Genomic DNA, 72,089 nt, shown 5'->3' on the forward strand with positions numbered 1-72,089 from the left:
CAGCATTGTTCATATGAAAAAAAATTGTTTTACTTCCATTGTTGGTAATAAAATTGACGCCGTCTGTTCTCTAAAATTGACATGTAAATCACAGAGCGATTAGGCAGAAACATTTCCTTCTCTTCTTTTTATCTCTCAATAAATTATGAAAGATTAACCACCTAAATTTATTGAAGTGGAATGGAGAGTATCTGTAGACATTTTGGAAAAGGGCGATCATTTTTTGTTGGAACAATTGTTGAACTACGCCTGCACAACAAATAAAATCAAACACGAAACAAATAACGTTGTGGCTGAGTCGCGAACTAGGTCGCTTTCTTTAAGACGTTTCGCGGCTCTGCCAAGATTGTGCAAGCAGTTCTTCAATATTCTGTCGTCCCCAGGATAAAACAGCCGAGTTAAATCTCTTATACAATCACTCTTACATGATGAGAGGATGTAAAACTCCTACACTTCATTCTTGCTCAGAATCACTTTTAGAAAAATCAAGGATGATCACACACTATTTTTTCTTTCTCACACAAATTCATTTTTTTTAAAACTCAAAAACATATAAGAAACTCTCTATAATAAAAAGGCTTCTAAAACTTTTCTTATGTTGTAGGGCTTGTAGCCCATGGATGTGCGGCCCAATATAGTATCTAGGGTTTACTTCCTACATGTATATATAGGATACTGTTCCATGTAACCTGCTGATCAATGGAAACATTTCTTTGCCTCTTTACTTTTTATATGTTTTCCACTACAAAACGTTATCATGCACGAAGCTGCCGTAGAGTTAGATTGAATTGGTCGATTTTTTTTTTTTACATATGATTTACATCAACACAGACTAGAATCAAATCAGCTAAGTTCGATCTAAACTTTTTTTTTTCTTCCTGTTTTTGATTTTGGCATATTAATATGTACTACCTATTAAATATGCGGTGAAAATTGATTTGACCCCATTGTGTATATACTAATTTTGATTTGTGCATATACTGATTTTTTTTTATTTATCTCATATCAGATCACATTGTATACTGAATTTTTGATTTGTCTCGTATGAAAACTCATAATCATTATATTTGTCTTATATAAGCCTCTTATATGTATACAAATCCCATAATCATTACATTTAAGAATAGATTTGTAATTTTTTATTGTGATTTGGGCAGTTGTTCGTCTTCTGAAGAGATGATGTAAACCTGTTCGTCCCTCTCTAGAAAAGAGGCTGTCTGTTCGTCTTCTGGAAAAGAGAGGAACGAAATCCCTTGTTCCGATTCGGGAAAAGCTTGTCCCATACCGCCCATCTCGTTCCAGCTCGGTCATGTTCCAGCTCGGTCCCGTTCCATCTCGGTCCCTGTCCTGTTCTGTCCCCAAACTCTGTCCTGTTTCGTTCCATCTTGATTCTTGGTGGTCCCGTCCTGTTCCATTCCATCTTGGTTCTGGTTGTCACATCCTGCTCCGTTGCAGCTTGGTTCTGGGCTGTGACTAAATGTGTTCTGGCTATACACATACAATGGGAACCAGAGCTTACTTAAGGTATGTAACCAACTTAGGGCTTTAAATCGAATACATGCTGGCGTATTATTATTTTTTTATATAGAACATGTTAGTTCTGTTATTTCTTTTTTTTTCTTAAGATAAGTCCACAACATGTAAATGGTCAATTTAAATTATGATTGTTGATGTCGATCATTAAGAATTTTGATCTTAATGCCATTTTGTTCTCTTGAATATGGTATTAGTTATAGTTGTGAATGATGTCTTTTGTTCAATTTGTTGTACCAACTCGATTCAATTGGTTGAATGCTATTTTTTTCTCCCAAAAATTTGAAATGTTCCGTGGGATGTAATCCACTAGCTCGACTATTAAAGAGTCGATAGTTTCAAAACATACATTCAAATAAAATCACATGCATTCCAATTTCTGTGGAGAAACTCACAAAAGATGATATAAGTAAGAAATTTTCCATTTCTCTACTTCATCCATGATACTAACGAACCGGTATATGTTGAAGTATGACAACAAGAGAATTGTGTTGAGTAATCTATTCAACCTAAAGTAATTGGTTGACATGTGTAGTGAGATTCTCATGGCCTGTTGAGATAAAGAAATTTCTCAAATTAAGATAAATGTAACAAAATTAAAGATGGAAAAGAACCCCAAAGTAATGAGGGTTAGACGTACCGACACATATAAAGCATGTGAAAAGGGACATTATCATGAGACAAAGATGTACTTTTGTCTTCGGTAGTAATAACACCAACACACAAGTATCAACTGAACATGGTAATAGATAAAATGTAATTCTAGCTCCCATCATAACATAAATTAAAGAGTTGGAAATGCACATGGTCATAGGTGTTGGTATATACAATATAATGTGTGTACCATAGTAGCAACCAATTTTCACATCAACTTTTTAATGGCAACAAGAACTTTACCGGGTCAATTGACTATCTTATTGAGTTGAGTTAGATCCAATGTCTGCACTTATGGAATGAAAACACGGGACATAAATTCTCTAAAGAAATTGAGATACGTTGGGTGACACGTAATATATATATTCACTCTAAAGTACTTGAGTTGAATCTCAGTTTTATTACGTAATAAGGCCACACCACTTATTAAAACTCTCAAGACCCAAGTGTCTAACTCATAATTGTTTTTCTTCCACTATCTTAAGGAATTTAAACTAGTTGTTGAACTATTTTACTAATAAAAGTTATACCAATACAAAAGTCAGGCCTTTGTGAATAGTTCTACCAAGAAAACAACAAGTTGTGAGCGGTTCTACTTTATCACACATATTGGTTGTTCATAAGATATGCAATGAATAACAAAACGAATAACACCTGGCAATTTCCTTTTCGGTTCATAAAACAAGTTTATGAACTTACTTCCTTAGAACACATGTAAACATTGTTCCCTAGGATGAAATCCTCACCTTATACCCATACACAATCACAATAGCATTCAAATGATTATGGCAGTGTCTTATCTACAAAGTTTAATGGTTAAGCAATAAACCTCGTATTGTATTCCTTAATACTATGTCTATCTAGAGTTTAAATATGCTTCGCAGTTATGTTTTCAATATGCACGACTTGAAAGATACGTTAGGGAATGAAACAGTTCAAATCAAATATCACTAACCTCAAGTGGAAGGATGATTGTTGTCGTTGTAGATCCTTGCTTCTTCACATCTTCAAGACTTCGCAATACTTGTAATGTCTCATATCCTAATTCTTTCAAGCTAACCTATGCGAAGTTTAAATCTAGTACATAATCAAGCGACTCTTAACATGAGTTTTGATTCACTAAAACATGACAACCAAACTTTACATACCAATGCTTGGTGGGTTCAACCGAGCAATGCTCTAACAAAGTTTATCTCTCTTTGATAAAGACTCGCAAATTTCTATTTGCTTGAGTAAAGATCAAATCGAGAGATTGAGATATAAACTCTTTGATATACTTTTCTATTGATTGAGTCTGACTATATAGTTGATTCTCATAAAAATTATATTGGAGTTTGTCCATACGGATTGCTAAGCGAAATATTGTGTGGTTTTGTTAGACCCCCGCTTTTTCAATTTACTAGGGTCACCAGTTTTCCAGTTAACTTGTACCAATCTAAAGGAAGGAGTCCAATTTCAAACTTCTGAAAAATGAAAACTCTTGGTTTTTAACCACCAACTCTCAGCTATGGCTTCAACTAAGCCTCTATCCCCATTAGCGAAATCAAACTCAAAAACAGAAGAAAATCCACAATTGTCACAATATCGTTGTGCTACCGGATTATTTTTCACTACAATTTTGTAATACTCTTCAATATTATTCAAACTACCTCTAAAGCTTAGTTTGCGAGGGTCTTTCATAACATCTTGACACATATGTTTATCACATTTCATTGATGAAACTACATCCAATCGATCTAGCATTTCATCCATATTCATACTACAATCAATAACAAACATGGAAAAAAATCAATCATACAAACTAATTATCATACAAATATTCATCACAAATAATCAAATTATCATGCAAAAATACTTAATTATCATTCATTTTCATCATACAAATAATCAAATTATCATAAAAATTTACCTACAAATTTTACCTACAAACTAATCATATAAATTATTATTCATTTTCATCACAAAAATCAAAATTTCATTTTTTTGTTCATCACAAATAATCAAATTAAACCCTAAAAATTCTAAAAATTAATTTCAATCACATATCATTTAAATCATGTAAACATATCACCTAAATCATGCATTGTATCAACTATCAATCATCAATTTCATCAAATTTTCATCATAATAAAAAATCAAGAAAAAAAAACCTAAAATTTTAAATCCTTACCTCAATCAATTTCGTGGAGGAATTGAATGAAAATAATCTCAAACGATCAAGAACTCGATGGAGAACAAACCCACGGAAGGATTTGAGAAACAAATTTCTGGAATCATTAATCTTCAACATGCATTTTCGGGTGTGTTTGAGTGAAGAAACGAAATGGGGAAGAACTGAGGGAGAAGGGCTTATGCGTTGAAGATAACACGATTCTCAAGCGCTGATTCGTTCAGCGTTGTCAACCTAGCTAACCAAGCCAAGCACTGTTCGATTCCGCGTTCACCTAGGCGTTGTATTGTTCAACGTTCGACGCTGAACTATTCAGCATTTTGTTGCTAGATTCGCCATATCATAGGACTTAGGAGGATGCCCTAGATGACGTGGATGGACAATCTAGCTGCTATATTAGAAGACCATATGGGTTATCCTAAGGCCTTTTTTAGTAGCCATTAACTTAGCTCTAATTAGTTTAAAAGCTGGAGAGCCCACAATATTAACAGACCAAGAATTAGCAATAATGTCTATGTAAGTAGGGGGTCCTTAATCCACATAGCTATAAAATAAAATGGTTTAGGCATACAACACTCTTCAAAATTAAGGCCAATATGCATAAGAAAATGATAATAAGAATCTCTGGGAAGATTATCCATACACAAGTTGGGAAACAATACTTCAGCGAATTGGTTTATAAGACATCTATCTAATCTTTCAAAGATCTGATTTGGGCCGTGTTGCATATTAGACCAATTAAACCTAGGTCCTGAAAAACCAGGATCATGTAGAGTGAAGGTGTTGCAAATATTTCTAAGGTTTTTAAAGTCATTATCATCCACTTTTAATCTACCGTTATTATCCTTAGTTCTTAAAAAAGAATTAAAATCTCCTACAAAAAATACTGGTTCATCCGAGGGAGCAGGACGGAAGCTACATTGACTATCCCATAAGGCTTGTCTAAGGCTATTATTTGGTTCTTCAAAAATAAGATGGATATGGAAAAGTTTAGCATGTATAATATCGGTAGTGGTGACATAGATACCTCTAAAACTGGATTATAAAACGCTTAGGACAATTCCTTATTTCCACGCCAATACCAGACCATCACTTCTCCTAATAGTAGGTATATTGAAGGTGTTAGGGAAACTCATATTTCTTATTTTTCTAACAGCAGTATCCTTTTTCATTTTAGACTTGGAAAGGAAAACAATATCGGGGGTAATGTTTTTGATTTGGAGACATAGTTCCATGTTAGCAATTTTTTTCCTAAAACCACGCATATTGACATTATTAACAGGATAAATATAGTGAGAAAAAAAAGACAAATTATCATAAACAACGGAAGGAGATGGGGAGGTGGATTTACCTGACTTGAGAAACTAGAACCACTATTATGAAGAGAATTGGATTTGTCCCCACCCAACAAAGAGACTTTACCACCATTCAGATCCAGATTGGCAGCCGCATGAGAAGATTTATTGCAGAAATCATTATTAACTTGAGAATTACTAGCAGGTTCATTAAATCTCTCATAGGGGTTGACCATGTTATGGGTATTGAAAGCACACTTAAGTTGATTACCAGGTGGAAGGATTCCCGAATTAGAGATGGGGGCCATAAAGAGTTGTACAATATGGTTCCGTAGGGTGATTTGTTTCTGATGGGATAACCATTATGCTAGCAAGATTTGGTTTCAACAGAGTTCATTTATGAAGAACTAGAACCACTATTAGAATGAGAATTGTATTTGTTCCCACCTAACAAAGAGCATTGAACATCATTCACATCAAGATTGGCGGCCGCATGACAAGAATTATTGCAGACATCATTGTTAACCGGAAAATTATCGGCACGTTCATTAACACTCCCACAGAGGTGTTAGAAAAAAAAACAGGTTTTGAAAAGCATGGACCATGACTTGATCCCCAGACCTATTGCCCAATAGTTATTTTTTCATTTGAATAGATAAAACAATAGTACCACATATACTAAAATCTTAGGAGTTTTAGACTTAAATACCATGGGTTTTGCCTAAATGGCATGTCCCTGTGGGTCTACACACTTTTGTGTGAGGGAGAAGACCTAGACTAGGGCAAGGTTGCCTTTCCCGTACACGCGGTACTTTGCACAGAAGCACGCACGCCGTCGGGCGGGCCGGGTGTGGGTTCATTAGATCCTATCCTTTTGCTGAAATTTTTCGTTCGTGCTTTCCACACATGTAGAAGAATCTATTAGCCTTTGTTTGTACATGTTTGTCACACACATGAAGAATCTCACTCTGTTTTATGTCTGACAGACGTGCTTTGAATGACAAAAGCAAAATTCCTTATCACTGCTTTTCTTTTCAGCTTTTGTCAGAAGTCGGAAAATGTTTTTGACTGTTGCTTTTCTTTTCAACTTTTGTCAGAAGTCAGAAAATGTTTTTGACTGTTGCTTTTCTTTTCAGCCTTTGTCAGAAGTCAGAAAATGTTTTTTACACACGTGGGAATCTTTATTTGTTAGTAATGAGTCATTTTTATTTTTGGGGTCTCTATATAAGAACTGATTCATCTCATTTTGAGAGAAAAAAACAGAAACAAAATCACTTCTTCTCTTAAATTTTTTATGCTACTATTTTTTTTCACTGTAACCATTTTTCATTTCTTCATACATCTCTGCCAAGCTCTTAGAGTACTTTCTTTGTATGCTACATTGAAGAGTACTATCAGTAGTTGTATCCTGGAGGTGACTCGCCAACTGCTATAGCATCTCTTTACAAGAGGAGTAGCAGGCGATATTTCCTTTAGGTCAGCGTATTTCGTACGTGCCTCTACTAGTTCCTGCTATCATTATCAGTGCATCTCCCGGAACATCAATCAAGCGTCCATTTGAGCTAAGTATTTTTTCACTCAGTTAATTACGATTGTTATTACTATCTCCAACAATCTAAAGGAAATATCTTTCTTTACTAAATTTTTTCTGTAACAACATGGGAAAAAGTACTATAGACAAACCTGCAAAGTTTAGTGGAAAAGACTTTAAACGATGACAGTCAAAAATGCTATTTCTCTTAAAAGACCAAAGGTTAGATGAAGTTTCTTTGGAAAAACCCTCAAGAAGGCTTCATGACCGTGGTTATGAAGATAGACTGGATATGTGGACTAAGAAGAATTAGATGTGCAAAAATCATATACTTAACTGCCTGGATGATTCCTTATATGATTTTTACAATGCAAAAGAGAACTTTACTGCTTTTGATTTATGGGAAGCCATGGAAGAAAAATATCTTGCCGAGGCTGCTGGAATCAAGAAGTTCTTGGTGGCTAGGTTCCTTGAATAAAAGATGAATGATGAAAATCTTGTAGTTGATCAATTCATGGAACTTCAGCTAATCATCAACGAAATTCTTGCTGAAGGCATGATTATTGATGAAGCTTTCCAAGTATCTGCAGTGATTAAAAAACTTCCACCTTCATGGACCGAGTACAAGAGGAGGCTGCGACACAAGACTCGTGAAATCACTATGATAGAGCTGGGGAAAAAGATTCAAGTTGAGGAACTACTGTGCTGCAAGGACAAGAAACTGCTGTTGAGCAAAGACATGTCCAACAAAGATCATATCCTAAATGATAATGCTGCAACAAAGAAATAACATGATGGAAAATCTAAATCCAGCAAAAATTGTAACAAACATAACAAACTTCGTAACTCCAAAGGTAACCATCTTAAACCAAAGGGTGGTGTCTCTAAAAACACCATCAAAGGTGACTGCTATAACTTTGGTAAACCCGGTCATATTTCCAAAGACTGTGGGGCGCCTAAAAAGACCAAAAATGATCCAAAACAGAAAAATAAGGCAAACATAGTAGATGATTATGGATATTTTACTGGCATGGTGTGTGAAGTCAACCTTGTCTATAATGTGACCAATGTGAGAGACTGGTGGTTAGATTCTGGAGCCACCGGGCATGTCTGCAAGTTCAGAAATGCTTTCTCCTCCTTTGACAAAGTAGGAGACGATGAGAAATTGTTTATGGTGAACTCTTCCACCGCGAAAGTGGTGGGAAAAGGCAAGGTTGAATTGAAGCTCACTTCAGGAAAAACTCTCGCATTTAATGACGTGTATCATGTCCCGGACTAATGCAAGAATCTTATCTCAGAAGCCATTTTACTTGGGAAAGGTTTTAAATTTGTAGCTGAGTCTAACAAAGTTGTAATCTCTAAAGGTGGTGACTTCGTAGGAAAAGGTTATGTCACTGAAAACATGATTAAGCTTAGTGTACTCTCTTTAAACATGAATGTTAATGCATCTTCTTCTGCTTATGTTTGTGACTCCTCACATGTTTGGCATGATAGACTAGGACATGTTAATTTCAAATCCATCGAAAGACTTGCTACTTTAGGTTGCATTCCTAAAATAAACTTTGAGAGAGGTAATAAATGTGAAATTTGTGTTGAATCTAAATATGCAAGAAAACCTTTTAACAAAAAGGTTGAACATAGTACAACTCCCTTAGAACTAACTCGGATTTAGGATATTTGAAATCAACGCCAACTAGAGGTGGTAAAAAATGGTACATCACTTTTATCGATGATTACTCACGATACTGTCAGGTTTATCTTCTTAGAAGTAAAGATGAAGCTTTAGACGCTTTCAAAATATATAAACTTGAAATAGAAAACCAAAAGGGCGTTACAATTAAAACTCTTAGATCAGACCATGGAGGTGAGTATGTAATACCTATAGGAGATTTCTGTAAACTTAATGGCATCATCCATGAAACTACCGCACCCTCTTCACCTGAGTCTAATGGAATGGCTGAAAGAAAAAGCCGAACACTCATAGATATGGTGAACGCTATGTTAGCTAATTCAGGGTTACCTTCGAAACTGTGGAGGGAAGCAATTCTCTCTGCTTGTTATATCTTGAACCGAGTTCCATTTAAGAAACTGACAAAACTCCATATGATTTATGGAAAGGTAGACAATCTTCTTATGCATATTTTAAAGTATGGGGTGTTTGGCCAAGGTGGCAATTACTCGTTCCAAGAAAACCAAAATAAGACCTAAAACTTTGGATTGTGTATTCTTAGGCTATCCTGAGCACACTAGTGCTTATAGGTTCATGGTTATTGGTCTGAACACCGTAATGGAATCTAGAGATGTATTGTTTTTTTAACATATTTTTCCTTTAGAGTCTGGACCTCGCAAAAGGGTCCACGATGACCTCACAGATGTTCCTTCAACTAGTCAACCCCCGTCTCTAGATGTTGAGACCGAACCTAGAAGAAGTAAGAGAAAAGTTTCAGTCCAGATTTTGTGACTCTAACTGTAGAGTCTGAACCACAAACCTATAAGGAAGCTTTGACTTCTCCGGAAGCTTCCTTCTGGGAAGAATCTTCGATTAATGAGTGGGATTCCATTCAACAAAACGAAACTTGGGAGCTTGTAGACTCACCTCCTGGTAGTAACTCCATAGGTTGCATGTAATACTAGAACTTTTTTATCAACGTATATATAATTAGTTTTAAATGCAAAAGAGGCCCTTAGTGAATCCAGTATTGTACTTAGCATTATCCTAAGTGATTTTGGAATTTAGGTCTTTGACCTCTTCTTTCTCCCACTTACTGATCGTTTGGAAAGTTGAATGAAGTATTAAAGAATTAAAATCCTAAGAAACTAGCCGCCGCACTTAGCATACGAGATCGATAGATTTTGGGTAAAACGAACGGAATAGTGATTTGGCAGAGGTAAATGTTCAACTGATTATTTCTTTTTCCAAGATTGTAGTCAAGTTTTAGATATTTATGAGATGGTTCTTTCTTTTTATTTAATATAGGGAAGGATCAGCGAAAGCTATATTTCTACATAAGAGGAGAATCAAGCTTCTACTGGTTTGAAGGCAAGTTTTCTGGATCTCTTAGAGCGTCCACAGTGGTGCGAGTATAACCAAAGACCAAAGACTAAAAAAAAAGACCAAATTTGGGTTTAGTCCGTCATGTGGCGTAGTGGGAAAAGAGTATATTTGGTCGCGTGTTGATAAACATTACGCCTGGGATCAGGCGTTGGTAAAGATAACGCCGGAATGGGGCGTTGGTAAAGATAACGCGCGAGTGGGGCGTTGGTATAGTATACGCTTCAGAAACAAAAAAAAAAAAAAAATGGGGCGGAGGTATAAAGCCCGCCCCATGTAAGTTTTGAAAATTTGTGAAAGTGGGGCGTTAAGTATATCAACGCCCCGTTTCATGCGTACATTATATTAATGCCCCATCGGGCGTACATTATATCAACGCCCCGTTTCAGGCGTACATTATATCAACGCCCCGTTTCATGCGTACATTATATCAACGTCCGATGAATGGCGGAGATTATATCAACGCCCGATGTGTAGCGGAGATTATATCAACGCCCGACTATATTTGGATTTGGTCCTGATCGCAGATCAAATTTGGTCTGGATTTTACTCTTTGATCAAATTTTGATCAATGGTCCGTCCCACTACGCCAGCCCACTCGACTGAAAATTTGGGTTTACTCGTCCATTGCAGTTGCTCTTAGTCTCGGATAGATGTAAAAGTGACGACCAAATATCTCATAAACTCTGCATCATGCTTGAGTTTCTTTTCCCTGCTCTCTTAATTGTTCTAATCATTTTTTCTTTAAATGTCATGGTTGTTCAAGGAGTGATTCACGTAGCTACTGTATGTATGACACGGTGAATATAGCGGCATGAGAACTAGATAGTAAAATTGATATAGTATTTAGTCTCTGATTAGTGATTAGTCCGATATATTAATATTGATGTGGAACCCTTGTGATTCATCTGATGCTTATCCATTCAACTTGGTTATAAAATTTCAATTAAGCTAGCTGTATAGTCAATGCCAGTGGTAAATTGTTTGTTTTCTAGGACGATGCCCTGCTCATGGTGTTAGTGTTAAAGGTGTTAGTGGTAGTGGGTATAGGACGGTGTCCCTGTGTGATTATTATCAGCTAAATACTGAATCCCTATGTATCTTGATATTTACACCAAATGCCTAATTAGTGGGCACTAGTAAAGCACTAGTCTGTTAGTGGGGTTTAAATGAACTTTAATGAGGTTAGACAAATATTACCTGTTCTTAGAGATGGAGAAGTAATATCAGTTTAACAGCTTCAGGACAATGAGCTAGTTGAGATATCTTTTTTTAGCGTAACTGGTAGTATCTAGGATAAGCCTTACTGCAAGGAGGAGCACTACATTTCATTGCTAGCTAGTAGAGACTTTGTATGGCAGGATGTAAGTATTTTTTTTTAGCTTTTCACTTGGTCACAAGTTTTGTTATTATTGAGCAGTAATGAGTTCGCAAGTGATGATTGTAACCGTGTTGTGAGACCAGTTATGGGTGGTTTTGGATAGGCCACTAAAGGCAGCAAGTTAAACCTCATTCCTAAGGATAAGAGGGATTCAGAGTGGATGCGTTCCATGTACAACTATATATGTGCTAAGAACACAACCATATATATACCGGTATAATATGTGAGTTAGTCGTTGCGGATATGTCCCGGACGAGGTACTTTATGTTTGTTAGACGTTGCGGATGTGACCCAGACGTAGTTAATATGATTGCGGATAGGTTCCGGTATCGCATTGTCGTATAGGACTTTACTAGAAATGAGTTCTTTAGTATTGCAGTATATGAGTTCTTTAGTGTTACACTGTAAAGATTTCTAAACGGGAAGACTGTAGGTTCTTTAAGAAGTGACTGCTTAAATTGTAATTTATGTAAATTTTTATAGTGACTTTCTGGTTTACGATATATTTACCATTTTTATATGTCTCTGTGACTCGGCGATCAAGTGAACTTGCTTGGAGTTTAACTCCTGTTGATTATTTTTCAAGTGTTGTTAGGAACCAAGAAAGAGTTTGATTGATTCTAGTATCGGTGGATATTCAGAAGATATCTAACTAAGGGTGGAAATCTACACTTCTTCTTTTCCGTTATTTAGTTGTGAGGCAGTGGGGATATTGCTTTTGGGTAGACTTCATCATTTGTTTATTTATTTTTTTCCTTTGCTAGTTCCTATTTAAGGTGGATTATATTATTGAAGTCAAGTACACCATTTTTATTTGACATCGTTATTTTTCGTTTAGAAATAAAATTCCCTTCTGCATATTCAGTTGTAATGGAACCGTGTTCCTAGTTTTCTGTGGGTTATGTACCTTGTTGCAGGAAATTAACGGCATATTCTCTATTTAATCATCGACCGGGGTTATATGGAAAGTAGGGTTGTTACATTGCAAATGTATCTTCAAAAGGAAGCTTAGAACATATGGAACTATAGAAAAATACAACGCTAGATTGGTAGCTAAAGGATATAAACAACAGGAAGGATTAGATTTCTTTGATACTTATTCACCGGTCACAAGAATCACTTCTATTAGGATGCTGATTGTTATTGCTTCTATTTATGATTTGCATATACATCAGATGGATGTTAAAACTGCATTTTTATATGGTGAATTGAATGAAGAAATTTATATGGACCAACCTGAAGGTTTTGTTTTGAAAGGTTGTGAAGACATAGTATGCAAATTGAACAAATCTCTTTATGGTTTAAAACAAGCACCTAAACAGTGGCATGAAAAATTTGATCATGTAATGATATCTAATGGCTTCAAGGTTAATGAATCTGATAAACGTGTTTACATTAAATCTGTGGATGATTTTCAAGTTATTGTGTGCCTGTATGTTGATGATATGCTCATATTAGGAAGTAACCTTGACATTATTAATACCACTAATAGCATGCTTAACGAAAACTTTTACATGAAAGACTTAGGCCCTGCTGATGTAATCTTAGGGATGAAAATCAGAAAGACGTTTGATGGATATAGTCTTAGTCAATCTCATTATGCTGAAACTGTACTTAAGAGATTTAATCATGAAAATGCTAAACCTGTATCTACTCCTTATGATCCCAACTGTAACTTGAAAAAGAACAAGGGTGAGGGAATTTCTCAACTTGAGTATTCTCGTATTATTGGTAGTCTTATGTATTTGATGAACTGTACAAGACCTGATATTTCCTACAGTGTGAGTAGATTATGCAGGTACACTTACAACCCTGGGCGGGATCATTGGAATGCTATCTACAGATTTCTATGCTACCTGAGAGGCACTTCAAACTATTGCTTAAGTTTTGGAAAGTATCCTGCTGTGCTGGAAGGGTATTATGATGCTAACTGGATATCAGACTCAGATGAGTGCAAATCCACTAGTGGGTACATCTTCATAATTAGAGATGCGTTTGTATCATAGAAGTCTTCCAAAAAGACATGTATAGATCGATCCACTATGGATTCTGAGTTTATAGCCTTGGAGAAAGCTGGAGATGAAGTTGAATGGATGCAAGGTTTCCTGGGAGGAATTCCACTCTGTCCCAAGCATGTGTCTTCGATCGCAATCCACTGTAACAGTCAAGCTACTATTGGTTGCGCAAGGAATATTGTATATAACGGAAAGTCTATACATCTACAAAGAAGACACAAGACAGTGAAACAACTACTCTCTACTGGTATCATCTCTATAGACTTTGTGATGTCTAAAGAGAATATTGCATATCCTTTGACGAAAGGGTTATCTATAGAGGTAGTTAGATCCACATCGAGGGATATGGGACTTAAGCTCATCGAATAAGTCACCATGAAGGATGCTCAACCTTGTGAATGGAGCTCCAAGATTAAGGTTCGATACTAATTTATGGTGATATCGAGAAAGCACTATATTTGTCCCTCCATATGATGTAAATGTGCGATAGTGCTACCTGCATGAGTTAGGATGATCTGTTGAGATCTTAATGAGTTGCATGGCTTTGTTTAAAGCGAGGTGTGGAAGGACACTCTTAATGAACTCACCTATGTGAGTGTTGGAAGTGGGGCCGCTTCCTATGAGAATTTGAGCTTATTCTCTAGAGACATTCATTAAGTCCGGGATTTAGCCCACGGCCAAAACACAACGGCAAGAGCTTGGCAGCTTTCTTTTGTAAACATCAAGTGTGGTTGTTATTTCTGAATTGCATTAACTGTTGGCGGTTCAAGATATTGTGTTCAACGTTATAATAGGCAGTTCTGATAACCTCTCACTAAGTTAAGGTTCAATCTCTTGGGACACCTTAGCCTAATTTTGATGTATTCTGTTTTCTCGTGTTTTATCGATATGTTTTATCATTCATGTGGGGGATTGTTAGAAAAAATGGGTTTTGAAAAGCATGGACCATGACTTGATCCCTGGACCTATTGCTCACTAGTTGTTTTTTCATTTGAATAGATAAAACAATAGTCCCACATAGACTAAAATCTTAAGAGTTTTAGGCGTAAATACCATGGGTTTTTCCTAAAGGGCATGGCCTTTTGGATCTACACACTTTTGTGTGAGGGAGAAGACCTAGACTAGGGCAAGGTTTCCTTTCCCGTAAGCGCGGTGCTTCGCACAGAAGCACGCACGCCGTCGGTCGGGCGGGCCGGGCTCGGGTGTGGGTTCATTAAATCCTATTTTTTTACTGAAATTTTTTGTTCGTGCTTTCCACACATGTAGAAGAATCTATTAGTCTTTGTTTGTACGTGTTTGTCACATGCATGAAGAATCTCACGTTGTTTTATGCCCGACACGCGTGCTTTGACAGACAAAAGCAAAAGTCCTTATCACTGCTTTTCTTTTCAACTTTTGTCAGAAGTCAGAAAATGTTTCTGACTGTTGCTTTTCTTTTCAGCTTTTGTCAGAAGTCATAAAATATTTTTTACACGCGTGGGAATCTTTCTTTGTTAATAACGAGTCAATTTTTTTTTTTTTTTTGGTCTCTATATAAGAACTAATTCATCTCATTTTGAGAGAAAAAAATAGAAACAAATTCACTTCCTCTCTTAAGATTTCAATGCCATTTTTCATTTCTTCGTACATCTCTGCCAAGTTCTTAGAGTACTTTCTTTGTATGCTACATTGAGGAGTACTATCAGTAGTTGTATCCTGGAGGTGACTCGCCAACTGCTATAGCATCTCTCTACAAGAGGAGTAGCATGCGATGTTTCCTTTAGGTCAGCGTATCTCATACGTGCGTGCCTCTACTAGTTCCTGTTACTATTATCACTGCATCTCCCGGAATATCAATCAAGCGTCAGTTTGAACTAAGTATTTTTTTTCTCTCAGTTAATTAAGATTGTTGTTACTATCTCCAACAAGAGGTTGCCCAAGCCATGTGTAATGAAAGCACAATTGAGTTGATTACCAGGTGGAAGGGTTCCCAAATTAATGATGGGGGACACAAAGAGTTGTAATCTGGTTTAATATGGTGCGCTGATTTACTTCTGATGGGATGACCACTATGCTAGGAAGTAGGAAGAGTTGATTTAGCTGATTTACTTCTTTTCCTCAGCTCACCTCTAGGTTTAAGTTTACGTTTGAGATCTGTGAGAGCATTGTGCTCAGTTGCAAGAGAGAACTTTTTTTCTAGAGATAGCAGGTGACTGAGTTGAAACAGCAGTATTTTTGAATCGTCTGGATGAGTTCATCGTTCGGATTTGAGTTTATGGAAAGAATTCAGTTGCGGATTTATCTTGGTTCAACACTTGTGATGTTGGAGTTCATGGAAAGAATCCAGTTGCAGATTTATCTTGGCTCGACACTTGCTTATGAATGATTGGCAAACCATTCTCCACCAAAGTATTGAACATCATAGATCTTCAGGGTTTTGGATCCATCGACAAATGGTCCCATATTGAACATTTTCATTAAATTTTCTTCTTCATTATTTTCAAGACTTTGCTCAACCACAATCTTTTCCTTCCCCATTAGGAGCAACATTAACACTTTCTTATGAGTATCCATAACTAAGTCAGCATGAGTAGCATCTTGGATGATAATAGCTACATCCAGTGCTGACTCTGCAGAAACCACCTGAGGTTGTGGAGGCAACCATTTAGATACTTTAGGTCTGTTTAGAGGACAAAAGAAACCCCATCACCCTAGTCTGTTTTATATATTATGCACAGAAAACTGAAAAGGAAAACTACCAACAGTCATTTAAGCAACAAAAACTAACAGATAATACTGTCAAAGGTATGGAAAGCATGCATAAAAAGATTCAAGTCTGATCAAGGAACAAAGCAGCAAACAAAACTTAACTCAAAACTGATTAAACAGAGTATCTAATACCAAATCTCAGTAGCATAATAAACCTAGACATAAAGACACGAACTACGCAGCAACTGAGGGCTTGGTAGCAGCTGAGAGTCTTGACCTCTTCTTTGCCAAGCTCTCACTACGCCTGTCTCTCTGCTCCTTCAACCTGGAAGCAAGCAATTTTTGATAATCTGCAGCCTCAGACTTTGCTTTGGCAATTCTCTTCTTTTTCTCAGCAATTCGGCCTCTCTTTCTCTGCAACGTCAGGGGTGTAACCAATCTCTGGACCTTTGGTGCTTTGCTTGTTTGTTTACCTGAAAAGTATCAAAATTCTCGTCCTTATGAGTTCTAAGACTTCAATCCGTGATTATAAAGTTTACAACCCACACTCCGCAAATAATGTATGTCACTGAAAAAAACACAAACCTTTTTTGTTGGTAAAGGAGCGACGGTAGGTGTTAACATACTTTGTAACATCATCATCCTTCGACAAATTAAAAAGCTTCCTGATCTTAGAAGCCCTCTTGGGACCTCTCATCCTGGGCTTCTCGGTATCAGTCAATCCAGGCAAGTCTTTCTCACCCTTCTTCACAATGACCAAGTTCAGCACTGACAGGTCTTGGCTCACAATACACCCACGGACTGACTTCCTTCTCCTCTCACCGTTACGTCTTCCGTGTCCACGGAAGCAAGGAGTGCCTGACAAACCCAAACAAAAGATCAATCAACAAATATTCAAAAATACTAACCTACCTCCAAAACAATTCCACATAGCAAGAGGCTACTTTACCATGTTTTACCAAAAAGTATCTAGAAATCAAAAATATTTGCAGATAGCCTAGCTAAGTCTGTTCTGAAGTTACCTAACCTTACAATCAACTACACGAATACAGATTTTATAAAAAAAACAAATGAACTAGACAAAATTCACAGAACTTTCAAGTCGTAATTCAAATCTCTAGTAATACAAGTCTTTCTTTTACCCCAAAAAAAAAAAAGAAAAAAAAAGTAATAATCCTGAAAACAAATGAGGCATAAATTAAGCAACCATTCACCTCTGTGCAACAAGAGGCGAACACGCCCAGGGGTGAGGACTCCCTGCTTCATTGGGAATCCTTGTTTGTCACATCCTCCCATAATCTTGAAGACGTAACCCTTGAACTCCTGTAGCACAAACAATCAAAAGTTTCATTCCAAAACTACACAGACCTACATTCATTAAGTTAGTATCTCAAAGAATGCATTAGAAACTCACATCGCCCAAAGCATCTCCAGTGACTTCCTGTGAAATTCTCTTATCGTAGAAAGCACGCCTGCAAAAACCAAAACATCAAAACCCAAACAACACACAAAGCAGTTAAAAATGTAAATAAGCCCAATGGAATACAATAATGCTACTTGAACAAACAGCTGAATAACAGCTGATTCCAACATGGCGGATACAACTATAATTTTCCCTTCATCCACATCATAAAATAAAAACCTTCAATAATACTCCCTCCGTCCCACCATTAAGTGACCTATTTGGTTTTTAATTTTCTCCCATCATTAAGTGACCTATATCACTAAACAAGGAGATATTTCTAAAATTACCCTTTTAATTGATTATAAGAAATATAAGAAATATGCATAATTTGATAGGCATGTTTATATTCGTTACGTAGGTGTTTTAAAATGCTTTTCAATGGTATAAAGTTTGCGAACATCCGTGGTGTAGTTTGAGAGATAAATCATTTCAAAATTTCGTTAATTATTATCCATAAGGATATAATTATAAAAAATGCTTAAAAATCTCTTTTTCCTTGCTTGTCTTAAAATTTGTGCAAACTTCAAGTAGGTCACTTAATAGTGGGACGGAGGGAGTAATAAGAAGAGGGGTCTCTCTTTTATCTCTTCACTCTTTCTTACTCAAAAATGATTTCAAACAGTACATATCATAATCTTATTTCAAACAGTACATATAATAATCTCCTCAATTCTATTAGAGTTTCATTATCTCAACATATTGAATTTCTGAATCAAATTTGTATTTAGTTGATGAAATCACAAAAAAACCCTAGAATTAAATTGGGATTGGATTGGTAACCTAGGTCAAATAAGCTAGACATAAGAAGTTTATAGAATACCATTGTTGAAGGTTTACGAGGAAGACGTTGGGTTCTTGAAAAATTTAGAAATCAGTAAGAAAATGAATGGAACATGAAAGAAAAATATTTAAGAGATGAACGATAAATCTAAAGTGGAACCATTGTTAACAGACTTTCTAGTCTTGGAATACATTGGTTGAGAAGTTCTAACCATTTTCTATTTTCAATCAAAAATAACATGACTGAAATGGTTTTCAACAGATCAGAGACAAAACGGTAAAAGAGGAATGGAGTATGGAAAAACTCATGACGAACTTTCACAAACAGTATACTAAATGGATCTAAGACTTACAACTTCTGGTCGTCATCAATTTCGAGCTTCTTTTGGCATCCTGTGGTAGGGTTTGCGATATTGAACTACAATCCAAACCAAATCAAAAATCAGAAGAAAGGAAATCAAAAATACATATGAACTAATCAACATAAGAAGAAACGACATAGAGAGTGGCGGAGAGTTTCAAACCTTCATGATTCCTGCGTCTTCTGCTGCTGTGAAGTGAAGAGATGAAGAGAGAGAGTCTCTCACCTTAGGGTTCGGCTAAGATGTATTGCCAAACGCGGGTTTTATTTATCGACCCACAACCCGGTTAAACCACAATCCGGATGATTTTTGTTACCGTGTCTCTCGTTTTCTACCACGACTCACTCGATCTTTATCGTTTTCATTTTTTAGACGAAGGCCTTCAAAGAGGCTAAAAATCCCTCAACAGTCCGTGGAAAGTATCACCTCGATTATTTGTGTTTGCAAGGTCGAAATAAAGCGTCTTCAAGCAGCAAATCGTTTATAGTCCAAACAATTGGTTTTTTGAGTTTGCATGATGTGGAATACGAAGGTGCTCTATTCACTTGGTCAAATAACAGGTATGGAAATGCAAACATCTGTGAAAGAATTGATATAGCCTTAATCTCTTACCGGTGGATTCAAAACTTTCTAGATACTAAGGTATCACACTTACCTATTTTTTTAGATTCTAACTCGGAAAAAAAGGAAACTACAAAAGCCTTTCATGTGTATTAGATTTTGGTTATCCCACCCTACATTATCTTCAGTAGTTGTAGCGTCTTGGAGATTCAACTTGGATAGACATTCCAATACTAACCTTCACTCAAGCCTCAAACTCCTTTTGTCGAGATTAGCGCATTGGAACTTTGAGGTTTTTGGAAATATTCATAAGAATATAAAAAATCTTAATAATAAAATTAGAGTATTCATAAAGATGGTAATTTCTCCTCGAGTAGAGCTGGCAAACCAAGCCAAAACCCGCGGGTTAGCCCGTCCCGTCCCGTGAAAACCCGCACCCGTCCCGAATCGTAACTAAACAAGACGGGCGCGGGTTGTATAATTAGTGGCTTGTGAAGAAACGGGTTAACCCGGCCCGTACCGTGAAACCCGCGGGTTAACCCGGCTCATTCCCCACCACTAGGCCGCGTGTCACAGTAATGTAAGCCTGTTACGTACGTGTCACAATATCTTGTTTCCCTCATATAAAAAGTTAAAAACGAAGAAAGAAACCCTAACTCCCTAAGCCGCTGCCGCCTTCATTCTTCCTCTTCTTTTCTTCTTCCCTGCTGAGTCTTCTGAATCTGATGGCAGGTACGAATCACAGTCACAGAACAACAAATTGAAATCTAAAGATCAAAGTTTAAAGGCTAGCAGGTAACAACAACATACTTCAAAGTTTTACCCAAGATTTTTCTCTTCACTATTTCCAGATATCATTTTTTGTCTCTGAAATTTTCGTGTAACAGTACAAGAAGATCGATCTCATGTATTTAAAGGTTCACTGTAAAGGTTAACTTCAGATCTCGTGTTTGAATTTCGGATTTCATCTTCTTACAGTTACAATCAAAAGTAAGTTTTCTTTTCTTTTCTCGTAAATATCATCAAAATAAAACATGGGTTTTGGTAATCAATTGTTAATTTCTTAAATCTAACCCCTTTACTTTTTTTATTCATCCAGTCTACCGAGAATACTCATACCAGCAGATGAAATACTAGCCCTTTTTCCCCAATTCTAATTTTATTGTTGGTAATCTCTGCTGTAGTTTGCACATAGGATATTTAGATTCTTTAATTGGTAATTTTGGTTGTGTTTATCGATTTGTCCCCCACAATTTATCTGAATACTCTTGTCTCTCTGTCCTGCAACTTAATTACTGTTTAGTGATGAACAAAATCTCATCTGTAACCTTTCCATGGAACTCAGGGGGGACATCAAGCACCATCTTTGATTAAATGTACTGGGGAGAGAGTGAGTCCTTTTGCCTCCATGTGTTGTTATTGCTATCAGTTACTGCATCTTTTTCAGTTCAAGTTATTCTTCAATGTTGTGTTTAGCTGTATGATTTGGTTGGAATATTCGACTATATCAGTAGTGGAATTTGAGGTCTGAATTTCATTGACATTAGGTTTATATATGATGAACTATTAGGTACGAGACTGGTAGGTCAATTTGTTCTGTGATGTCTCTTTCTCTTAGAAATCAATGATACACCTGATGAAGATAGCTTTTACACAAACAACTCATACAAGTGACAAATTCTCAATAGATTGGTAGTCTATACTTTTTAGTCACCAACACAGCCAACAACATAAATAGCACCACCACCATCAGAGCATTATGCTTAGAAGAAGAATTGTATAAATACTTACAACAGATTTAGAATTTCTGAAATATGGTTAGGTTTCAATAGACAGTTGATTTTTTTTTCTTTTCTTTACATTGCCAGTTTTTCACGTTTCTGATTCTCTGAATGACTCTTTGACTTGTTCTTTGTGGCTCCATCCATTTCAGGATGTCAAGTGTACAAGAACAAGAGTTACCAGAACCAGACCATTACAACGATGTTATGAGTGGTGACGGTCAAGATGATGATGATGATGTTGAGATGCTAGATTCTGTGAATGAGGATCCAATTGTTGGTTGTGCACCTGCACAAGTTGCACGTGGAAAGAAAAATAGACTTAGATCCGAAGTTTGGGAATTTTTTAAACTCGTAAGTATAAGGATGGTACAACGAAGGGGGTGTGCAAGGCTTGTAATGTAGTATCTGTGTGATTGTGTCTGTGTTTCTTTAAGAAGACTAATTTGTTTAGTTTTGCAATTTTGAGTTTTTGAATTGATATACCAAATGAATTGGATGAATGTTAGATACTTAGGTTGTAGCTTGTAGGAAAGGAACTTTAGATGCCCTGAATGTGGAAGGAAATAGCCCAGAAATCGATTTCTGGCGAGTTGACTCAACAAAAACCAGGTAACCCGTGAGCACCCGTGAACCCGCGAGCTTTACCCGGGACGGGCACGGGTGGGATAAATGACCACCCGTGAAGAATTTCAACCCGCGAGCTCAGGCTTGTATTAACCCGTAACCCGCGGGTTGGTCACAAGCCAGACCCGTCCCGCCCGTTTGCCAGCTCTGTCCTCGAGCATAGAAAAGTTAAAGAAGCTTCAAGCTGAACTAGGAAAATGGTAGGAAATAAAAATGATTACTACCATCAGATTTCAAGGTATAAATTCTTTAGCGAATATGATCAAAACATTGAATATTTCCATGCGACCGCTTCTAATAGGAAAAGAATCAATTCAATCAATTTCCTTAGAGAACCATCAGGGCTATGGTTATCTGATAGTGACCAAATTTATTCCCGGCTTGTCAATCATTTATCCTAGATTTGTACTACTCAATTGAGAAAACATGATATTGATATCTCAAACATAATTGATCCTTGCGTCTCCGAAGAAGAAAACTCTTCCCTCTGTGAAATTCCTTCAAATGAAGAAATTTGTGATATTATTTCTAACACGAATCAATAGGGAACGCCAGGCCCGGATGGGTTCTAACCTGGGAAATTTTGGGCAATGGCATTACTTTAGCAATTCAAGATTTTTTGAAAACGCGGATTTTAAATCCTGAATTCCATCATTCTTTTATCACTCTAATTCCAAAAATTTCTACTCCTCAAACCACAATAAATTTCAGGCCCATTAGTTTGAGTAATGCTACTTACAAGTTAATCTGCAAGGTTCTATCTAACAGGCTAAAACCTATCCTAAGCAAAATTATATCCTCCAAGCAATCAGCGTTGATAGACATGTCAGAGGTAACATTATCATTGCCCATGAACTCCTTCACTCTGTGAGAATTTCAAAAGCCAAAAAGGGTTACCTTGCTCTAAAACTGGATCTCTCTAAAGCTTTCGATAGAGTTGAGTGTAATTTCATCAATAAAGCTCTCTTATTTTTTGGGTTTACCTCATCTTGGGTAAATCTAATCATGCAATGCATTTCAACTATGCCCTTTTCGATCCTCCTTAATGGTTCTCTAGGTCCGACTTTCAAAAAATCTAGGGGGATTAAGATAGGGTGACCCTCTATCCCCCTATATATTTCTAATCTGCATGGAAATTTTATCCAGACTTTTGGAGAAAGTTGTTGCTGAGAAATAGTTATCAGGGCTGAATATTAACAAGGACGCCTCGAATATCTCCCACTTGTTCTTTACAGATGACTGTTTTCTATTCGCAAGAGCAGATTTAGGAGAAGCAAAAAATTTACTAGACATTTTATCAACTTTCGGAGAAATAACGGGGCAAATGGTGAATCTAAAAAAATCGGGCATTTATTTTAGCCGCCACATACACCCGAGACATGGAAAAATAATTGCGAAAATCGTAAAAGTTCAGCTGATAAAATCTACTTCAGTCATACCTTACATACCAAATGTAAGTTTTAGCCTTACCAAAAGAGACTCTAGATCAATTAGACAGGATTCGGAGAATTTTTTGGTGGAATAAAGATGGGGAGAAAAGACAAGGCGGATTTATAAAAGCTTAGAAGGGTATTTGCAAGCCCATAACGCAAGGAGGATTAGGCATTAAAAACCCTCACCATTTTAACCTAGACCTTTTAACCAAACTGGCCAATACACTAATCTCTATACCAAATAAACATTGGGTCAAACTTCTAAAAGCAAAATACTTTCCAAACTCAAATCCACTAAAAACTTCTAGATCTTCTAATCTTTCTTGGATTTGGACTAGTATCCAAAAAGGGATGAATCTTATCAAGGGTGACTTCATGTGGCAGGTTAAAAATGGGGAGTCGGTAAAAATTTGGGAAGACAGATGGATCCCCAATGAAAATATAATTCAAAGACCGGCGGATAGAGGAGAACAAATTACAAAAATGGTTAAAGATATAATCACACCAGAAAATAGTTGAGATATATAAAAATTAGAAGAATATTTCAACCCTGGGATCAAAGAAAAAATAATCGCAATCTCAACTATAAGTGAAAAGGAAGATAAAATGAAGCGGAGACACCACTCTTCCGAAGCTTTTTAAGTGAAAAATATTTACAATTTTCTTAACAATCAAGACCAATACATTGACCCTATGGTTGGTTTTCCTTGGAAGAAATTATGAAAAAATTAAATCAATTCCAAGAATTAAATTATTCGTTTGGAAATTAGGGCAGCAGGCACTTCAAGTAGACTTGCTGCTCGTATGGAAAATATTTCTGGAGACTGACAGATGTGTAATGCCCAATTTCAAGAAAACGAACAACATTTATTCAGATTTTTTCCTTTTCCAAAAGCCATTGGTTTGGGGTTCCATTAAGATTTATTAACAACCCGACCTTATCCGACTTTATAGGCAATTGGGTCAAAAACTGGATAGGGGATCCTAACTATAATCAATTTTCAGGAAAAATCGCTACTGTTCTCTGGTTTTTGTGGAAACACAGATGCTCAGTTGTTTTCGAAGGAAAGGCCCCTAACCCCATAATGCTGATAGAGATGATAAACAAATATTTTCACTCAGCAATTCTTATACCAATCACGAGAAATATTTCAACTAGAAGCGGAGTTGTTTCAACCCCAAATTGAACTTCCTTAAACATTGATTATATAGTCTTCATAGATGCGGCTTTCAAGAAAGAAGATTTATCAATGGGTTTGCTTCTATCTTATACTCAGTGGATCAAGAAGAATTCATGCATATCGAAGCAAGCTCATATAAGGCCATGTCATGAATTCATACAGAATCAAAGGCTATGCTTAAAGCTATTTCGTGGTTAAAAAATAATATTCTATCCAGTATTTCAATTGTCACAGGTTGCAAAAGTATTTCCGATCTCATTAGCAACAAGCGTAAGGAAATTTCCTAGGGAGCAGAACATAATTAAAGAGGTTAAAGTGAATCAGGATACTCTTTCCCAAGCCAAGGTGAGATACATTTATAGAAAATTCAATTCGGCAGAGGATACTTTAGCTAAGGAAGCAAGAATCAAGAGACTCCAACATTTATATTTACACATTAGAGAATTTTTTTTTAGCAAATCGAGTATTTTATCTTATGATTTTGAGAAAAAGATGTTGTAAACCTTTTGTACTATATTACTTGATTTATAAAATTTTATCTTTTGATAAAAAAAAAAAGTCTGCAGAAGGTATATTGGAGGTTCAGACTCCCTTCAAAAAAAAAAGTACAAACCAATGCATGGAATGAAGTTAACGTATGTTCGTTGATCACCATCGATAATTCCATCAAAAAATTGATCAACCAAACTCTTTGCATCACTCTCAATGATAATATGAGGTAGCTTCTGCTTTATAGCTTTTTTCAAAACTGCCAAAATGGCCCTAGCTTCGGCTTCAACTGCTGAGGCCACATCAAAAACCAAAGCAACACAAAAATAGGCTTTATTTAAATGATCCATCATCACATACCATGCACCATTATCCAAGGAAACATTATCAAAAGCTCCATCAGGGTTACATTTAACTCAACCAACTAGACGAGGCATCCATTTGTCACAATACTTGATATTTATTCTGTTAAGAATATGAATTTTAGGTTTTCTGGATAGTAACATGGCTATGGCTCTATTGAGAACAGTTGAATGAGACTCTTTCTTATTGTTAAAAACCAAGTTATTTCTACTACTCTAGATATACCAAATAATAACAACAAACAAACACTGACTTTCCTCATGAAGTCTAGTACTAACATCCACAAGCTAGTAACAAAACCAATCAATAAAAGACATGTTCAGGAAAAGCGAAGTAATGATACTTAAGGGACAAAGATGCCAACCATGACTAGCGAAAGGGCACATGACAAGAGCATGCATAATAGACTCATGGAGATCCGAGCACCAAGAACACTCCACAGAGCCATAGGCATTCTAACATTAAGGACAACCCTAGCAGGAAGTGCATTCCTAACATCATTTCAAAAAAAATAATTGAATCCTATAAGGGTATATAATTCTCCAAATGCACTTCCAAAGACTATTACAAGGGAAGGGCCTAGATCCTCTTAACCACAAGTATGTAGATTTTGAAGAAAACCTGCTAATTTTTGAAAGATCCCAAAGCCCTCATATCTGGAATGTACAACCGGCTTAATGGAATGGTGATAATCTTGTTAACTGAAGCATTATAAAAATGGGTAGTAAGTCTACTAACATTCCAAATTCTCACTTCCTGGTTAACAAAGTAAACAACTTTCACACTAGGATCAGGGAGCACAAGGGGTTATGGGTATCAAATCTCATTTGGAATCCATCGATCACACCAAAAGTCAATAAACTGGCCATCTCCAACAACCCAGGAGATGAAAGGTGAAAAAGCGGGGTCTAACAACTACATCCAATATTTTGCTTAGTAACCTGTATGGACTAACTCCAATATACTTTCAAGAGAATCAATTAGACAGTCAGACTCAATCTTAAGAAAAGTATATCAAAGAGTTATATCTCAATTTCTTAATGTAATCAGCAAATCAAACAGATAGAAATCTGTGAGCCTGATTAATATAAGAAACAACTTGGACGATATGAAAAACCAATATCCAAGTGTCAATCAATTCAATCAACAACCAAAGATTGGATTCACAATTGATTGAACTTACACACAACCTGTGATATTTCAATTATATAAAAAATATAATACGGAAAAGAAATAACACAGACACCAGAAGTTTTGTTAACGGGGAAACCGCAAATGCAAAAAAAAAAACCCGGGACCTAGTCCAGATTTAAACACCACACTGTATTAAGCCGCTACAGACACTATCCTACTCCAAGTTAACTTCGTACTGGAATGTAGTCGAGCCTTAACCAATCTCACATTGATCAAGGTACATTCGCGTTCCTTGAGCCTCTAGAAACACTCCGGATTCTGAGCACTTGATTCCCTTAGTTGATCTCACCCACAACTAAGAGTTTCTACGACCCAAAGTCGAAGACTTGATAAACCAATCTGTCTCACACAAAAAAGTCTTTTGAATAGATAAATCTGTCTCCCCGCAGATGTACCTATGATTTTTGTTTCGTCTTTTGATAAATAAAGGTGAACATGAACCAATTGATATACCAGAGTTATATTCTCGAAGAACAACCTATAAATATCAATCACTTCATAATAATCTTAATTGTATGGTATCGAAACAAGATATTGTGGAATCACAAACGATGAGATGAAGATGTTTGTGACTACTTTTTATCTTACCTATCGGAGATTAAATCTAGAGAATATCTTGGATAATATAGTACTCAATCACGATAGAAAACAATAAGATCAGAACACGTAACTACAGAGAAAATAGTTGGGTCTGGCTTAACAATCCCAATGAAGTCTTCAAGTCGTTAACCTACAGGGTTGTAGAAAAACCTAAGGTTAAAGGAGAATCGACTCTACTCGCAACTAGTATCACACAATAGGTGTGGAGATTAGGTTTCCTAGTTGCTATAGTTCTTCCTTATATAGTCTTTAAATCAGGGTTTGCAATCAATGTTATCTTGGTAAAAAAGCATTCAATATTCATTGTTAGATGAAAACCTGATTAGACTCGAGCTAATATTTTTCAACCGTTAGATCGAACTTATCTTGCTACACACAAATGAAAAGTGACTTCATTTAGATATGAGTAACCGTACCTAAACGTGTACACCTTCGCTGGCTCAACAATAGTGAACCGAAGTTAGCCATATGAAAATTTTCATATCAACCTTATTCATCTTAACCATAACTAGTTCAAATGACTCAAATGAAATTAGTTCTATAGTTGTTCAATTGTTTAAATTCTCATAGAAGTATACAAGACACAATTGAATCAAAATCGATTTTGATTCACTCGAATCAATTCATGAACGTTATAGCCACGGTTTGCAAAATATTGCATTCCTTATTATATAAATGTATTAGTTAATGAACAAACCAATTTTAGAACATAACCCACTCAAGTATGCAGACGGGTACGCACACCTAAGTAGCCGGACTTGAATTGTGTTCGCCAGTATGCAAACGGGTATGCATATTGTCGTACACTTCCAAGTTTCAGTTGAATCCAGTACGCGTACTGGTACGCATACTATAGTACTCGGACTTCAACTGAATTCGCCAATACGCGTATAGGTTCGCATACTCTATCTCCCGGAATTTACCTGACCTCCCCAGTATGCATACGGGTATGCATACTACATTCGGTCTTGGATCAACACATGTGCAAGTACGCATATTGTGCTTAAATCCAATTATGGTTAAGTGTTTTAAAATCCTATTCCAATCATTGAAACATTCTTAGAAGACGACAATAGATGTCTCACACAAACTATTAGCTTCGAAGCAATTTTAAAGTAATCGAATGATCAATACGAAACATTCCGAGTCTACATCAAATAACTGTCTCACACAAATCATGTAAGATATTACAAGGAGATTTTCACATGATCATTTTTTGAATTTCGTCATGAATACAAGATGAACTTGGTTAAAGCAAAAGCTTACCAACACATATTTCGAGAAATATGTAAGCGAGTTAAACTCCGCTCGAAATATCAAATGTGTATAATTGAAGTCTATATAACCATACGACTTTTGTCTCAAATAGGAGATAGAGTATATAGACTTTTGAGTGATAAATGAGTTCAAGTCTCAACATACCTTTTGATGATGAAGTTCCACAAGCTCCCCTTAGTAGTTCTTCATCTTTAATCGATGAATTCTGTGAAATCTAATGCTCAACTACAGTTTCTATCCTAATCCAAGATTTAGCTATAAGTAGACTGAAAATCAAGACTTATAGTTTTGGCAACTAAACTTAACAATAAGCTTGAGATACCAACGCTTGCGAGTGCGATCGAGAAGTGCTCTAACAAAAGTTTTGATAATATATTTAATAGTATAGAGGCATCTACTAGTCCAAGATCATACACTAGGACACTTGGCATTCAGTAAATCAGTATGAGGAAAGTATATGGCTTTAAGAATGATGGCAAGTGAGTAGTCAAGTTCTCTAATATTTTCCAAGCATTTCTAGCTAGCATTGCTAGATTATTTAATTCAGTTTTCATCAAACCTAAACCTCCTTCAGACTTAGGGGAACATAAAATATCCCAACCAACTAAATGTAACTTTCTGTCCTTTGGATCTGGTGTTTCCCCCGCCGAAATTTGCATAGGTGGGAGTCTATTTTTTAACAATAATACTTGGGGATAAGAAAGTCTCTTATTTGGTATAAAGGGATAGCTTGACCAATGTGTTTAACAAGGGTAGTTCTAGCATCCTGCGAGAGAAGTCCATAAAACTAGGTAGAGATTCTTGTTAGAGAATTTCTCGGTTAAACCCACAAATTTTGCTATCTCAAGCTTGTTGGCAATGTTATGTGATCAAAATTATATCTTGATTTCTAATCTACTAAGTCAAATCTTAGACTAGATTATAATTTGTAGTTGAGTAACAGACATCACCCTTGAAGACTGAAGATCGACGAAGACATTTGGAGAACTTCTGTATCAGGTATGTGAAGACTGAACCATTATATCTTACCATTATATCTATTGAGACTATGTCGTATGACTTCTATTAGATTTACAAAGAAAAAGTTTCGAGTCAAGCTTGTCTTGTGAAAAATCTCAAAATTTGATTCTAACCAAATATGTTCAACTATCCTTAACAATATTAGTTCTATGAATTAATATGTGGATCGATTGAAATTTTCCAATGCAAATAATTAAATCACTTGGGAATGTTTCAAACATCATAAGAGAGAAATATTGAACTTAATGATATTTATACTCATGGTAGGTTGGCGAACTATTTCAAACCATATATATCTGAGATATATAAATACAGGAAGGTTGACGAACCAGTTCGTAAACCACAAGTTCAGTTGGGTATAGTTCACGAAACCGGCTGGCAAACCGTGGTGAACTAAATTTTCTAAGTTGGTATAATAGGCTAGCAGTTGGCGAAACTGATTCAGGAACCGTTGTCAACTGAGTCCGCTAGTCTTTAAGGGTTGGCAAACCCGGTTCATAAACCACTGCTCCCTGACTCGTGAACAAGTCATGCGGTTGGCGAACCCTACCAACTGCCCTAGTGTATATTTTAGTATATGCTTAAAAAAATATTTTCATGATATGTTTAGCATTACTAGAACTCTCTTAAATACTTCTAAGATTTCATTGATCACTTAAGCATTTATGTGTGTGCATCATGGTTAAACTCTTAAGTGTTTGAATTATATCAAATTATTTTTATTTCGTTGGGTAACTTTGCAAACCGAATGGTCATTATAAACGGTTCTGTAATCAGACCTAAGTGTATACTCTTTTATTATTTTTCAAGAATATATTTTTCTTGATTATCAAGTTATCCTAGCTTGAATTATAAACAACCCCTGGTCTTGGAAAAACTATAAATAGAGATACTCTTTCAACTGGTAAAATCAATCTCTGACACTTTTTGTCCTAGTTGATTCTAGAGTCATCCTCTATTGACCTAGGTGTGTTATTGTTTGGTTTTTTAGTCACATTTATTATTATGGTTGGTTGGTATTAAATATGGTATCTCTTATATTTTTCTATAAGTAGGGGTAAGTGTGTTTGGTGTCCTTTATATCCCTTTCTATAGTTTGTTCCTTCTTTTGTTGCTAACCGTATTTCTGCAGCTAATGGCTCGTCGTCTTCATGGGTATACTTTGACCTTAGCTTCGGTGCCAACGCTAGTTGTTCCTTATGAGAAAGATTATGAGATTACTCGCTTGCTATTGGTGAAAGCCGAAGTGGAGATGCTTAGGGAAGTTAGGATGGTAAACAGAGTAGCTACGCGTGCGTGTTTTGACGAGAAACATGAAACTTATCGGATGGCTCGTAATGCACAAATTTCCGGACGTGTTTCCATATCTGTTCAACGTGCTTTGGATGATGCTAGAGCTGCTCGGAACAAAGTCGAACGCTTATTCCAGGAAGCACTGATCATGACAACTGACATTGAACAAGCAGTAACCGACTGTCATGCTTTTGTTTATCAGCAAGCAGGTGCCAACCTTCGCGGATGTACTTTAAGTTTGTGTGGTGTGTATGCTCTTATCCATCCTTATGATATGTGGGTGGATATGGCGCGCTTACTAATCGTAAGAGATGAGGTCGGTATGTTGTAGACTCATCGCCTGATCCTTTGGATAAGGCCTGGAAGGCTTTCGATGATCATACGGATACATTGATCATGGCTCGGGAAGCTTGTGATTCTGGTGAGGTTATGCACAAGGTTCATCTAGTGTTGGAGGAGGTGCGTAGTGCTTTTACTGATGCTACTACCCAATATGGGGAAGCACAATTGATGATGCAGGATTTAGACGAGGATATTTCCTACTGCCGCTCTCTCGTGGCCGACCCTCCTTCCTTATCCTATTTTTTTTGTAATAAATGCTTCCTTGATTATCGTGTTATTCGAGTTATATAAGATTTTTGTTTTGGTTAATCATCAAAGCATTGTTTAGGTTTCTTTCTCTATTTCTTTATTTGGTCTATGGCTAGTCGCGTTAGATTGATTCTTGAGATAGGGTATCTGAGTCGTATTTTCCGCGTGATGCGCCTTGCGCGAGATAGTTTTGAGGTTGATAATGAAGGCTGGCATGATCGACTATCTTCTATGGATCATCTCGTGAAGAGGATTCAAAGTGAGGGTGATCTTCCGGATTTAGCGCTTCTTGAGCACCGTGGTTATTGTCGTGAGCAGCGTATGGTTACTTACTTTCGTTGTGTTGAGGCGGATCATAGTGTTAGACTATCGATGAAGACTTAGCTGAAGTCGGTTGGCGTTAAATGAGTTATATTTTTTTATTTTTTTTGGGCGGTAGTTTTGTAATTATGGCGGTGGTTATAAAGTAGTAATAAATGCATTAGAGGATATATTTCTTATAAATGAACTCTTTTATTGGTATGATGTTTCATTCTTTATTTGTTTCTCATTACATGTGTTTACCATCTTCCATATGGCTGAACGTTAGTTGTGCAGAGATATGCGCGCAAAGCATTGGAGGAGCAAGAGGACACTTCCAACATGACTCATCAGGGTACCGCATCCGAGAAGGTTGTGTATGAGCTAGATCAGGTGCTGGGAGATTTACGAGTATCTTTAGCTACGGTTACTACTCAGAGTGAGGAGGCACTTGTGATGATACAAGATGTGGATCAGGAAACTATGCATTGGCTATACTAATTGCTGCTGAGTCGTCTTGAAAGTTATCCCCCCGTGTTTTTTTTGAAGTTATCTCCCTCTCTCTTTTTTTAATTATATTTAAGTGAGCGATAGCTCCTCTCTCCTTATTTTTTATGTAGCTTAAGCATTTTGAATAGAAGTTCCTTTATTTTAATGGAAGGGTCGATTAGTGTTTTGCGTTCGTCTCTTAGAAATCAAAAGGTTGAATTGATGCAAGCTACTTTCACTGGGAATTCTCGCCTTGTTAGTGAATGTGAGGAGTTATTCGCGTTTATCTAGGCGCAGTATTTTCATGCTATGGATCTTTATGCAGACCGCTTGAGTGCTAGCCGGATCGATGCCTCAATAAAGAACGTGTTGGTTGCGGATAAGGACTCCGAGGTTTTTAATGAAGCTCGTCTCAGGATGGAGAGTCAGGAGGATGATTTGATAGTGGCTCGCGGCCGGCTGAGGCACACAAACTTGGTGTTATACTCATTCCTTTGATTTAGCGTTGTTTTACCTCATGGTGTATTCGTTGTACTTAGATTTTGTATTGTGCCGGACGTTCATATATACGCGTCTTGCATTCGTTGGTTTTAACTCGAAATGTAACTTCTTTTCTTTAAATTTATGGATGAAGTAGTAGTAAATGAAGTAGTCCTTTCTTGAATTGTGGGTGTATTTATTTTGGTCATAGTCTTTACTTGGACTATTGACGTATTTCATCTAGGCTGTGCTCACTTAACCCTTTCTTGGTCTATGGGTGCGCTTCAGTTAAAGCCACGCACGGATCCTAGCCCTTTCTTGGACTATTAGTGCGCTTCAGTTAAATCCACGCACGGAGCCTAGCCCTTTCTTGTATTATTAGTGCGTTTCAGTTAAAGCCACGCACGGAGCCTAGCCCTTTCTTGGACTATTAGTACGCTTCAGATAAAGCCACGCACGGAGCCTAGCCCTTTCTTGGACTATTTGTGCGCTTCAGTTAAAGCCACTCACGAAGCTTAGCCATTTCTTGGACTATTAGTGCGCTTCAGATAAAGCCACGCACATAGCCTAGACCTTTCTTGGACTATTAGTGCGCTTCAGTTAAAGCCACGCACGGATCCTAGCCCTTTCTTGGACTATTAGTGCGCTTCAGTTAGAGCCACGCACGGAGCCTAGCCATTTCTTGGACTATTAGTGCGCTTCAGTTAGAGCCACGCACGGAGTCTAGCCCTTTCTTGGACTATGGGTGCGCTTCAGTTAAATCTACACAAGGATCCTTAGTTATTCATGGGCGTGTCTAATACGCGATAATTTAAGGTAACTCAGAGTGTAATATAAGATAATTCTTTTTATTATTTTAGCCATCCGGCGTACATTGCATTACTTAATCATAATAGGTTTTGAGCCATTTATCGTTGATAAGAGTGTTGATACGAGAGCCGTTCATCTGTTTTAGATAGTAATATCCGCTTTCTGCAGCTTCACTAATCATGTACGGCCCTTGCCAATTTGCAGGGAACTTTCCCGCCTTTTCGTTATGTTGGACGTGGGGGGCGATTTTCATTACCACATCATTGACGTTAAAAATTCGTTCTTTTACCTTTTAATTGTAGTATCTTGTTGTTCGTTGCGTGTACTTATCCGCAAAGCGTTCAGCTTTAGCTCGTCTTTCCTCTAAAGTGTCCAGGTGAGCGAACCGACAAACCTCATCCGGGGTGGTGAGGCTGGCCATGGCCGCGCGTGCAGAAGGTATTGCAATTTCCGCCGGTAATATTGCATCTTCTACGTATACCATGGAGTAGGGAGAGGCGCCAGTTGAGCTTCTCTTAGAAATGCGATACACCCATAGCGCAAGGGGTGGCGTCTTAGTATCCTTAGCAGTGTTTTGTTGGTGGCCTCCGCCTATTCGTTCCCATGAGGATAGTAAACCGTCGAGGTATGGAATTTGATGTCGTACTGGTTCAGCAAGTCTATGACAGTCTGGTTGACAAAATAGGTACCATTTTCCGACCATATGATCATAGGCTCGCCGAATCGACATACGATGTGTTCCTTGATGAAGCTGCGATCGTGGCTCCCGCGTAGTCTCGAAGCGGAACTGCCTCAACCCATTTAGTGGAGTACTCAGCCGCGGTAATAATGTATTTGTTATGTCCGGACGAGGTTGGGTTTATTGGCCCAATGATGTCGAGTCCCCAGCTGTGGAAAGGCCAAGGAGTAACAACACTGTGCAACCAGGTATGCGAGGCGTGGATTAACGATCCATGACTTTGACACTGCTGATATTTTTTTACGTGTTCGGATGTGTCAAATTCCATTGTGGACTAGTGATATCCTCCTTCATGTAGCTGTAGGAAAAGCTTCCTCATACCTTGGTGTTTGGCATCATGGGACGTAGACATGACTATTTCCGCTTCCTCTTGTAACATACAACGAAGTATCTTGTCTCCAAAACTCATTCTATATAGGACGCCCTCACTGATGAAGAAACTTCCTGACTTTCTTTGGATTTTAAATTCTTCCTGCCGATCCAGTGGTAAGCGCTCGTGTTGGATGAAGTCTATATATGGCTGTCTTCAGTCGTCTATCTCCGCGTTGCAGACTTCCGTCTGTTGTGGGGGTGCTTGACAATCACTACATTTATCTTGGATTACTGCTGCCTGGACGGCCATGTTTGGCCAATATACACCCATTCTTTGTAGCCGGCGGTATAATGGGATTCCTCTTGTCTGTTCGCAAGATTCCTTGTGGACGCGACTCAATATTTCTTGTGCTTTTATCTTCCCCACGCATCGCGATAGGTCTCCTACGGACGTACGGAAATACAACGCTCCACGAATCATGACAAATTGCTTTAATACTTTGATGGGCATCAGCTGATCATCCGGTTCTCTGGTCAGATCCTGAATGTACGTTGTTCTCAAGTCGTCTTTTAGTTCAAACGATGTGTCTTCTTTCCAGGTGCTAGGTAGTGCCCTTATTTTGACCACTATAGTTCCTTCGTCTGTATCATTCAATTGTATCTTAGCCGCTAAAGTGGCTATTGCATCCGCGTGCTTATTAGTGGACCTTCCAGTATGCTCGATGAAAGTACTTCCTCTTCTTGCGATTAGCTCTTGGGCCTCCGCTCAATATGGTGCTAGATGCGCCTCTTTGACTTGGAAATCTCCAGATATTTGGCTTGTGACCAACTTTGAGTCCCCTTTGACATCGATTGCTCCTAAGTTGAGCTCTTCAGCCATTCGTAGCCCGAGGATAAGTTCTTCGTATTCAGCTACATTGTTGCTACACTCGAAGTCTACCTTGAAAGCGAATGATAATAATTCTTTCCTGGGTATCTCTAACACTATCCCTACTCCTCCGTAAGAGCCATAGGAAGACTCATCGAAGAACAACGTCCATCGTTCCTCTATTTCGATCTCTGCGACTTGTTCGGGTATCTCATCACTTAATTTCGTTATATCCATCCCTGGGAACGCGGCCAGTAGATCCGCAAATTCCTGTCCACATACTCCCTTCAATCGCTGGTATTTCAATTCAAACTCGGATAGCTGCAATAGCCACCTAGTTGTTCCTCCGGATAGTACAGGTTTCGTTGTTAGATATGCAATTGGATTAGTTGTTGCCACTACTATGGTTTCGTGCGTGAGCAGATAGGATCGTAATTTTAGCGTGGCATAAATAAGCGCCAGACATGCTTGCTCCGCTTTTGAATATCTGAATTCCGCCTCCCGGAACCCTCTGCTGAGGTATTGGATTGGATACAGCTGGTCGTTGCCAAGATCATGTTCCAACAATGCCCCGATCGCCACGTTAGTAAATGCAGTATATAGGTAAAGTGGTTCACCTTTTACCGGGGGCCGTAAGACCTGCGTGTTGATCAAGCATTCCTCCAATGGTTATAAAGGTCTAAACTCTCATTTCAATCATTGAAACATTCTCAGAAGACGTTATATAGTTGTTATTCAGAAACCATTTTTCGTCAGACCAATTTTCAAAGTGATTGAAACTTAACATGACTTTCGTCACTAGGTAAAGATGAACTCTGCTAAAGAGAAATCTTTACCAACACATATTTCGAGAAATATATAGGCGAGGTAAACTCGGCTCGAAATACCAAATGTGTATAATCTAAGTCTATATAGCAAAACAACTTATGTCTCAAGATAGGAGATAGATAAATAGACTTTTGAGTGATAGATCAGTTTAAATCTCCACATACCTTTTAGTCGATGAAGATCCACCAGTTCCCTGAGTAGTCCTTCGTCTTGTATGATGATTTCCATGAAGTTCTTGAGCTCAACTACACTTTCTATCCTAGTCCGAGACCTTAGCTATAGTAGACTATAAATCAAGACATATAGTTTTGATCACTAACATTGACAAACATGCTTGAGATAGTAACATGCGAGTTCGACCGAGCAATGCTCTAACAGAATGCATCCCCACTTTTTCCCCAAAATTCTAATATGTGATATTTACTTTTAATTAAAATAAAACAATTATAATTGCAGAAAGTAAAAGTAAATGACACATCAAGATTTTGATAACGAGGGAAACTGAAAATGCAGAAAAACCACGGGACCTAGTCCAATTTAACCAAGGTAGTTCTAACAGCCTGTGATAGGAGCCTATGAAACCAAATAGATATCCCAGCATCCGCAGATTGGAGAATACCCATATGAGTTTGAATTTTAGACACTTGAAAGGCAATGAGGGTAGTATGATACTTTTCACCTAGGTCGCGAATATGGATGTTCAAAATATCAGTCATTTGGTTCATCAAGTGGTCTGACATGTTTTTACTGGATAAAATGCCAGTCTTATTAAAATTTATCTCTTGCTCAGAAGCTAAACAATATTTATGCAAGTAATCTTTGATAACATAAAAGTATTTAATAGTAGCTTTAGCAAATAAGAGAGAATCATCAGCAAAAACTAAGTAAGTAATATTGTGAGAACTGTCGCTAACACTAATTCCCTCAATCAAGCCTTTCCTAGTCAGAGAGTCTATATAAGAAGAAAGGGCCTAAAAACAAATAATATAAAGATAAGGAGAAAGAGGATCACCCTATTTCAGAACTTTCTCAGGATTAATTAACCTTGTTGGGACACCATTTGAAAAAGCGGGGGTCTAACAACTACACTCAATATTTTGCTTAGCAATATGTATGGACAAACTACAATATACTTTCTAGAGAATCAACTAGACAGTTAGATTCAATCAATAGAAAATTATATCAAAGAGCTTATATCTCTATCTCTCGATTTAAATCTTACTCAAGCAAACTGCGAGTCTCGAGTAAATACAAGAGAGATAAACTTGGATGGTACCAAAGACCAATATCCAAGTGTCAATCAATTTAAATCAACAACAAAAAGGTCGGATATTCTAATTGATTGAATAATGCACAACCTGTATTATTTCAATTATATAACAAATATAATGCGGAAAAGAAATAACACAGACACCAGAATTTTATTAACGAGGAAACCGCAAATGCATAAAAACCCTGGGACCTAGTCCAGATTGAACACACACACTGTATTAAGCCGCTACAAACACTAGCATACTCCAAACTAACTTTGGTATGGACTGTAGTTGAACCCCAACCAATCTCACACCGATCCAAGGTACAGTTAAGCTCCTACGTCTCTGATTCCTGCAGGATACTACGTACTTGATTCCCTTAGCTGATCTCACCCACAACTAAGAGTTGTTACGACCCACAGTCGAAGATTTTAATAAAAAAATCTGTATTACACAGAAAATTCTACGGTAATAGATAAATACGTCTCCCACGAATATACCTACGAGTTTTGTTCCATCTTTTAATAAATCAAGGTGAACAGGAACCAACTGATAAACCGGACTTATATTCCCGAAGAACAACCTAGTATTATCAATCACCTCACATTAGTATTAATCGACGCAGCTGTTTGAGGGTGAAAACGGTTTCTGCTGATTTTGGTAATTTCGGGTGTGTGGGTGAGAAATGAGTTTAAACCCTAAACAATGTACTGCAAGGTAGTACTTTAGATTCGAGAGATCAATCTATACAAATACGGCCTAAACCAAGAAATGGTCGTTCCAGACTTGCTTCGGTCACAAAGTGAAGGAGAAGGGTTGATTTTGGGGAGGGAAGCAAAGAGAGTGTTGAGACCAGAATAGTTGATTCTGGAAGAGTAGTTGTTTTACGACTTGTATTAGAAAGTGGGAAGCTAACAGATGGAAAGCTAGCAAATATTTTCTGAGTGTTGTATGCTCTTGACCAAAACTTGTTGTTCGGTGGAAATAGGTAAGACCTATTTATACAAATCGAAGTGAAACGTACTTTGGTCTCATTAAGAAATGGAAAACGGATGAGTAAATGGGAGGAGATGGTAACCGGTAACGCATGGAATTGATGTTCCATAAAAGAATGCGCTTCACCATTACTCCCTGTATTCACTAACCGCCTCATACTTATGACACTGTCTTGTAACGGGCGTAGTGTACGCCGCACGCTGTAAACCGCCAAACCAATACCCAATGAGCATCCCCCAGTTTTTAATATGTGTTGATGTCTCGAGTGTTTTCGTGGAAAACATGTAGCATGTTGTTGTTGTCTGGCAAGTCGAGCTTGGGAGACTTGCCAGCTCGGTGACCTTCGACGGCCGAGATTTTGCATCTTAAGAGGAAAGGTAGCCGTTGATTATTGCAACCCTTCATTTGATAGCCAGTGGCATGAAATCATGCTCGCATGGCTTTAATATGGCCTGGTTTAGGCGCGACCAAAACTTAGGGTTTTGGCTTTGTTTAGGCGCGACCAAACTAGGGACAAAAGTTGCCATGCGTTAGATGGTAACCTCGGACGGCTAAGATCTGCATCTTAGATGAAAAAGTGGTCGTTGATCGTTGCAGTCCTTCGGTTTGGCATCCGTAAAGGGAAAGCCGACATGGTATGGCGCGACAAGGTTGCTGGCATGCCATTGGCACATGTGGCATGGCCGGCATGCCTTGGCGCGGTTTGGGTGTGGCCAAAACTAGGTTTTTGGCGTTGGGCCAAAGGTTACCATGCGTTGGTTGGCGACCTTGGACGGCTAAAATTTGCATCTAAGATGGAAGGGTGGTCGTTGATCGTCGCACGCCTTCGTTTTGGTAGCCGCATAGGGAAGGCCGGCATGGTATGGTGAGGCAAAGTGGTTGGCATGCCATTGGCACATGTGGCATGGCATGCCTTGGCGCGGTTTGGAGTGTCCAAGACTAGGGTTTTGGGCCAAAGGTTACCATCCGTTGGTTGGCGACCTTGGACGGCTAAGATTTGCATATAAGGTAGAAGGGTGACCGTTGATCATCACACACCTTCGTTTTGGTAGCCGCATAGGGAATGTCGGGATTGTATGGCGCGACAAGGTGGTTGGCATGCCATTGGCACGTGCGACATAGCATGCCTTGCGTGGCCAAAACTTGAGTTTTGGGCCAAAGGGTACCATGCGTTGGTTGGCGACCTTGGACGGCTAAGATTTGCATCTAAGATGGAAGGGTGGCCGTTGATCGTCGCACGCCTTCGTCTTGGTAGCCGCACAGGGAAGGACGGAATGGTATGGCGCGGCAAGGTGGTTGGCATGCCTTGGCGCGGTTTTGCGTGGCCAAAACTAGGGTTTTGGGCCAAAGGTTACCATGCGTTGGTTGGCGACCTTGGACGACTAAGATTTGCATCTAAGATGGAAGTTTGTCCGTTGATCGTCGCACGCCTTCGTTTTGGTAGCCGCATTGGGAAGGCCGGCATGGTATGGCGTGGAAAGGTGGTTGGCATGCCATTGGAACATGTGGCATGGCATGCCTTGGCGCGGTTTGGCGTGGCTAGCATGCCTTGGCGCGGTAGACATGGCTGGCATGGCATGCCATTGGCACAATGGTGCGGCTAGCATGGTTGGCATGCCTTGGGGGTAGACGTGGCTGGCATGGCATGTCATTGGCACAGTGGTGCGGCTGGCATGGCATGCCATTGGCACGGTGATGCGGCTGGCGTGGTTGGCATGCCTTGGCGCGGTAGACGTGGATGGCATCGCATGCCATTGCCACAGTGGTGCGGCTGACATGGTTGGCATGCTTTGGCGCGTTAGCATGGGAATTAGGGTTTGGCGTAGATGATGTCGGTCAATGTTAAGGGTTCTGTCGTGGAACATGACACATAAAAAAAAAGGTACCATGGTAATTATTACCCAGGCATGTTGATTGGTCTAATAAATGCGCTAATGGTCATAGTGACGTCATGTCAGATGTATAGTTTTACGATTTTAACCCTAAGTTAAAAACTTCCATCAACCTTAAATCCCCTGCTTAGCTCGGAACAAGAGCATTGTTGCGAGGTAAGCATAAGATAGTGACAGGCTAGGACAAAAATCGAAACGACAAGTCGTGAAAAAATGGTCAGGAAGGTCCGACTAACCTTTTCGGGAGGGAAGGAGAGTTCATGATCCTCGTGTTTGGCGGCCTTGCATAGATTCTATTTGTGGTGTAGACCGTGGAGTGGTGAGATAAAAATCGTCTGCATAGTCTGGCCATGCATCACCTTGGATGGGTTAGGGAACATCGTGACGCTGGCTTGGCGAGTTTGTTGGTGTTGGCCGACACGATGGTGCAAGACATGACGCGGTTTGGTGGGGCAAAGAATGCGTGGACGTTTGTGCAAGACATGACACAGTTTGGTGAGGCAAAGCATGCGTGGACAGTTTGGCATGGTATGGTCGAGGCATGGCGTGGTCCTGGAGAGGAAAGCATGGCACGGACGGCTTGGCATTGTGGGGCCAAGGTAATGGCGCGGTTCTGGTGAGGCAAGCATGGCGCGGAAGACTTGGAATGGTGGGGCCGAGGCAATGGCGCGGACGGCTTTGCATGATGGGGCCGAGGCAATGGCGCAGACGGCTTGGAATGGTGGGGCCAAGGCAATGGCGCAGACGGCTTGGAATGGTGGGGCCTAGGCAAGGCACGGACGGCTTGGCATGGTGGGGCCAAGGCAAGGCGCGGACGGCTTGGCATGGTGGTGATTTGGCTTTTCGGGCCCGATTTCCTCTTTTCCTTACTTGACTCAAATAAAAAGTCCTTTCCTTATTCAAACTCCCAAGTGTTACGCCTATAAAAGGGGGTTGGACTCTCCTTTTGTTTCACATCCTCTTTTTTTTTATTCTGGCCGTGTGGTGGTAGTAAAGCGGACGAGCGAATCCCAGGTATGTCTTCCAGCAATTCCTCTTTAACTTGTTTTTTCTTTATCTTGTGTTAGTGCAAACCCTAGCCGTAAGCGTACCTTTTCATGAACTTGTAGAAATATTGTTCCTCCGTGTTGGTATGAATCCTAGCCGTAGATACTTTTACATGAACTTGTAGTAACATTTAGACGTGAATACCGTAGTAACGTTGGCCGCCTCAATTACTGTGCAAAGTAGGCATATGCGAGCTAGTAACCGTCATTCCCTTCCCGTGAAAACCTAGCTTCTAGCGTTTCCTACCTTTTCATGGTGTGGACGTGTGTACGATTCCCATGGTGGGGCGTTCCTCCTCGGCTGGGCGCAAACTTCCCGCTGCAGGGTACGGCCTTGGAACGAGGTGGTGACGCAGGGTCTGTCAGTCCCCATTTCTCTGCTTATGCGCATTATGACTTTGCAAAAAATTGGCTTGCGTACAGAATGGATCTACTTTGTCTGATAAAATAATCTCCATGTACTTTCCGTAGTAATTTCTCTTTATATTGTTCCATTGTAGTTATTTCGAAGGTGAAAGCAGTGTGAGAAAATTTTCGTTAGGATGTCACTTGAGAAAAGTTCTGCCGTACCGGAAGATGTTGGCAATTCCAAGCCAAAGATAGACGATGAGTTCTTTACAACATCCGCCACAATTAGGAAAAATCATCCCAAGTATGTGTTGATTCTTCTGACTGATCCGGAAAGTGAAAGAGAGGCCCGGTCGGTCCGTCCAGGAGGTGTAATAAGGTTTTGTCTTCAGAGGAAAGAGTATTTTGCTTCTCCTATTGACTTTAAAATCAGTGTGAGTCAGTTGCGTGCTTTTGAGAAATGGATGCGATTCATGATGATCCAGGACTGTGTAAAGGCCAGTTTGACCAAGGCGCAAATTATTGATGCTGTCGCGGTTTCCGCAGTGCTTCAAATTAGGAAAGATATTCCAGGCTTGGGTGCTTTCATTTCCAGATGGTGCCCGGACACTCACACGGCCATATGCAGGTGGTGTGAAATGACTATCTCCTTAGAGAGCGTGGCCGTCTTGTTGAACCTTCCCGTAATAGGAAACCTTGATGTCAAGTTGTCTGCAGATGAAGAAGAAACGCGCGCCGCTCTGGTTGCGAAATCAAAAGGATTCGTTCGGGAAAAAAAACGACACGAGTTGCTTCTATGGCTGGTGGGTGTTCAGTGGTTTCCTGATGAGTTGGAGCCAAATCAGAAGAATATTACGCTTCATGTCGCGGCGTTCTTGGCTCTTTGGTTATCCAGAGATATATTTCAATGACGGTTCTGGTAGGAAGGAGATAAGACATGAGCTTATCAAATTTTCCATAAAATTGGCAAAAGGTGACGTTCTCCCTATTGGCGGCTTGTTTCTTGGTTCTCTGTACACACACTTGGATCAGCTGGTCGTGGACATGTGCGCTTCAAATGGCTACATGAAAGTGGATTCGTATATTCATGCCGCCTTTCTCCAAGCGTGGCTGTGGGAGCACTTCGAAAGGTATGATCCAAAACCGTTGGCCTTACTTCCCGAGTCTTGGGGTGGCTCTAGGATACGGCGCTGGTCGAATAGGCGCCCAAAGGTTGGTTCGAACCTGGTTGGACTCCTTGACAACTCGCACACGGTCAATTTTCGTCCATGGGCTCCGGTGCATGCGTCCATAACTCAGACCAATACCTTTGCTCCTGCTCCGAGCATGTCTTTCTCTTCTGATAAAGAAGATATGAGTATTGGAGAGATGGTGTTCATGTGAAGCTGCACGCCCGGTCATGTGCCGTCTTTCTTTCGAGGATCTTGCAAAGCAGTCTCTTACAATATCGATAGGGAGCCTCGGCATATGGGTTTTGACCAAGGGGTCCCACTCGTTAGTCAGCCGGTCAATCTAGAAGTCTCGTTGCCAACTGTTCTCGATGCTAGTGTTCTTGTGTCGGGTAAAAGTCTCCCTTTTCTTATCGCGGAACGAAATCCATCAACAACCTCCAAATATAACATATTTTGGAAGGATGAATTTCTCCTTATCCATGGATTCGTGCATGACGTGGTAGAAAACCGTCGCGGTAAGCCTTCTCCTGCGATTTTAGCGGAGCATCCATTGCTGAGGGATCCTTCTTCGACCAATAGAAAATTTGTTAGCCCGAATGCAAATAGTCCCCAAGTGAATGAGCGAAGGTCTAAAAGCCGTGCAGATGGTTCCCAGTCGGATTCGACAGCCCTACCGAATTTCAGTTCGTCTAATATGCGGGTACGTGTGATTTTCCTCTAGATTTCAGTTGGATCGTGTATATCCGTGTTCCTTTTCTGAGTATCCGTCTTTGTATCTTGCCTAGGGTCTCAGTAGCGTGAACGCCTTTACCAAACTTACAAGTAGTCAGAAAAAGTTGCTTCTCGAGACGGAGGGTGATGGTTTTGAGACTATCCATGGTGATGGGGAACCCGAGAAGGATGAAAGTTCAGAGTCCAGTGACGGCGAAAGTAGTTATTCCGATAGCAGTGTTGAATCTTCCTCTAGCCGGTTTAAAAGAGAATCAGTGAGTCGCCCGCATGTTTTTTCTTCTTTCCTCTCTTCCTTGTCTTTGGAAAATATCTAATCCGTGATGTCATGGGGGAAACCGTTGTAGATGGGGAAAAACGATTTGCTGGTTTTTACGGAATTGAGGAGACGACCGTACGGTGGAGACTCCTTGAATGGAGCAAAATTTTCAACCTCACACAGATGCACTGCAAGAAGGGAGTGCTTTGAATTCGAGAGATCAATCTGTAGTACTCCGGCCTAAACCAAGACAATGGTCGTTCCAGAGTAAATTCGGTCACAAGAGAGGATTGGTCGATCTGTAGGAGGGAAGCTGAGAAATATGTGGAATCAATGGTAATCAAAGATTATAGGTGTGTCGTGTATTCTAAATAAGATAAGTTCTGAACGATTGAATTTGCTCTGTTGAGAGTAATTGCTCAGATGTTGAGTTGTTAATCTCGTGTTGTCTGTTTGATGTGAGATCCTTCTGTTTTCAATCATGATTCAGAGACTTATTTATTGCTAGATTTGTAAATACCATGATCCCATGAAGTATGACAGTTGATGGAATCAAAGAGTGGGGAAATGTAAATCGTGTTAAAACCAGTTGTTCATCGTGTGGAGACTTGGTCGATTTTCCATCCACTACTTTGTTAACTCCTCCAACTGATTGTACGACTTGCTCACATTCTCATCGTGTGTATGAACACACGTGCCGTAGACCTCCAGACCAAAACCCTAGTTAATATCCCTCCATGTGACACGACTGACGTCTCGTGATTAAAAAGTCAGTTGCTGACTTCATGACTTCATGGAACGATGAGTCCTTGTATTGTTGAGTCGAACATAATTCGAAAATATTCTCTGACTCATGAATTGAACATGTCTGTTGATATAGAGGTATAATGTATTAATGAACGTTGACAATTAACGTGAGCAAATATTTCTCACTTGATGAATTGTTGAACATTGGCAGTCGGACCATCATTCCTTAGTTTGAGCAAAAATTGGTGTTGCTCGTCTAATGAATTATTGGTAGCATGACCAAAATAAAACATTAATTTAAAATACTGGTAATTGAACCGAGCATAATTAATAAAATGCTGATCATGAGATCTTCGTAAAATTATTAGCGTTCGTTCGAATCTGGAATTATGATCCTTGGACTCAGAAACCCTAATTCGATCAATTTATGACCAGTTGGGTTTATTAAAAATTAACCATGGAGTGAAGGAGACCGCTACATGGGATCATGGGTCGACCATGTAGCGCCCATATGCTCGAGTGAGAAATTACCAAGATCTCTTGAAGAGTTGGTGAAAGGAAGATCAAATACTGGTTTAATCATTTATTAAAATAATACACGTCTGAGCCTTAGGTGATAAAACCTAATTAATTGTGAAGAGGTGAGAGACCGACCAAGGGGTCATGAAACCAGCCCTGGATGGTCACGGGATCAAATGACGATCATTCTATGAAATTCCAAAATTATTTGGAAGAGTTTTGGACCTAATACGTGCAATTGCGAAAATTAAGTCAAATCATGAAAATACGTGGGACCGGCTCCTTGCAAGCCAAAGATCCAACCTTGGTCAGTCAAGGTAACATTTTCACATCGTCAAAATGTCTGTGTTTCAGTTCTGAGAATTTTGATATTTTCCGGCGTGCGTTTGAGCAACCATTTGGGAAAATATGACGAAATCAGGGTTTTTGCTGAAACTGAGGAAACTTCATAAGATGAAGGAAAATAATTATAAAATGAAGGATTCATGAAGTGTGGGACCGGATGAGGCCAAGGCATGGTTGGCCATCCAATGACTACGTTCCCATGGCTCTTTTCTTAATTTTATATTATTTTTCATGATTTTATGGAAATATCATGAAATCAAGGAGTTTGTTGAAATTAAGGAGCTTCCTTGAAGTGAAGGAGTTTCCATGGGATCAAGGAAACAAATAATATTAATAATAATAAAATAAGGGCATGTGGGACCGGCTTTGAGCATGATCGGACGGCTAGGGCACGGTCCTATGCGTTTTCCTTAATTTTATGTATTATTTCATGATTTGAAGGAATTTTCATAATTTGAGAGAAATACAATGAGATCAAGGAATTTCATGGGATCAAGGAGATATAAAAAAATAATAATAAAAATAAAATAAAGGGCGTGTGAGACCGGATAGGGCATGACCGGCCGGCTAGGGCACGATCCCACGAGTTTTCCTAATTTTATATTATTTTTTCATGGTTTTAAGGAAATACCATGAGATTAAGGAGTTTTCATGATATTAGAGAAATATTAATAAAATAATTAGGAACCATGAAGTGTGGGGCCGGCCAGGATCAAGGCATAGTCGGTTGGCTAATGAACACGGTCCCACGACATTTTTCCAAATTTTATATTATTTCCTTGGTGCGAAGGAAACACCAGGAAACTGAGGAGTTCCTTTAAAACGAAGGATATTTGTTCAAATGAAAGGATTTCATAAGATCAAGGAAAATAATAAAAATATGATAAAATATAACATTGGGCGTGGGACTGGTCACGACACGACTGGCCGGCCGGTGGGCCCAGTCCCCAGCACCGTGGTCAATATTCTATTATTTATTATTTCCCTTCCTATTTTGCGTAGGTTCATCGTCTCGTCGTATTTTGAAATACTCATTTGTGCATTCAGGTGCTCGTTAGTGCATTGAATACACTTGCACCATTTTAGTCGGGGCTTACTCGATAGTGCTCAGACGCCCATATGTTGAATATTTATTACTAACCCATGGAATTCTGTTGGGAAGAACCATGAATTGAAGTAACGAAATATTCCGAAAATATTGAATGATTTCCAGAGATTTAGTGGATGAATCTAATGATTTTAAGAATAATTAACTAATGGCTCTATACTAGTACGATCGTCTAGGAGCATTAACTATTCAGGAATTAAGTGATATGAGCTTGTTGAAGCGTCATATTTCTTTTATATAGTCAGGGAAAACAACGGTTACATCCTGAAGACGTTATTGCTCTATACTAGCAGGCAAGCTGTCTAGGAGCCGTCTAATCTTGCAATTCTATATGAGAGTGATCACTGAAATTGCTCAGTATTCATGAGATATGTCACTACCTCAGCTGAGAGACTACACATCTACATGTACTCTGAGATACAGTATTCTCAGTCAGAGATTCTCGTGGCCTGAGTTTCCACACTTTTGACAAGAGACATGAGCTTCAATAGTCGCCTGATTGCTGGATCAGGAGGACATATAATTATGGGTTTACGATTTTTCCCCTTGTCGAAAATCCACCATCTACATTAAGTCCCTTGCTTAGTGAGGAACAGTCATGTTCCTCAGTCAACATTGAATGGTGATTTTCCGGTTATAAACAATATAAGTAATTGAACTTAGTCGTAAGATAAGACGTTACCGGATTTTTAATGGTGTGAGCAAACCATGACTTGAATGAAGATCCCAGTGGCGTGATAAAACGTCGTCTAACGAGCATAAATTGGTGTTAAACCGTTGATTTTGATGACGGGACCTTGATCGTTTAGGATTCGCGGGCCGGGCCCAATAAGGAAATACTTGTGGAATTAGGTTTTTTGGAAATAAAATCTTGTATAAAAGGAATTAATCTCTTTTTTTATTTTTACTTCCACAAAACCGGCCACCACCTTCATCATCTCTTCATCACCTTCACACCCGCGCACATGAGAGGAGGAGAGGAAAATTTTCGTCGGAGCTCTGTTGCCGTCCGACCGAAGCGACCACTGTCCGGCGCCGACCAGGTACGCAATTTTTTTTTTTGTTTGCTGAAGTTTATGAGTTTCATGAGTTGTTCATGCCTTGATCATGATAAAATTATATACATGTGCATATATGAATGTGAGTTTTGTTGAAAACCCTTGTCTTTTGAAAACGTATGTTCATTCGACTATTAGTTTGAGAAACTAATAATAATCCCTGATTTAAGGGAGATTTTTTTTTATGTATAGATCTAGGTCCAGCGATAAAACTTTGTTCATGAGCTTTCATGAGAACCAAGTTTTTATCATAAAAGGTGTGAATTTTCACAAAACCGAAATAAACCCTCGTTTTAAAGAAAGACGATAGTACGAAGGAAAAAGTTTTTTTTTTTTAAGACCATGGCCTGTTCATGGATATATTTTTGTTTGATGAAACCGTGGAATATCCACAATTTACGCGAGTTATTATCACATAAAAAAATGTTTTTTTTATTTAGTGAGTAAATCACGTTTTTTTAATTTAAAAATCAAACTTGAATTTTGAACAGTATTTAAAAGCAAACAAATATTCATGATGAAATATTGTTTTAGTTTTCATGATACTACAGTGAATGTTCGCACAGTAGAAGTGTTCATGATTTTATGAAAATCTGAGTTTCGTTCATCCTTTGTAGGTTTCGAAGAGACGAACGATTTTTGAGGTGTTAACTCTTGCATTACGATTACTACTGTTAGTGGAATCGTAAAAAGGTAAGAGTTAAGAATTACCATTTTGTAGATGCTAGTATTTCCATTTGCATGATTCCATCATCTTGTTGAAGTTCATATCTGGATGATGTACTGAAGTAGAATGCAATGTGAATTTTACAGCTACTTCGCAAGGATGTCCAATTCCCAAGCTAATGATGCTTCGAGGGATGAAATGTGCGTTGATAATGATATCTCCAGAGATGAAACATGTATGGATGAAACTTCTGTTGGCGAAGAAGAAGATGAAACCCTTGGAATTAAGAATCTCACGAATATAGATGATGCGTTTTTCTAGGTTCAACAAGAAACTGAAAAATATCTCAAATCCCCAGCGTATCGTCTTCTGATAAATCCCAAAAATGTTAATCAGAAGAAATTTGTGACTCCGAAGACAGTGATCCGGTTTTGTCCGGAACGAGGGATTTTCTTTGCATCAATCATAGAGTTTAAGCTTTCTCGACGACCTTTGAAAAATTCTATGGATGGGCAAGACGTATGCTGGGTTTCCCTCATGTCATGGCTATGCTCGATCAGGTACAAGTGATGAGAGCTATTCAAGCCTCTGGAGACTTGTTCATTTTTCATGATGCGATAGGTATTGTGGCTCTACTTTCTCGTTGGTGCATTCCCACTCATACCTTTATATGTAGATGGGGAGAGTTTACCATCACCTTAGAGGATGTGGTTGCCTTGCTGCATCTCCCAATGATGGGAAATCTCCCCGGGGATCTTTCAGGTGAGGATACTGCAGTTTCTAATATCTTAACAGCTGCAATGGAGGAAGTGAACAAGGCGTCTGGTAGTAAAGGTTGCTATGCTCACTGGATAACATGCTGGTGGACAAAGACGAGGTTTCCGATAGTCCCATCGACGGTATGTTACCCATTGTTGCTTTCTTATGTTTATGGCTAACCACAGACATATTTGATGACAGTGGAAACTTGTTGAAACCTTTCGTGATCCCCTTTGCTATCAAGATGGCTCAAGGTGAGCAACTTCCAATAGGTAGCCTATTCCTGGGTTCTTTGTATTCTAACTTAGACTCCTTGATTATAGACTCCAGTGTGTCGAATGGTTTTATGAAGATTGAATGCTATGCCAACACGATGTTTCTTCAAGATTTGATGTGGGAACATTTCAAGAATTATGCACCCATTCCACGTAATATTTTGCAAGGACCGAATGATGATGCTCATCACATCTTTTCTGAGAAAGATAATGTCGGGATCATGCGTTGGTCTACAAAACAGCCTCGGTCTAAATCACGCCTCATTGATGTGTTAGACGATAAATCTGAGTTCGACTTTCGCCCGTGGGTGTCAGTTTCTTCTTATGTTTATCATCCGACGACTTTCAATACTGGAGAGAGTATGGTTTTGACGTCTGGTGCGAATCTGAATGATGGCGAGAGATCTTTCATGTTGAGTTGCACCCCCGACCATTTGCTATCGGCTATGTACGGAGAGCTTTCAATGGAGGAATATAATATTGATAGAGTATCTCGACAAATAGGTATGGATCAGTGTGTTCCAACTTTTCGGAGTATGAAGCCATCAGTTGAGCAGCTTAGGACTCATTTAGACCATACCCATGTGGAAGGAAGTAATTACTGGTTTCCTTGCTCCGAGAGATTTGCATATGTAAACTCCATGTTTTGTAGACTTTTGGGATCAACAACTTGAGCGGTTGTATGATTTCGTGAGGGTTGGTCAGCCTCTAGTGAAGGATCCTCCTTTTGCTGAGATGATTTCTGGTCGACCAAGATTGAAGTATCTCTCTGGTGGTGATAAACGAAAATCGTCTCCAGGATGTCCTCAAGTATGTTCCTTCGTATAATCTTCATAAAAATTATGAGAACTGCATTCTAATTATGCTACCGAATTTTACCACAGGATGGTCGTAATGTAAGACCTCGAATCCATGTAGACTTCTCAGAAACTGAAGCGGATGTTCACAACGGAGAAGGCAGGAACAAAAATTATAAGTTGTTACCTAATACCGTAAAATCTCCAGTTGTTTCTTTGGTGAGTTCTCAATATTTACTTTGTTGTGACTTCTTCTCGCCCGCATTATTAGGATCATAAAAAAAATATTGTTATTCCGTTGTAGAATTTTTCTCCATCAAGTATCGATGGTCTTCAGTTCTCTGCTGCTGAGCAAACAATTCCTGATTTGAGCGATGAAGAAGAAGTCGTAAGTATTTATTCATATATTCAATTATGATGCTTTATAGATAAAATGCTAATTGTTCAGGATGTGTCCAGGAGGATTTCTTCATGGAGGTGGAGAGTGCTGATACTCGGTCATCCTCTGGGAATAGAGACGAAGGAAATTCCAAAGATTCGGAGCCGAATGGAAGTAATGAGCCTCTTGGTGTTAACACGAGAAATCCTAATTACTTGAATACTTCGGAGACCCCCCAAGTAAGTACATGTATTGTATCCTCTTCATATAATTATGAAAGTGCTGATTTATGAATGAATGTCCATATGCATATACGAAAAACTTGGTCGAAATTCGTCGTCAGAAAATTCAGAACTCAGTTTTTTAACAAAAACGTCGTAAAACCTTCATTTGGAGTCGGATTTTCATGATATGCATATGCATATTTAAGCCCGGAGAATTTCCAAGCTTATCCATAGAAGATTTTTAAGTTTTGAGCACGTTCAGGGCCTGAAAAAGGCGAAACAGTAAACTTCCAGGAGACTTTCAGAACCTTTTCAGACGGTATGTTTCTCAATGTTTTGACCACATATCCTTGCTCGTTCATCGGATTGTGATGAAATTTTTACATGTGATAGAGAACATCCATACGAATAGAAATTTATACAACCCATCCTCATATTCCTTATAGATTGCTCCCAGTTCGTCATTTAGTACAGGGAAGAGTACAGTTTCTTCAGACGAGCTTACCGTAAAACGTATTTTCATGACTTTCATGCTATTTGCTCGTGCCTTGAGTGTATAATGATGAAATTTTATGATGTTGTATTGTTTGCATACTGTATTTTATAATCTCATTTGGTTTCATGCTTAAATGACTCTAACCTCATATAATCTTCGTATTAGGTGTCAAATACCGAAGTTGAGGATACTGAAACCAATGAGGATAACTCGAACTGCCCTGGAGTTATTGATGAAGAGACGAACATACCTGCACTTCAAGGCCATTAGAATGTTGTCACTGAAGTTATGGAAATCCCGGTTGTCGCCGCTTCAGTGATAGAAGAAACCGAGCCACCAGTAGAGAATACTGAAGAAACTGTTGCCCTGATTGTAGAACTTGCTCCAGTAACTGAGAAACGTATAGTAGTGCATGAATATCCAAGTGCAGGAGTTTCTTTTGATCCTCCATTTGATGCATCACTCCCGTATCAAGAATTAGTTGGTGGGTTCAGCGTTCCCATTGGATATGCAGGCTTGTACGAGAAAATATGGAAGAAATTTGGTCACATAATTGTTGACAGGAATCCTGGACGTGCTTATGCTTTAACAATGCAAGTAAGTGTTATCTTGCGTGTTGTAAGTGATATATGCACTAGGGCCAGAAATACTTTGACTTCAGATATACTCTTTGATTGGGAGTTTAACTTGGAGAATTCAGAAAGACTTGGCTTATATGTAAAGTGGCTTCGTAAGCGAATGAAAGCTATCAAGGACTCATGGGAGAACAAATACCCTTTCCCAATGATGCTGTGATGGAGAAAGAAGACAAGATTTCCAGGCTAACTGGAGAGTTGAACAAGGAGAAAGGCGGCTTTGCAGGTCTTGAAAGATGCAGAGGAGCAAAAATAATTTTTTGCTGATTTTCTTTGATTTCCTTTTCATAATCTCTTGAACTTCTAAACTTCTGAGAGATGTGAGGTTTTATTTTTTTGGTTTTGATTGGTTTTGGACAAGTAGATGATCGGGGATTTTCTTTGGGTTTGATAGAGATTTTCTTTAAGCAAACTGAATTTTGATAAATTGCTGAATTCAAATTACTGAATGCAAGTATTGCAAACATTTTGGAGGAATTGAAATACAATGAAAGAAAATCCTAAATGCCAAATCCCAGACGTCATGAATGTTCAAACGCTGGTACCTTAAATACCCAATAATCTTCAAGCGTCAAATTCCATAAGCCAATTCTCATGGATTACTGGCTAGGTTCGACCATCTGTGTTGATTAACTTGTAGTATCCTCCATTTACGGACTTAGCAACCATAAATGGTCCTTCCCAATTATAATTTCTTGTAGAGTGAAGACTGCGCTGAACTGCCTTGAGAACCAGGTCTCTTTCACGAAATTTGTTAGGTTTGGTCGACCGCGCCTTGAATATCTTCTGTTGGTTCGGAATTCCTCGTGTGATGAGATTCCGTGGTTGTGGCACATATGGACACTCGTGCAGAAAGGAGTATCCATCGTAATGCCTGTCATGCTTAGCCACATCTTCAGCAATGATTTTTTTGATAGGATGATCAACTTGAAGATACTCTGGACCCAACCATTGGGTGTAATATTGCTGAGGCGAGATTATCCACTCATAGCATTTTGCAATTGCTAAATTGTTTGTGGAGTTAAGCCCTCGGACCAAATAAGCATATTTGAAAACTGACGATATGGACACATGAGAAGGAATGAGACTTTCCTAAGCGCGAAATCTTTTGACGAAAGCGTTTGGATATTCCTCAGGTTTTTGTGTGAGTTCTGCCAAGGCTTTGACCTCCTCCAGATACTCGAATAGTGAGATATCTTCTTTTTCTCCTTCCGAGTCAGACGTTTCTTCAACAGAGAAATGTGTAATTGAAGGTGTCGGTGTTACCTTTCCATCATGAATCCATGTACGTCTATGAATCATATCATATCCTGGATCTTCTCGGATTATGTAAAACTTGGTTTTTGTCCAGGCTGAATCCACGCTCACTTTGAGAGTAATGTAGCCGTAAGCATCTCTGGGCATTCCTTCATGATCCATGATTGATGCTGGAGCATGGATAAATTCTTGGCGTGTGATACCAGAAGATCTGAGAGTTTTCAGGGGATAATATTGATAGCAGTGCCTTCTTCGATGAGTGTTCGTTTGAAATCGTTTCCCTTGAGATGGACTGTGGTAAGAAGTCCCAAATCATATATTTCTTTGTCTGTCGTTGAAGGCTCAGTGAGTGTCTCTTGAATCAGCAGACGCTTGCCTGACACGATGTGGATTAATGCAACAAATACAAACATGTCTTTCCTTTGAGCTTTTGATAAGTATAGCAACTCGTAGACATGCTCAATTAAGGATTGAACCGCTTATTTGACGGGAGGTTCAGAAAGAGTGAAGGTTCTGACTGGAAGGGGATATTTGTGTACTCCTTCAATCCCTAAGTTGAGCTCTCCCGATTCGACCTTTTCTTTAAATATGTGCTTTAAAGTTCTGCAATCACTTGTGGGATGGTTGACAAATCTATAAAAGAGACAATAACGAGGATTTTCCATGGCCTCTTCAGTTGGTTCCTTCTTGACATATGGAAACTTGATTGCACCATATTGAATCCAGACATCTAGAAATTCGATAACTTCTTCAATGGAGCAGGGGAAATCAGGCGCGTCTGGATCTTCCGACTGTTGAGGAGGAGCTTGCACATTATCCTTCTTTTGTGCCTTTGAAGGGGTTGAGGAATTATGCTTGCGATGTGGCTCAGCTTTTCGTTTGCTCTCTTCCGCAACAGCATTTGTGGAAGGTTGAAGGTTGTATTGTTTGTTGATCAAACGTCTGCTGCCTATGGTTTCTCGTGGTTCTTCAGCTTTTGTAGTCTTATCCCTTTCTAATAGAGAAGGTGCAGTGGTTTCCACCTCTTGGATGCTTTATGAAGTTCTGAGAAAGATTGGAACCTGAGATTCTCCAATAAAACTCTGTAGACTGGAATCACTCCATTGATGCATAAGTCCACAAGTTGTTGCTCCATGACATTTGGATCATGGCAATCAAACACTTCAACTATGAACCTTTTCACATAATCATTAGGATGTTTGTTGCTCCTTTGAAACATCCTTCCGAGATCAGAGAGGGTGATTTTCTCTGAGACGAAGAAATACTTTCTATAGAAAGCATTAACCATTTCTCCCCCAACTTTTGATACTTCTTGGTGTGATGTTGTTGTACCAGGTATATGCTCTGCCTTTCAGGGACTTTGAAAATTCCTTCACACGGACGGTATGGTTGTGTTCAGAAATCGAGAAACATGTTCTCGAGCATTGCATGTTCCATCATAAAGTGTGAAGGTTTGGGAGGTGTAACCTTTTGGCAGAGGAATCCTTTGCGTAGCAGAAGGGTATGGAGGTTGGTGACGATGTACATGTGCGGATTTATCCTTTCCACGGTTCTCCTAAAGGCGCTCCAAATCTTCCCGAGTAATGAAATTTGATGATTCTTTTGCTGATGGATCGTCTGCAGCTTTGCGGCCTTCGTCATCATCCACTGTATGAATTGGAATCACCTCAGGATCAACGTCTGAGGATTTCTCCTTTTATTTTCCCTTTCTTTGAGTTTTCTCTGACATTGTATCAGTGAGAGCCTTTAGTTGATTAAATATCTCCTTCTGTGCTGTAGCCATATCGGTTTGATTTTTTCCAAGAGTCTCTTGTACTTTGATGAGATCAAAAATGGTAGGTGGTGGGTTTCCTCTAACTTCCCCAGGGTGTCGTCCGAACAGAGGATGGCCTTATGTGTTAGCGTGAGGAGGTGTAACATCACCCCCGTCAGTGTTAGAGGCCGGAATGGTTTCCGGGATATCCTCATTGTTGTTGTTTCTAGTGCTAGAGCCGTTTGCGTTGGAAACTGTAACTAACCCAGACCTAAGACCAGACATCTTGTGAAATTGTGAGATTGCAACCGAGAGATTAATCTCCCATTGTGTTCGCCAATCTGTAGATGGGGAAAAACGATTTGCTGGTTTTTAAGGAATTGATGAGACGACCATATGGAGGAGACTCCTTGAACCGAGCAAAATGTTCAACCTCACACTGATGCACTGCAAGAAGGTAGTGCTTTGAATTCGAGAGATCAAACTGTAGTACTCCGGCCTAAACCAAGACAATGGTCGTTCCAGAGTAAATTCGGTCAGAAGACAAGATGGGTCGATCTGTAGGAGGGAAGCTGAGAAATATATGGAATCAATGGTAATCAAAGATTATAGGTGTGTCGTGTATTCTAAATAAGATAAGTTCGAATTATTGCATTTGCTATATTGAGACTAATTGCTCAGATGTTGAGTTGTTAATCTCGTGTTGTCTGTTTGACGTGAGATCCTTCTGTTTTCAATCATGATTCATGGACTTATTTATTGCTAGATTTGTAAACACCATGATCCCATGAAGTGTGACAGTTGATGGAATCAAAGAGTGGGGAAATGGAAATCGTGTTAAAACCAGTTGCTCATCGTGCGGAGACTTGGTCGATTTTCCATCCACTACTTTGTTAACTCCTCCAATTTATTGCACGACTTGCTCACATTCTCATCGTGTGTATGAACACACGTGCCATAGACCGCCAGACCAAAACCCTAGTTAATATACCCCCATGTGACACGACTGATGTCTCGTGATTAATTAGTCAGTTACTGACTTCACGACTTCATGGGACGATGAGTCCTTGTGTTGTTGAGTCGAACATAATTCGAAAATGTTCTGAGACTCATGAATTGAACATGTCTGTTGAGACAGAGATATAATGTATGAATGAACGTTGATAATTAACGTGAGAAAATATTGCTCACTCGATGAATTGTTGAACATTGGCAGTCGGACCATCATTCTTTAGTTTGAGCAAATATTGCTCATCTGAGCAGGTGTTGCTCGCCTGATGAATTATTGGTAGCATCACCAAAATAAAACATTAATTTAAAATATTGGTAATTGAACCGAGCATAATTAATAAAATGTTGATCATGAGATCGTCGTAAATTTATTAGCGTTCGGTCGAATATGGAATTATGATCCTTGGACTCAAAACCCTAATTCGATCAATTGATGACCAATTGATGACCAATTGATGGTTTATTGAAAATTAACCATGGAGTGAAGGAGGGACCGGATACATGGGATAATGGGTCGACCATGTAGCGCCCATATGCTCGAGTGATCAAATACCAAGATCTCTTGAAGAGTTGGTGAAAGGAAGATCAAATACTGGTTTAATCATTTATTAAAATAATGCTCGTCTGAGCCTTAGGTGATAAAACCTAATTAATTGTGAAGAGGTGACAGACCGACCAAGGGGTCATGAAACCATCCTTTCATGGTCACGGGATCGAATGACGATTCTATGAAATTCCAAAATTATTTGGAAGAGTTTTGGATCTAATACGTGCAATTGCACAAAAAAGGTCAAATCATGAAAATACGTGGGACCGGCTCCTTGCAAGCCAAAGATCCAACCTTGGTCGGTCAAGGTAACATTTCACGTTGTCAAAATGTCCGTGTTTCGGTTCTGGGAATTTTGATATTTTCCGGCGTGCGTTTGAGCAACCATTTGGGAAAATATGACGAAATCAGGGTTTTTGCTAAAACTAAGGAAACTTCATGAGATGAAGGAAAATAATTATAAAATGAAAGATTCATGAAGTGTGGGGCCGGATGAGGCCAAGGCATGGCCGGCCAGCCAGTGACCACGGTCCCATGGCTCTTTTCCTAATTTTATATTATTTTTTCATGATTTTATAGAAATTTCATGAAATCAAGGAGTTTGTTGAAATTAACGAGTTTCCTTGAAGTGAAGGAGTTTCCATGGGATCAAGGAAACAAATAATATTAATAATAATAAAATAAGGGCAAATGGGACCGGCTTTGAGCATGGTCGGCCGGCTAGGGCCCGGTCCCCTGCGTTTTCCTTAATTTTATGTATTAATTCATGATTTGAAGGAATTTTCATAATTTGATAGAAATACCATGATATCAAGGAATTTCATGGGATCAAGGAGATATAAAAATAATAAAAATAAAATAAAGGGCGTGTGGGACCGGCTAGGGCATGACCGGCCGGTTGGGGCCCGGTTCCACGAGTTTCCCTAATTTTCTATTATTTTTTCATGGTTTTAAGGAAATACCATGAGATTAAGGAGTTTTCATGAGATTAGGGAAATATTAATAAAATAATGAGGAACCATGAAGTTTGAGGCCATCCAGGATCAAGGCATAGCCGATTGGCTAATGAACACGGTCCCATGACATTTTTCCAAATTTTATATTATTTCCATGGTGTGAAGGAAACACCAGGAAACTGAGGAGTTCCTTTAAAACGAAGGATATTTGTTCAAATTAAAGGATTTTCATAAGATCAAGGAAAATAATAAAAATATGATAAAAGATAACATTGGGCGTGGGACTGGTCACGGCACGATTGGTCGGCCGATGGGCCCAGTCCCCAGAGCCTTGGTCAATATTCTATTATTTATTATTTTCCTTCCTATTTTGCATAGGTTCATCGTCTTGTCGTATTTTGAAATAATCATTTGTGCATTCAGGTGCTCGTTAGTGCATTGAATACACTTGCACCATTTTAGTATGGGCTTACTCGATAGTGCTCAGACGCTCGTACGTTGAATATTTATTACTAACCCATGGAATTCTGCTGGGAAGAACCATGAATTGAAGTAACGAAATATTACGAAAATATTGAATATTTTCCAGAGATTCAGTGGATGAATCTAATGATTTTAAGAATAATTAACTAATGGCTCTATACTAGCACGATCGTCTAGGAGCATTGATTATTCATGAATTGACTGATATGAGCTTGTTGAAGCGTCATATTTCTTTTATATAGTCAGGGAAAACAATTGTTACATCCTGAAGACGTTATTGCTCGATACTAGCAGGCAAGCTGTCTAGGAGCCGTCTAATCTTGCAATTCTATATAAGAGTGATCACGGAAATTGCTCAGTATTCATGAGATATGCCGCTTCCTCAGCTGAGAGACTACACATCTACATGTACTCTGAGAGACACTATTATAAGTCAGAGATTCTCGTGGCTTGAGTTTCCACACTTTCGATAAGAGACATAAGCCTCAATAGTCGCCTGATTGATGGATCAGGAGGACATATAATTATGGTTTTATGATTTTTCCCCTTGTCGAAAATCCACCATCTACAACCGTTTCTGAAGATGGCCCTGAGACGGAGACTGGTGGAGATACAACTTTGTCTCCAACTGTGGCAGTCGTACCGGGCGACCTTGAAATGGATGTTGATCGAGATGAAAACGTCGTCGTGACTCAGACAATGGAGAGTACTCCAGTGTCCGCAGGTGCAATCGTCGTTAGGAATCCCTTGCCGGTCGTTGATGCAGTCGCGGGCGCCACTTTCAACCCTCCATACCTGGTTCCTTATCCGGATCATGTGTTGATCGGGGGATTTAGCGTGCCAGCCAAACACGCGGCGCTATACACTAAGATATGGGAAATCTACGGACATATCGCCATGACCAAGAAGATTACTAGTCGATTTGCGTTGGTCAAGCGGGTGGAGGAAGCTTTGTCTTCGATTGACGACATGTGCAATGTGACTGGTCATACTGTTTCTGAGGATGTAGTCTCGAGCTGGAGGTCCCATCGTGACGTGTGTGTAAACTTCGAGTTCAATATTCCTTGGTTCGTTGAAGGTTTCACTGAGGTTGAAAAGTTGTTGGCCGAAGCAGTCGAAGGTCCTTCTGCGGATATGGTGAAGAAGCAGGAAGCGGAATCGAAAAGTGGTCCAGGAAGTTGAAGTTGAAGAGGGCGGTTTTCCAAAGCACGAAGGAGGCTCTTTCCAAGAAGAGCAATCCATTGTTGAAAAACTTCCCTTGAACGCATTTCTGTCTTTTGAACTTCTTATTTTAGTTTTTTTTTTTATTTAAAGGCAAATGAAACGCCTAGTTTATGGTTTTGATTTCCTGGATTTTTGGGTTGATAGACAAATGTTACCTTGAGGGTTTTTGGATTATTATTTGGAACAAATTGTTTTTAGAATAACGATGCTTTTTGGTTACGATTGTGAATGGTGCAAACATCCCAGGAAAGCCACTGAATCGTGAGCATTGCTTGTCGATAGAGAGCATGTGATGGAATATAATATGGCTATTGGTTTCATCATTCCCGTGAAAACTTGAAGTAGTAAACCATGTATTTTGTCTGGTGAAAACGGAATCTCCGTTTTGTGGGAAACACCACCGTGACTGTGGAAAGTCTCCAGTCATTCCTTGTCGTGCTGCCGATCCCTGAACGGATCGTTTGCTTCTAACCCCTCGGAAGTCCCCAGTCGTCCCTTGTCATGTCACGACTGGTAATCGAGCCGCCTGACGTCTGGGTCGAGGTATGAGATCGAGGATTGAAAATTGACATCGTGACCGAAAGATCAACTTCCCACTGTGGTCGCCAATTGTTTGAGGGTGAAAACGGTTTCTGATGATTTTGGTAATTTCGGGTGTGTGGGTGAGAAACGAGTTTAAACCCTAAACAATGTACTGCAAAGGAGTACTTTAGATTCGAGAGATCAATCTATACAAATCCGTCCTAAACCAAGAAATGGTCGTTCTAGACTTTCTTCGGTCAAAAAATGAAGGAGAAGGGTTGGTTTTGGGGAGGGAAGCGAAGAGTGTTGAGACCAGAATAGTTGATTCTGGAAGAGTTTTTGTTTTACGACTTGTATCAGAAAGTGGGAAGCTAACAGATGGAAAGATAGAAAATATTTTCTGAGTGTTGTATGCTCCTGACCAAAACTTGTCGTTCGGTGGAAATATGTAAGACCTATTTATACAAGTCGAAGTGAAACGTACTTTGGTCTCATTAAGAAATGGAAAACGATGAGTAAATGGGAGGAGGTGGTAACCGGTAACGCATGGAATTGATGTTCCATACAAGAAAGCGTTTCACCATTGCTCCTTGTATTCACTAACCGCCTCATCCTTATGACACTGTCTTGTAACGAGCGTAATGTACGCCGCACGCTGTAAACCGTCAAACCACAATACCCAATGAGCATCCCCCAGTTTGTAACATATGTTGATGTCTCGAGTGTTTTCGTGGAAAACATGTAGCATGTTGTTGTTGTCTGGAAAGTCGAGATTGGGAGACTTGCCGGCTCGGTGACCTTCGACGGCCGAGATTTTGCATCTTAAGAGGAAAGGTAGCGGCTGATTATTGCAACCCTTCGTTTGGTATCCAGTGGCATGAAAGCATGCTCGGCATGGCTTTAATATGGCCAGGTTTAGGAGCGGCCAAAACTTAGGGTTTTGGCTTTGTTTAGGCGCGACCAAACTAGGGCCAAAAGTTGTCATGCGTTAGCTGGTAACCTTGGACGGCTAAGATCTGCGTCTTAGATGAAAAGTGTCCGTTGATCGTTGTAGGCCTTCGTTTTGGAAGCCGTAAAGAGAAGGCCGGCATGGTATGGCGCGGCAAGGTGGCTGGCATGCCATTGGCACATGTGGCATGGCCGGCATGCCTTGGCGCGGTTTGGGCGTGGCCAAAACTAGGTTTTTGGCGTTGGGACAAAGGTTACCATCCGTTGGATGGCGACCTTAGACGGCTAAGATTTGCATCTAATATGGAAGGGTGGTCGTTGATCGTCGCGCGCCTTCGTTTTGGCAGCTGCATAGGGAAGGCCGGCATGGTATGGTGCGGAAATGTGGTTGGCATGCCATTGGCACATGTGGCATGGCATGCCTTGGCGCGGTTTGGAGTGGCCAAAACTAGGGTTTTGGGCCAAAGGTTACCATGCGTTGGTTGGCGACCTAGGACGACTAAGATTTGCATCTAAGGTGGAAGGGTGACCGTTGATCGTCGCACGCCTTCATTTTGGTAGCCGCATAGAGAAGGCATGCATGGTATGGCGCGACAAGGTGGTTGGCATGTCATTGGCATGTGTGGCATGGCATGCCTTGGCGGGGTTTGGCGTCGCAAAAACTAGGGTTTTGGGCCAAAAGTTACCATGCGTTGGTTGGCGACCTTGGACGGCTAAGATTTGCATCTAAGATGGAAGGGTGGCCGTTGATCGTTGCACACTTTCATTTTTGTAGCCGCACAGGGAAGGCCGGCACGGTATGACGCGGCAAGGTGGTTGGCATGCCATTGGCGCATGTGGCATGGCATGCCTTGGCGCGGTTTGGCGTGGCCAAAACTAGGGTTTTGGGCCAAAGGTTACCATGCGTTGGTTGGCGACCTTCGACGGCTAAGATTTGCATCTAAAATGGAAGGGTGGTCGTAGATCGTCGCATGCCTTCGTTTTGGTAGCCGCATAGGGAAGGCCGGCAGGGTATGGCGCGACAAGGTGGTTGGCATGCCATTGGCACATGTGGCATGGCATGCCTTGGCGCGGCAAGGTGGTTGGCATGCCATTGGCATGGTATGGCTCGGAAAGGTGATTGGCATGCCATTGGCACATGTGGCATGGCATGCCTTGGCACGGTTTGGCTGGCATGGTTGGCATGCCTTGGCGCGGTAGACGTGGCTGGCATGTCATGCCATTGGCACAGTGGTGCGGATAGCATGGTTGGCATGCCTTGGCGCGGTAGACGTGGCTGGCATGGCATGCCATTGGCACAGTGGTGCGGCTGACATGGTTGGAATGCCTTGGCGCGGTAGACGTGGATGGCATGGCAGGTCATTGGCACAGTGGTGCGGATGGCATGGTTGGCATGCCTTGGCGCGGTAGACGTGTCTGTCATGGCATGCCATTGGCATAGTGGTGCGGATGACATGGTTGGCATGCCTTGGCGCGGTAGACGTGGCTGGCATCGCATGCCATTGGCACAGTGGTGCGGCTGGCATGATTGGGCATGCCTTGGCGCGGTAGACGTGGCTGGCATCGCATGCCATTGGCACAGTGGTGCGGCTGGCATGGTTGGCATGCCTTGGCGTGGTAGACGTGGCTGGCATGGCATGCCATTGGCACAGTAGTGCGGCTGGCATGGTTGGAATGCCTTGGCGCGTTAGCATGAAAATTAGGGTTTGGCATAGATGATGTCGGTCAATGTTAAGGGTTTTGCCGTGCAACATGATATACGCATGCATGTAGATTGGTCTAATAAATGCGCTAATAGTCATAGTGACGTCATTTCAGATATACAGTTTTACGATTTTAACCCTAAGCTAAAAACCACCATCAACAACAGCGAAAAAAGATATTGTGGAATCACAAATGATGAGACTAAGATGTTTGTGACTACTTTTTATCTTACCTATCGGAGATAGAAATCTCAAGCCAATTATTACAAGTGTACTCGTACGATAGAAACATCAAGATCATATCACACAACTACAAGAAAGTAGTATCGTTCTGGCTTCACAATCCGAACGAAGTCTTTAAGTCGTTAACCCGGTTAAGAAGAAGAAACTAAAGGTTAAAGGAGAACCGACTCTAGCTTATCACACAGAATGTGTGGGTATTATGTTTCCCAGTTGCTAGAGTTCTCCCTTATATAGTCTTTCAAATCAGGGTTTGTAATCGATGTTAGCTTGGTAACAAAGCATTCAATATTCATTGTTAGATGAAAACCTGATTAGATTCAAGCTAATATTTATCAACCGTTAGATCGAAAACATGGCTTGTTATACACAAATGAAATGCACGTTTGTAGGCTTGTTTAACCGTACCCAAACTTGTACATTAGTTGGTTCAACAATAGTTAACCAAATGGTTAGCCATATGATAACTTTCATATCAACCATATTCTTCTTCACTGTAACTAGTTCAAATGACTCAAATTAACTAGTTAGAGAGTTGTTCAATTGTTTAGATCTTTATGTAACTACAAAAGACACAATCGAAGAAAAAACGGTTTGATTCACACGACTCGGTTCATGAACTATATATACACGGTTTGCAATTGCATTCCTTAGTTTATTTAAACATGAGTTCAAGAACGACCGTTTTTAGATATAACCACTCAAGTTAGCGGACTGCGTTCGAGGACTTAAGTTTCTGGAAGGAGTTCACAAACTCCAGTAGAAATTCTGGGGTCGAGAACTTCCGCCAGTTCGCGGACTTGGCTCACGCCACTTCCAGTTCTCTTGATCAACAAAGTTCGCAAACTTTGGTTCAAGGAATAAGGACTTATACATATATGTGTTTCCACAACAATGCTTATATCCTACCAATGATTATGTAATCTAACTCTCATTTCAATCATTGAAACATTCTCAGAGGACGTTATATAGTCGTTATTCACAAACCATTTTTCGTCAGAGGAATTTTCAAAGTGATTGAAACTTAACATGACTTTCGTCACTAGGTAAAGATGAACTTGGATAAAGCGAAAGCTTTACCGACACATATTTCGAGAAATAGATAGGCGAGGTAAACTCGGCTCGAAATACCAAATGTGTATAATCTAAGTCTATATAGCAAAACGACTTCTGTCTCAAGATAAGAGATAAATAGACTTTTGAGTGATAGATAACTTCAAGTCTCCACATACATTTTAGTCGATGAAGATCCACTAGTTCCTTGAGTAGTCCTTCGTCTTGTATGATGATTGTCATGGAGTTCTTGAGCTCAACTACATTTTCTATCCTAGTCCGAGACCTTAGCTATAGTAGACTAGAAATCAAGACTTATAGTTTTGATCACTAACATTGACAAACATGCTTGAGATAGCAACGCATGCGAGTTCGACCGAGCAATGCGCTAACATCATTCAACGAAATAGAATAAGACACAATAGAAAGGTATTGGTTAAGTAACCTGATCCAATGAGAGGACAAAACCATTTTCGAAAGGACTCTATTTAAAAAAATCATTCTAATTTATCATAAGCTTTAGACATATCTAATTTAATAGCAAGCTATACCATCTTTCCCTTTATGATGGTTAAAAATATATGTAACCTCGTTAGCAATAAGTATATTATCAAATATACTTCTTTTAAGGACAAAGGCACTCTGATTTCGGGAGATCAGATTATTCATAAAAGGTTTTGATCTGTTAGCCAATGTTTTAGACAGGATTTTGTAAATGAATTTGCATAAGCAGACAAATGGGAGTTGAGTGATCATTATCTTTTACAGAAAACTTCACATGAAGGTCCTGTAAAATTTCATCCTAAAATTGTTGGGGATCGGAAGAATAGAGATTTTTAAAATATTCAACAAAGGAATTACCAATAATATTTCATCAGTTAGATATAGTACCACTAGAATCGTTTATCCAATTGATGGCATTCCTCTTTCTCCTAAAAAGAGTGACCCTATGAAAATAAGGAGTATTTCTATCTCCTTCTATAAGCCACACTTCTCTAGATTTGTCCTTCAAGTATAATTCTTCCAGGTTATACAAGTTGGACGGTCTTGCTCTTAGTCTAGATATGGAGGTAGAATCAGTATGGTTAGAAGTTTGCATTTCAGCTAAATCATCTCCATGCGGGTTGAATTTTGTTACTCCAAACCAGCTCGGCTATATAAACTACAAAGATCATATCATATCCTCAGCTCTTGGCGTGAAACAAGGTGACCCTTTGGGACCCTTACTCTTTTTCATGACATTATACCCTTTGGTGCTAAAATTAGTACTGGATGTAATCTGGATTTGCATGCATGGTATTTAGATGATGACACCATGATTGGTGACATATTAGAGGTTTTAGAGGCCCTTAAAATCATACAAGTTGGTGTCCAGATGCTAGGAATCCACCTAAACATCAATAATAAGGCAGAGTTGTTTTGGCCCACTCTTGATTCTAGATGTAACGCGGATGGTGTGTTCCCTACTAACATCGAGATATCTTCAATGGGCGTGAAACTTTTAGGTGGTCATATAAGTTTGGATGACAAGTTTAGCAGTGATATTTTTCTGAGAGGAGTGAATAAAGAAGTGCACCTGATGACCACGATACGCAAGATCAAGGATACTCAAAGTGAGTTGTTGCTCCTAAGCAACTGCACTGGGGTTTCGCTCTTATATGTTCTATACGCACCAAACCTACTGTACTTCACCAAGCAAGATCTCTTCTATTTTTTCTCTTATATTTTTGATAAACATCTATTCCAGTATCTAAGTCAGCTAATTACCAACGATGGCGCTGGTTTTGGCGTTCTTCAATAATGTATTGTCTCTTTACTAATTAAACATGGTAGGCTTATTATATATTCTATGGTGGAAACAAGCCAGTACTGCTTCATAACTTCCAATATCCAGACCAATTCTCTATGGAAGACTATACTGCGTTCATCTGCAGGTAGAATCAAACAGCACCTTTCATCTTGCCCTCGACAATTACTTAAAAGTATGTGGTTTATTTCCCTCCAGTTTCAACATCGACCACACTGTCCCCCATCCAATGTGACTTTTGGAAATTATATACTTCGATGTTGTCACGCGAGAGATACCCACTAAATTTCATTTGTCGACACGTGACTCAACTCTCTGGCAGAACAAGGTAAAGCACGCTCAAGATTATATTTTATTTGTACCTATCAACGGGATTAATCAGTTCATATGGCCTAGGAAATTCATATATATTCTTAGTTATCATTTGGGTACTCCCCTCTTTGAAGTAGACATCTTCTACCCAAACTGCAACAGAGTGATAGACGTTTTTTCCGATCATGCCTTGCACTGGAAAGTGATGTGGGTCTTAAATTCCACCAAGACTTGGAGACTTTATTGCATATATGTGTTTCAAAGCAGGGTTGGCTACCAGAAAATAAGTATTGTTGGGGTTTTTGTCAGACATAGACAGTGCTCTGAGACCGTCCAATATTCTTGTTTATAACTAGGAGAATGGACCAGATGTCTGTTTTGATGTCACCTGTGTTTCTTCATTCGTTGATAGTGAGCTTCGTACCTTTACACCTGTCCAGGCTATTTCCAATGCAATCACTCACAAACATAAGAAATATCTAGACGAGTATTTGGAAAATGGTTATGGTTTTACTATATTTGCCTTTTCCACTTTGGGGGAATTAATTGAAGATACAATAATTGTTCTAGAGAGACTCAAAAATCGCCTAGATAATCAAACATGCCAATGTTAAAATGGGCAGTTTTCATTTTCACATATCAGGGATTGCTATTCAAAATGGTGTGGGAGCCTAGTTTGTTGCTCGGCTTATTCCCAACAACTCTTTGTAACGTTACAATCTAAAAAAAAGTAGATATATTAGTTTTAATATTACCAAAAGAAGATTATTCCAGTCCGTAAAGCCTTCTTTAGTAGTCATTAACTTAGCTTTAATTAGTTTAAAAGCTGGAGACCCCACAACATTAACAGACCAAGAATTAGCAATAATGTCTGTGTAATTAAGGTCCTCAATCCACATATATAGCCATAAAATGAAATGGTTTAGGCATACAATACTCTTAAAAATTAAGGCCAATATGCATAATACAATGATCATAAGAATCTCTGGGCAGATTATTCATACACAAGTTGGGAAGCAATATTTCAGCAGATTGGTTTATAAGACATCTATCTAATATTTCAAGATTTGATTTGGGTCGTGTTACATATTAGACCAAGTAAACCTAGATCCTGAAAAACCAGGATCATGTAGAGTAAAGGTGTTGTAAAGATTTCTAAGGTTTTTAAAATCATTATCATCCACTTTTAATCCACCGTTATAATTCTTAGTTCCTAAAAGAGAATTAAAATTTCCTACAAAAAATAATGGTTCATCCGAGGGAGTAGGACGAAAGCTACGTTGACTATCCCAAAAGGCTTTTCTAAGGCTATTATTTGGTTCTCCAAAAATAAGGTGGATATAGCAAAGTTTAGAATGTATAATATCAGTAGTTGTGACATAAATATCTCTAAGACTAGAACATAAAACGCTTAGGGTAATTCCTTATTTCACGCCAATACCAGACCACCACTTCTACTAATACTAGGCATATTAAAGGTGTTAGGAAAACTCATATTTCTTAGTTTTCTGACAACAGTATCCTTTTTCATTTTATTCTTGGAAAGGAAAACAATATTGGGGGTAATGTTTTTGATTTGGAGACATAGTTATATGTTACCAGATTTTTTTTCCAAAACCACGCATGTTCAAGCATAGCATATTGACAGTATTAACAAGATAAATAGAGGGAGAAAAAGAGGACAAATAATCAGAAACAACAGAAAGGGGCTGGGAGATGGATTTACCTTACTTGAGGAACTAGAATCACTATTATGATGAGAATTGGATTTGTCCCCACCCAACAAAGATACTTGAGCACCATTCAGATCCAGATTGGCAGTCACATGACAAGATTATTGCAGACATCATTGTTAACTTGCGAATTACTAGCAGGTTCATTAAAGCTCTTATAGGGGTTGACCAGGTTATGGGTATTGAAAGCACACTTGAGTTTATTATCAGGCGGAAGGATTTCGAATTAATGATGGGGGGCATAAAGAGTTGTAATATGGTTCAATAAGGTGATTTGTTTCTGATGGGATAACCATTATGTTAGCAAGAGTTGGTTTCAACAGAGTTCGTTTCTGAAGAACTAGAACCACTATTAGAATGAGAATTGGAGTAATAGAGAGCACTGAGCACCATTGAGATCTAGATTGGCCACCGTATGGAAAGAATTATTGCAGACAACCGGCAGGTTAACAATGATGAGAACTGGAGAAAACCGGCAGGTTCATTAAAACTCCCATAGAGGTTGGCCAAGCTATGTGTAATGAAAGCACAATTGAGTTGATTACCAGGTGGAAAGGTTCCCAAATTAATGATGGGGGGACACAAAGAGTTGTAATTTGGTTTAATAAGGTGCGCTGATTTATTTCTAGATAACCACTATGCTAGGAAGAGTTGATTTACTTCTTTTCCTCAGCTCACCTCTAGGATTAAGTTTACGTTTGAGATCTGTGAGAGCATTGTGCTCAGTTGCAAAGAGAGATAACTTCTTTTCTAGGGATAGCAGGTGACTGAGTTGAAACAACTATTTTTGTATCGTCTGGATGGGTTCATCGTTCGGATCGACCCTTTAGACACCGATCCCACATCATTTTGAGTTTATGGAAAGAATTCAATTGCGGATATATCTTGTAGATTTATCTTGGCTCGACACTTGCTTATGAATAATTGGCAAACCATTCTCCACCAAAGTACGAGGCTGAGGCGAGCCAACACAACATCATAGATCTTCCGGGTTTTGGATCATTGACAAATGGACCCATATTGAACATTTTCATTAAATTTTCTTCTTCATTATTTTCAAGACTGTTGAACCACAATCTTTTCCTTCCCCATTAGGAGCAACATTAACACTTTCTTATGAGTATCCATAACTAAGTCAGCATGAGTAGCATCTTGGATGATAATAGCTGCATCCAATGCTGACTCTGCAGAAACCACCTGAGGTTGTGGAGGCAACCATTTAGATACTTTAGGTCTGTTTAAAGGAAAACAGAAACCCCATCGCTCTAGTCAGTTTTAAATACTATGCACAGAAAACTGAAAAGGAAAACTACCAAAAGGAGTAGATAATACTGTCAAAGGTATGGAGAGCATGCATAAAAAGATTCAAGTTGGATCAAGGAACAAAGCAGCAAACAAAACTTAACTCAAAACTGATTAAACAGAGTATCTAATACCAAATCTCAGTAGCATAATAAACCTAGACATAAAGACACGAACTACACAGCAACTGAGGGCTTGGTAGCAGCTGAGAGTCTTGACCTCTTCTTTGCCAAGCTCTCACTACGCCTGTCTCTCTGCTCCTTCAACCTGGAAGCAAGCAATTTTTGATAATCTGCAGCCTCAGACTTTGCTTTGGCAATTCTCTTCTTTTTCTCAGCAATTCGGCCTCTCTTTCTCTGCAACGTCAGGGGTGTAACCAATCTCTGGACCTTTGGTGCTTTGCTTGTTTGTTTACCTGAAAAGTATCAAAATTCTCGTCCTTATGAGTTCTAAGACTTCAATCCGTGATTATAAAGTTTACAACCCACACTCCGCAAATAATGTATGTCACTGAAAAAAACACAAACCTTTTTTGTTGGTAAAGGAGCGACGGTAGGTGTTAACATACTTTGTAACATCATCATCCTTCGACAAATTAAAAAGCTTCCTGATCTTAGAAGCCCTCTTGGGACCTCTCATCCTGGGCTTCTCGGTATCAGTCAATCCAGGCAAGTCTTTCTCACCCTTCTTCACAATGACCAAGTTCAGCACTGACAGGTCTTGGCTCACAATACACCCACGGACTGACTTCCTTCTCCTCTCACCGTTACGTCTTCCGTGTCCACGGAAGCAAGGAGTGCCTGACAAAACCAAACAAAAGATCAATCAACAAATACTCAAAAATACTAACCTACCTCCAAAACAATTCCACATAGCAAGAGGCTACTTTACCATGTTTTACAAAAAAGTATCTAGAAATCAAAAATATTTGCAGATAGCCTAGCTAAGTCTGTTCTGAAGTTACCTAACCTTACAATCAACTACACGAATACAGATTTTATAAAAAAACAAATGAACTAGACAAAATTCACAGAACTTTCAAGTCGTAATTCAAATCTCTAGTAATACAAGTCTTTCTTTTACCCCAAAAAAAAAAAGTAATAATCCTGAAAACAAATGAGGCATAAATTAAGCAACCATTCACCTCTGTGCAACAAGAGGCGAACACGCCCAGGGGTGAGGACTCCCTGCTTCATTGGGAATCCTTGTTTGTCACATCCTCCCATAATCTTGAAGACGTAACCCTTGAACTCCTGTAGCACAAACAATCAAAAGTTTCATTCCAAAACTACACAGACCTACATTCATTAAGTTAGTATCTCAAAGAATGCATTAGAAACTCACATCGCCCAAAGCATCTCCACTGACTTCCTGTGAAATTCTCTTATCGTAGAAAGCACGCCTGCAAAACCCAAAACATCAAAACCCAAACAACACACAAAGCAGTTAAAAATGTAAATAAGCCCAATGGAATACAATAATGCTACTTGAACAAACAGCTGATTCCAACATGGCGGATACAGCTATAATTTTCCCTTTATCCAAATCATAAAATAAAAACCTTCAATAATAATAAGAAGAGGGGTCTCTCTTTTATCTCTTCACTCTTTCTTACTCAAAAATGATTTCAAACAGTACATATAATACTCTCCTCAATTCTATTAGAGTTTCATTATCTCAACATATTGAATTTCTGAATCAAATTTGTATTTAGTTGATGAAATCACAAAAAAACCCTAGAATTAAATTGGGATTGGATTGGTAACCTAGGTCAAATAAGCTAGACATAAGAAGTTTATAGAATACCATTGTTGAAGGTTTACGAGGAAGACGTTGGGTTCTTGAAAAATTTAGAAATCAGTTAGAAAATGAATGGAACATGAAAGAAAAATATTTAAGAGGTGAACGATAAATCTGAAATGGAACCATTGTTAACAGACTTTCTAGTCTTGGGATACATTGGTTGAGAAGTTCTAACCATTTTCTATTTTCAATCAAAAATAACATGACTGAAATGGTTTTCAACAGATCATAGACAAAACGGTAAACGAGGAATGGAGTATGGAGAAACTCATGAAGAACTTTCACAAACAGTATACTAAATGGATCTAAGACTTACAACTTCTGGTCGTCATCAATTTCGAGCTTCTTTTGGCATCCTGTGGTAGGGTTTGCGATATTGAACTACAATCCAAACCAAATCAAAAATCAGAAGAAAGGAAATCAAAAATACATAAGAAGAAACGACATAGAGAGTGGCGGAGAGTTTCAAACCTTCATGATTCCTGCGTCTTCTGCTGCTGTGAAGTGAAGAGATGAAGAGAGAGTCTCTCACCTTAGGGTTCGGCTAAGATGTATTGCCAAACGCGGGTTTTATTTATCGACCCACAACCCGGTTAAACCACAATCCGGATGATTTTTGTTACCGTGTCTCTCGTTTTCTACCACGACTCACTCGATCTTTATCGTTTTTCATTTTTTAGACGAAGGCCTTCGAAGAGGCTAAAAATCCCTCAACAGTTCGCGGAAGGTATCACCTCGATTATTTGTGTTTGCAAGGTCGAATCGTTTATAGTGTCCAAACAATTGGTTTTTTGAGTTTGTAAGATGCGGAATAAGAAGGTGCTATATTCACTTGGTCAAATAATAGGTATGGAGATGCAAACATCTGTGAAAGAATTGATATAATCTTAATCTCTTACCCGTGGATTCAGAACTTCCTAGATACTAAGATATCACATTTACCTATTTTTTTAGAATCTAATCCGAAAAAAAGGAAATTACAAAAACTTTTCATGTGTATTAGATCTTGGTTATCCCACCCTATATTATCTTCAGTATTTGTAGCGTCTTGGAGATTCAACTTGGATAGACATTCCAATACTGACCTTCACTCAAGCCTCAAACTCTTTTCGTCGAGTTTAGCGCATTGGAACTTTGAGGTTTTTGGAAATATTCATAAGAATATAAAAAATCTTAATAATAAAATTGAGAGTATTCATAAAGCTGATAATTTCTCCTCGAACATAGAAAAGTTAAAGAAGCTTCAAGCTGAACTAGGAAAATGGTAGGAAATAAAAATGATTACTACAATCAGATTTCAAGGGATAAATTCTTTAGTGAATATGATCAAAACACTGAATATTTCCATGCGACCGCTTCTAATTGGAAAAGAATCAATTCCATCAATTCCCTTAGAGAACCATCAGGGCTATGGTTATCTGATAGTGACCAAATTTATTCCCGGCTTGTCAATCATTTATCCTAAATTAGTACTACTCAATTGAGCAAACATGATATTGATATCTCAAACATAATTGATCCTTGCGTCTCCGATGAAGAAAACTCTTCCCTCTGTGAAATTCCTTCAA

General features: G+C 39.1%; 2 protein-coding genes and 1 long non-coding RNA gene across 3 annotated transcripts; 1 reads left to right on the forward strand and 2 right to left on the reverse strand.

Moving 5' to 3' along the window:
• Window positions 1-16,378: 16,378 nt before the first annotated feature.
• LOC113330667 (40S ribosomal protein S6-like) lies at window positions 16,379-19,205 on the reverse strand. Its single transcript, XM_026577496.1, has 6 exons — window positions 19,089-19,205; window positions 18,918-18,982; window positions 17,734-17,791; window positions 17,534-17,642; window positions 16,905-17,177; window positions 16,379-16,792 (listed from the first exon to the last, which is right to left on the reverse strand). The coding sequence occupies exons 1-6, from the start codon at window positions 19,092-19,094 to the stop codon at window positions 16,554-16,556; spliced, it is 750 nt and encodes a 249-aa protein (XP_026433281.1). The 5' UTR covers window positions 19,095-19,205; the 3' UTR covers window positions 16,379-16,553.
• A 1,183-nt stretch (window positions 19,206-20,388) lies between these two features.
• Window positions 20,389-21,529, forward strand: LOC113330455. Its single transcript, XR_003350302.1, has 3 exons — window positions 20,389-20,477; window positions 20,833-20,877; window positions 21,421-21,529. It is a non-coding gene; the product is annotated as an uncharacterized LOC113330455 (long non-coding RNA).
• Window positions 21,530-68,726: 47,197 nt separating this feature from the next.
• LOC113330686 (40S ribosomal protein S6-like) lies at window positions 68,727-71,140 on the reverse strand. Its single transcript, XM_026577511.1, has 6 exons — window positions 70,993-71,140; window positions 70,838-70,902; window positions 70,063-70,120; window positions 69,863-69,971; window positions 69,246-69,518; window positions 68,727-69,133 (listed from the first exon to the last, which is right to left on the reverse strand). Exons 1-6 carry the CDS (start codon window positions 70,996-70,998, stop codon window positions 68,895-68,897), a joined length of 750 nt encoding a protein of 249 aa, XP_026433296.1. The 5' UTR covers window positions 70,999-71,140; the 3' UTR covers window positions 68,727-68,894.
• Between the last annotated feature and the right edge of the window lie 949 nt (window positions 71,141-72,089).

This window comes from Papaver somniferum, unplaced genomic scaffold (genome assembly GCF_003573695.1).
Source record: "Papaver somniferum cultivar HN1 unplaced genomic scaffold, ASM357369v1 unplaced-scaffold_118, whole genome shotgun sequence".
NCBI lineage: Eukaryota > Viridiplantae > Streptophyta > Magnoliopsida > Ranunculales > Papaveraceae > Papaver > Papaver somniferum.

Coding starts and splice junctions, on each gene's coding strand:
- LOC113330667 (XM_026577496.1), bottom strand. Junction 17,643..17,733: donor CTGGAGATGCTTTGGGCGAT/GTGAGTTTCTAA, acceptor TTTGTGCTACAG/GAGTTCAAGGGTTACGTCTT. Junction 16,793..16,904: donor CTCCTTTACCAACAAAAAAG/GTTTGTGTTTTT, acceptor GATACTTTTCAG/GTAAACAAACAAGCAAAGCA.
- LOC113330686 (XM_026577511.1), bottom strand. Junction 70,121..70,837: donor ATTGATGACGACCAGAAGTT/GTAAGTCTTAGA, acceptor TGGGTTTTGCAG/GCGTGCTTTCTACGATAAGA. Junction 69,134..69,245: donor CTCCTTTACCAACAAAAAAG/GTTTGTGTTTTT, acceptor GATACTTTTCAG/GTAAACAAACAAGCAAAGCA.